Source organism: Lissotriton helveticus, chromosome 1_1 (genome assembly GCF_964261635.1).
Source record: "Lissotriton helveticus chromosome 1_1, aLisHel1.1, whole genome shotgun sequence".
Taxonomy (NCBI): domain Eukaryota; kingdom Metazoa; phylum Chordata; class Amphibia; order Caudata; family Salamandridae; genus Lissotriton; species Lissotriton helveticus.
Window position 1 is genome coordinate 1,547,339,741 of NC_136057.1, and position 72,089 is coordinate 1,547,411,829.

The following is a 72,089-nucleotide window of genomic DNA, read 5'->3' on the forward strand; positions in this document are numbered from 1 at the left end:
AGGAGAGTCTGGGAACATCCAGAACAAATCTGGCTGCGGCATTCTGGACTACCTGCAAGCGCTGCAGCAGGCTCCTGTTTAGCCCCGCGTACAGCGCATTACAGTAGTCCAGTCGTGAGCCGATAAGTGCGACAGCTATTTGCTTTCTGGATTGCTGAGAGAGATATTTCCTGATTCTTCGCAGGGTGTGGATTAAGCCCCAACAGGTGGAGATGGTTCTACTAACCTGTCTGCCCATATCGAGGGCAGGGTCTATCATCACCCCAAGATTCTTAGCAGATGTTGTGGGGGAAGGGCACTCTCCTAGCGAGTCAGGCCACCAGCTGGCTGACCAGATGTTCTCTTTCCCTCCAAACACCATCACCTCAGTCTTCTCCCCATTCAGTTTGAGTGAATTCTGGATCATCCACTGACCAACCGCCTCCATGCAAGATCTAAAGTTGGAGGCAGTTGGTACATCTGAATGGGAAAGAGAGACGAGGATTTGGGTGTCATCTGCATAAGAAACTACCTCCATCCCGAAAGTTCTAATTAGTCTGGCTAGTGGGGTCACGTAGATGTTAAATAGGGTCGGACTAAGAGCCGACCCTTGCGGGACCCCACACAGCACCGGTCGGGATGGAGATAGGAACTCCCCCAGTTTGACTCTTTGTTCCCTTCCGTCAAGGAAGGAGGTCAGTAGATCTAGAGCTGCGTCCTTCACCCCCACTTCCCTCAGACGAGATGTAAGTACTGAGGGGGAGAGGGTATCAAAGGCCGCAGTTAGATCTAACAGGACCAGGAGGGTGGTCTGGCCCCCATCCACTTTCGTGCGGATCTTATCAAGCACAATAGTGAGGGCCGACTCAGTGCTGTATTCCCTCCTGAATCCGTGCTGGGAAAAGTCCAGACAGCCCGAGTCTTCCACGAAGGCAGCAAGATGCTTGTTTAGATGTGCCTCAAGCATCTTCGCAGGGGCTGGGAGCAGTGAGATCGGACGGAAGTTTTTTAGGACCTCCGGATCAAGGGAGGCCTTCTTTAGCAGGGGTTTCACTACTGCACTCTTCCACTCCGAGGGGAAGACACCGTCTCTCATAGCTAGATTCATGATTTCTAGCAGAGGCGGTAGGAAGGTTTCCCTACACTGCTTAATGATTTTCAGTGGGCAGATATCTAGGGGGGAGCCAGATTTGGTCTTATTAAGCAAGATCTCCAGATCTTGTAAGACCAGCGGGGGAAAGGAGTCCAGGGTGCTCAGAAGGGAGATATCTGTGGTGGTCATGTTCATCTCAACCCGAGCAGGGGGTCCACTGATAGATGCTCTTTGTTCCTCAAGAGCCAGGTAGATATCCTGTATTTTGGTGTGAAAGAAGGAAGCAATTTTATCACATAGATCTTGCGAGGGTACAACAGGGTCAGGAGTTTGTAGGTTGACTAAGGAGTCAACGATTCTGAAAAGCTCCTTCGGTGAGGAGAGCGAGGTTGTCATGGCCACAAAGTAATCTTGTTTGGCCTGCACAATCTTAGCCTTGTATTTCCTGACCAGGAGTTTGTGAGCTTCCTTGTTCTTGAGGTCCCAGCCTGAGTGCCAGAGCCTCTCCATCCTCCTCACTTCTTGCCTGAGGAGTCTGAGGGATTCAGAAAACCATGGGGCAGATGGTCTTTTTCTGGCTCGGCTGCGGGTCTGTACTGGGGCCAGTTCATTCAGGGCCTCAGTAATAACCTGTTCAAAATGACCAACCGCGGTCTGAACACTGTCCATGCCAGTGGTAGAAAGACTGACAGCCCATGGCGCAAAGGAGCCATTGCTGATATTCCTAAAATTTCTGGCAGTTTCCACTGAGTGTTTCCCTATTTTACTTCCATCCATCCTATGGCATTCCAAAAGGAAAGGGACCGCAAGGTGATCGGACCAAGACAGATACACCGGATCCTTGATGGTCAAACGATGGTCATTAGAGAAAATACCATCTAGTGTGTGGCCCGAATGATGGGTAACCCCACTAACTCGCTGCGTGAGTCCACAGGACGCCAAGGCCTCAATAAGACATGAGGTATCAGATAGATCATGCCGTTCTAAATGGTAATTAAAATCACCTAAAATGGAAAAAAATTCTCGACCAAAGTAGGGTTCCAAGGACTGGAGGAAGTTGTGCGTGAAGTCGGTCCTCGGGCCAGGAGGTCGGTACAGCAGAATTCCGTTGAAAAAAGGGCATTGCACTTCCTTTATGATGAAATAGAAAGCTTGAAAGTTATCCGGAAAGTCGGGTTTAGGTACTGTGTGGCATTGCAAGTGGTCTTTGAAGAGGATCGCTATACCCCCTCCCACTCGTCCCTGTCTGTCCAGTCTGGCCAGGCAGTACCCTTCCGGGACCGCTTCGATCAGATCAGGACCAGATGAGTCTTTAGCCCAAGTTTCAGTGATGAACACTAGGGCAGGCTTTCTGTCTAAGACCATCTCCCTAAACATTATCTTGTTTTTGACAAGGGAGCGGGCATTGATCAAAATGCCTTCTACTCCCACTGTCCTGGGTCTACAGACGGCGGGTGGTCAGAGAAAAGGTGACGGGGAACAGGACTAACAGGCCCACGCATGTGGTAGCAGCCACATCGTAAAGGGAAATGAAGTTCGTCAGGTTCACAGGAGTGCGAGCACCACGAACTTCGGCGTTTCAGGCGTAGCATCTCCTGGTGAGAATATCTACACGAGGAGGCAAAAGCTTCGTCTAAGTCCAGAGTCCAGCCGCCTAGCGCGTCCCCAGCGCGGACGGGCGCAGACGGGCTGGACTCTGGCGTGACTCCGGCGTGGCTGCGGCGTCCACGATGCGCGTACACGCTGCGCGTCATATCCAGCTACTTAAGTAGGGCTCTAGCGAGTCCACGTGTCGGCTCCAGCAAAAGGCTGAGGAGTGCTTCTTAGACCCACCCAAGATGGCGCCCCAGGTAAACAGAGCGCGGGGACCGGGCCACCCAAATGGCGGTGAATGCAGCAGAATTTTAAAGTGCAGGAGATGCGGTCCGGGTCTAAGGACACAGGTAGGGGTGACTATGAAATCTAGGCAAATCTAAACTAATTATTAAAACTGAGGTATAAGTGAATAAAATTAGAAAACATAGACGACAAAACGGGGCTTTTTTTAAAATTACAACAGGCTTCTAGCGAGTAGCGCTATGTGCGAGGCGATATCCAAACAGGTGTGCCCGAGATACAGCAGGGATAGGATTTGCACTGTGGAGATCATTGGTGCAAACTCAGATACAAGCTGCACTGGAGTGGCTGGACCTTTAGTCCTGGGCTGAGGTTTCACATCAACAATTCAGCAATACATCAATGACAGTGAAATACATTAGGCCCGACAAGGATGACAGAGAGCAGTAGATTAGCAAACCATGAAAGGTTATTAGCAGATTAGCAAAATTACAAACTCAAATCATCATAGTTCATCAAAGATTCATTGTCAGTACAGAACTGTCTTCGATCTAAAATCAAGTCAATTTTAAACAAGCAAATGTGAAGTTGTTGAAATAGAAAGTTAGAACCCTAGCTTACTGTTCAGATTGGGAATGCAAGACAACTGTCTTCTAGATATCCTAACTATCTGGAGTATTACAGGTGGCTTGGAAAGAGGAAAATTTGCTTGAATGAGCAAAATGTATCTAATTGTTTTTTTTACTGCAGCTGCTAGTTTCCTTCTGGCTGCTTTGCAACATTGAAAGTTTCTAATTCTAGGATCAATGAGTCATGCGATGTTGATAACTGTGCAGTGTTCTGGTACATCTTGAAGTATAAATGAATGCAGTTCTTAGTGTCTGAACATTCAGGTGTTATGAGATAAAATGTTCAATTACTTCAAAAGTCCCAGGTTTGCCGATTACACCCCCTCGCAAGCCAGCCCAATATTATATAATAGATGACTTGGAGGCTAATAGCGATGCTCATGAGTTAATTCACCTACAGCTGGTATTATCTCGAAGGGTCATTGCACAACAATGGGGAACAAGCAGCCCTTCCCACCAAGGGGATCCCTATCATCGCAAATTGCGAATCGCAAATAAGGAATTGCTTCTCATTCAGTCCTATGGGCCTAAAGGCCCAAAGGAATCAATGGAAAATTCATGCGCAATTTGCGAGTGCTAAATAGGTACTTGCAAAATGCGAATGCAATTTCAAGGGTGCCAAAAGGACACCCTGATGCACCCCTGAAATTGTAATTTAAAAACATGTTGCACACACAAATACCCCACTAGCATGTATTTGTTCAACATAGAACTTTGAAAAATGCACTTTTGTGCATTTTTCAAAGTTCTCGCAAATTACCATCAACTTTGAGTTAATGGTAATTTGAGTTTCTTAAATGCAAAATTGCAATTTCTTTTGTTGCATTGCATTTAGGGATTCGCAATTTGCGATTCCCTGATTGCAATTGCAATTTAAGTATTCGCAAATTTAGCGATTACTTAAATAGCGATTTTTGTATTTGGGGTAATACTTCCCAAATTCAAAAATTGCGGTTGCAAAGGAGCAGATTCTTAGAATCTGCCCCTTTGCAATCACAATTTGTAATAAGACGCATGTGCCCCCAAGAGTCATTAATATAGGCCTCCTTGTGGTGAAAAAATTCAATTACACCAGAGAATGCCCTCAAATCCTTTGTAGGGTGTAGGAACCATGACAGGAAGATTTCTAATCAGAATACCTGGATGGGTAACGTGATGTGGGGAGGTGTGTGCTAATGAGGCTACATTTCCTTCACCCTTTGTCTTATCTCTTAGTACTTGGTTCAACATTTGGAGGTTACCGCAGAGTAGCTGTGAAAACATTTTGTATGAAGATTCATGGCTTATCCATATTGATTAGTACCCAACTTTGCCTGTGTTGAATGCAAATAAAATGTTCTCGTAAAAAATGCAACTCCTGAGGGTGTTGCCAAGATGTCTGAGTGAGAGGTTGCAATCTACCATAGCTCACAGCTCTAAACAGCTTACCCTTTGCATTCCGCAGATGGCCCAAGATCAGCGCCGTAGCACCGTTTGACTTTGGCATATGAGGTTGTATCCTCATATGCACTCACCTGGGCTGGAGGCACTGAGGCCCAAGATAGACACACTGGATGAGGAGATGCAGAGGAGAAATAGACAGCACTTGCGTAAGATTGAGACACACCATGACACCTATTTGGGAATTTTCCATTAGCTATTTTTTCCTAATATGGAGCTCTGATGATTCGCATTGTCTATATGTCTAAGATGGCGCCCATACAGTAGCCGACCTACGGAGCTCCGCCGTCCACTTTGTTGGTAGTGGCGAAGGCGGGTGCGAAGTGTCTGTTTTGCTTCCCCCGGGCTTTCAGGGGAACCTACGGAATGTGGGGAGCAGATAGCTGAGCCCACAGGCACCTCATTCCTGCTACCCGAGGCACGCAACTGCGCCGGAGTCCGACTCGTGCATTTCAACATGGCGGTGGTCTTGGAGCACAATCGGCACTCCGACTTCACTAGACCTACTGCGGCACTGCTGAGTGACTGGCCCCAGTAAACACTGCGAAAGACCCAGTAAACACTGTGAAACACCTTGCGGTACGTACCTGTGCCTGGGGCAATCCCTTTGCATGGGCTCCGACTACCCGCCCTCTGTGAGCCTTTGCATTGGAGTGGTGGACGCAAACTACATGAACAGCCCGCTGCGTCCAAACCACCTGGGGACATTGTGTGCTGATGCCTCAGGATGCAGCCTACAACAGAGGGCTTTGTGACAGCCGCAAAACTGGATCTGGCTCGCACGGGGGTGCGGCCTGCCTCTCTGGCTCAACCTGAGGGAGGATATGATTAAGGCCAAGCCGGATCATACTGAGCCTCATGATCTGAAGAACTGCGGTGATCTGGGAGTAACTTTGGTCCTGCCTCTGAATACTCCCACCCTAGTTGAATTATGCAATACTTGTTAGGACCTAATTATTTTTCTTGCCCAGGTTATAATTCTCCTATGCATATTGTTCTTACTGTCCTGCATTTTACCTTTTTGTACAAATGTTATATTGCAATTGTTGTCCTCGCCTAACCATTGTAAAGCGCTCTGATACCCTCGGGACTAGCCAGGGCTATATAAAATCTTTTAAATAAATAAATATATAAATACATTTCTGACGTTGGGAGGGTCTGTGGCCTGCAATTAATGCTATCCCTCTTAGGCGCTGCCTCTAGCCCCTCATTAAACCGTAGCATTTGCCCCCTCCCCTTCCTGACACCCACACTGGCAGGAGTCATGGGTAGTGTTGTGCTTATTCCACCTGAGCGAGTCCAATAATTTGGCCGCAGTGAAGGAGGAATAACACCTGTCTTGGCCCGCCTAACCCCAAAATGGCGGTCATCACCCCCAACACAGGAGATAATGCAGGAGGCCTCCCTGAAGTCCCTAGGGTGAAAGGGGGGTGTAGGGAGGCTCCCTGAAAGGTTGTGGGAAGATATGATGAAGGCACAGGATCAATGAGACATGAGAGCACACTGTCATTTCCTGACCTTAAGATGGCCGCCATTAGACAATTATACTAGGCAAGCAGAGGGCAGCACATACAACGCGGGCCAGCTCTCACTAAACACTTTCCTTAAGGAAAGCCAGACCTCTTGGCTTTATCAGTGCTTTTATTGTAATGGTTCAGCATGAATGCCGACAGAAAGCTGCTATTTTCATCGCAGTTTTCTCATATTTGTAGGGTGCACTGCAGAGTGCTCAGCATGTGATGGGTCTATGAAAGATACAATGAGATAATACAGATTTTGATGTTGTTAACATCAAGCACTGGGGCCATTAAAAATGAATGTTTTAAGCATAAAATTGAACGTTAATGAGGAAAGGAGTTAGTTGTGCCAAAGATTAAACTGCATTGTAATAAGGACTATTACTGAATCGCCTTGTTCTCTATATATTACCTATATATCTCCCACGACTGCCACTTCACATGATGCATTAGCTCAGGTAACAGCAAGTAAAGAGGCATTTCAGATCAATACTCACTTTCTTAGATGTGAAGAAAGCGTCAAATTATCAGTGCGATGAGTAAAGCGAGCACTGAGAAAATGAACAAACATGAGTCATGTTATGGGTACTGCACCACTTGGGCTGAGAGATCATCACAACACCACTCAATGCCTTGTTGAAGATAAATGGGCACTCCAAATGGCTTTGGAAAACAAAACAAGCTAATGGTTTCCAAGTCCCTCTAATAACCATCATAGAAGGGCTGTCATTGTATTAGTAATAGGTTGCACTACTCAGAGGCAGGTGCATCAGGCAAGGAGTTAGACAACAGACATGTTTTCTTTATATTAGACAACTTTCCGTTCACAACAGCTAAAATTACAAGTGCATTAAAAGTTGTTTTTCTCTTAACATTTAAAGGAAAAATAGTACTCTACCAACAGTGTGATCGTTCTGTATTTTTAGAAGCCCAAGAAAAGATCATCCTCCTGTTCCTCACTTCCTCCCTCCCTCTCTCTCTCTCTTTGCTTCCTGGTTTCCTTCCTTCCTCCCTTCTTCCTATCTTCCTACAATTATCATGCACATACAGACCCAGATTTACGAACTTTTTACCGTTGCACCACTTTTTTGACACAGCCCAACGCAAAATCCTTTTTTGTATTTACAAAGCCATGCAAATGTTGATTGGTGTTACTTTGTAAGAAAAAATAACACAAGGGAAGGCATTGCCCTACCTTGCGTTACTCTGCTTCAGAGTGGCACTCCATGGGTGAGGCATAGGTGTTCAGGTGCATCACCCATGAATATTGATGCAATCCCATATTTTCAAAGTGGTGGAAACGTGGGTTCGCTCCAAAATGGTACACCTCCCTGAGGCTGTTGCAACAAAGATAAATATGTGTGTTTCTCCTCAATATTTCCACTTTGCATGTGTACTGCACTCTGCAGCACACACAAAAAGAGAAACAATTCTCCACTTATATTTTTTGTAGTGGAAGGCATCCCTTCCTGTGCAAAAACCATCTTGACCATGACTCAAAAGTGCGCCAGCACAATGAAAGAGCAGAACTGCACTATTTCTTTGAAGTTATGGCACACTACCTCTCTCCTTTTCTTAGTTGCTTTGCTACATTTCACGCATTCTTTGTAAATATACCCCCAATAATTATGGACTGGCTTCCCACCAATTACTTTTGAGAAACTGTGCAAGGGATTGAAGATGGTGGCCTGACTGAGTCAAATTTAATTGTCAAATATGTATTGACATGGAAGTAATCATATGGGCATAACGACTTTGCATATTTTTCACCAATAAAATAAATCATTATTTTTTCCAGCTAAGACTATTATTCTTTACCTATAAATTTAAGCATCGTGTTGGTATTCAAGGTGGATTTTGGGTCTGTGTTTGGACATGATGATTAGAAACAATAGCAACATGCTTCATTGATGGGGTCTTTCAACTTTGTTTCTTTTGAAATATGTATTTTTGTGAATTAAAATTGATGTCCAATTCCATAAGTTCATAAAAAGGAATCTGTAACATTGCTAAAGATCACATGCAGTTTAAAAACTCCTAATAGTATACTTAGCAGAATATAGTACCTAAAAACAAAGATAAAAACATAATGAAACAAGATAATTACTTGACAAAGTTAACATTAAATATTCTTCTTATATACCAAGCGCTATAGAGGAACTTCTCCACGACACAGACAATCGATTCTCTTGTATCAAATCTCAGTACCCTAGAGCCTAGTGCGAAGTCCACGATTATCGACAGATTGGGATTATCCATTTCCTTCTTGGAACATCATTGCAAGTAAACGAAATAATAAATGTGGTCCCGTTTCATCAGCCAATTCACAAGGCAGACAGAGGCTAGACAGATGGCTACAGTTTGCTCAACTTGGACAAAAGTTGCTTATCGATAGAAAGTCATGTCTGAATTTTACATATAGCTGCCAAGGTGCTGGAATGGTAATAAAATCGATAAAATGTTCAAAGGAACAAATGCATTTAAAATCTAAAAAGGCTACAGCCAAGGACCCCAGGTTAGAGTTTACAGCTTCTCTCTCGCACATAGTTCCAGTATTATTTGTTCACTCGGTCTTTGGGTATGGGTTGGGGAGCCATCCTGTCATTCTGATATGCTTCAAGACTCAGCCCCATTAGCATGGGGCGCACAATGTTAACCCAGGGGATTTAATGTTGCCTATCCAAAGCAACAATCTCTACTAATATGTTTATAATCCCTGGGTATATCTTAATCTACACCAGAAAAGTTGTAGTCTAATGAATATCTATGATACAGAATTCATACCTTGGTCCAGAAAGAGTGGAAACAATGGGCCGATCCATGCCAGATTAATTAGGGATCTTAAAAAGTTGTATTCAATCAGTTTGTGACCTTCCACCTTCGAGTGGCCCTACAGTTCTGCTCCATATAAGGCGCCTTCCAGGGCCTTAACATTGCATATATGGAGGGATGGGCCCTTGAGGATTTCCAACATTTGCGAATGACCGGAATATCATGTTGTCCCTACCTTCAAGCAACTCATGCTTATATGTTTGGCCGCAGACATATTTTCTGTTAGTTTAATCCCCAGATACCTTTTCAAGGATAGTATCCACCATGCTCAAGCTTCCTCTACTTTTCTATGTCGGTTTATAGTCATGTATTTTGTTTTTGAGGTGTTTACCTCCGGCCTACGCTCATTGAAAAAGTCCTCAAACTGGTTCAGCAGGAATTGAAGGCCTCTTGGGTTCGAGAAAAGCAACGTCTTGCTAACAATACGTAAACAGGGGTTTTACAGCCTATGATTGTTGAGCAGTCATTGGCACAGGTCGGCAGGTGCTTAGTCACATCCTTCAGTTACAATGATAATAATGTTGGGGCACAAAGGCATTCAAGATAAACCCCATTTTTTATTGGGATGTGTTTTCTCAGTTTTCCCTGTTTTCCCTAGCAAGCATGTACATAATTTTCATTTTTAAGACGTTCAAGGATTGATAACATATCATTTGAGACCCCCATTCTCACCGTAACTGCCCATAGTTTAACTTACTACGTGGCACTAGGTTAAATGAGGACTATAAAACCATGTAAGTGACATATAGGTCGCCCATGTTAATTACTACAGTATCCAATATATCGTTAAAAATCTAAAGATTTGGTCGATAGTACTAATGTTTTTCCTAAGACCCACTTGGAGGATTTAAAAATGTGTTTCTTGCCCATCCAGTGTTGAAATTTGTCTAAAACTTGGCAGCAAAAAAACGTGTTGTGAACTATCGATCAGACTGATCGGTCTGTGGTCTCTTGGGATTTCTCTTCCCCTTTCTTGTAAATTGGAATTATTTCTGTTCCATACCACGTTCTTCCTATGGCTGTACCTGCCAATAAAAATGTGTTAAGTCATTTTTGTAGGTGACCCGTCCTTCAGAATCCTTTAGGAAGACATCACCAGGTATCCCATCAGTAGGTGCCTGTGGCTGAACATTTTATTATCAATTTTGTTAACAGATATAAGTAAAACCTGCCAGTTGTGTTCGTCCCATTCTTTCTGTGCTGCTATTTGGGTTAACATGTGCTCTTATTAGAGTTTGATTATTGGTTGTAATTGCCTGCACTAGATGATTTTAGCTCCTCTGCATTGCTTATTATGCCATAAGCAGGATGTTTTAATGTTTATACTAGTTGTGTTAATATTTCCCATAAAACTCTTGCCCATGGATGCAGAAAAATAGAGTGTATTTTAGCCACTGCACTATGATAAACCTCTGTAGTAGAAGCAGCAATTACGTCATGAATAGCCTCAAACAGCTCTCTGTAGATGTTATTTAATTCTTCACGACACTGATCTATATGGTCCCATTTTATAGCGCGCTTATTGTTAGAGACCCATAATTCCCTAGTTATCAAATGGGGTGTTAGGCCCTGTAGGCGTCTGGTGGTGTCTCTTATAGGAAGGCAACACATTTTATGATCTCTATCGTTCCCTGCTAGTACCTTCACATCTAGCACATCTTACCATAGGGGAAGGTTTACTAGGATGCAATCAATTCTGCTTGTGCAATTTAGCTTATTGTAAGTGTGGCGACCTCTATGGTCCAAATGGGTTTGACCATTGCATTCTCTGAGTCCCTGAGCCAAAGTAAGCGAGGTCACCTCTAGACCAGCAGTAGTCCATTTTTTTATCAGGGTGAGGGACAAGTTGTGGTATAGGCCACATTTCATCTTCTTCCTCTGTAACTGCATTCTTGCTTGTACTTTGAGGTCTGAGAATCGTGTCGTAATCACCTGTTACAATAATTGGCCCTCACTCTACACACGAGTCCCTATGAGCCTCAAATTGTTTTAGCATTTCGGATTCGCCTCTTCCCCTTACAGATTGATTGTAGGTGTGAGAAATAATATTTTTCTGTCCTATTAAAGGGTTCACAATGACTCCTAGGATGTCTAAATAGTTTGCATTTAGTTCTCCAATTCCGCAGTTCAGTGAAGCTTTTGTCTGGATCACAGACCTGTCTGCTTCCTTTAGTTGACCTGGTAAACTGTAGTTAGTGAATCCAGGTCTGAACAATGGAATAGCACTCAAGGTCTCATGGAAAATGCAAATGCCATGCTAGTTGATAAAGTACGCCACTCTGGTATCCCTACTTTAGATTTTAGATCTTCAAAATGTCATGACAAATCACCTGATCACATGACGGTATGACTGTGTGCTCTATTAGGTTCAATTTTTAGTTCTGCACCTCTGATTATGTTCGCAGCCTGGAGTTAGTTAGTTAAAACCGTTGGCCTGTGTTCCTCAATATCCTAAGATCTTAGAGGGAAGATTGGAAGGGGGCTGGGAAATTGTGTTTCTTTCGAGTCAATCCAGCGGGTATAATCCTTAGTCATATGCATAAGCTGTTCTATCACTTGTCGTGGATGGGCAAGTGATTTGAATAGGCACAGGGCCAAAAGCATCATAGAATTGATGGGATAAGTCGCTCTCACATTCACCCCTTCCAGCCCATCAACACGCTTCCCATTTGTTAGCTGTAATTCCATGTAATCAAACTTGTTTTCTTTTGGGGAGGGATGAGGCTGGTGCCTTACCCCTAGAATATCAGATTGACTCAATGAGTGACACTTATACGCTGATCTAATCCAGTAGATACCTTTGTGAATTAGTGAATTTTCATCCTCTCTAGGCGTAATGGCTTTTGTAACTTTACTATAAATAAGGAGTTATGCTCAGTGTCGCACATATTCCTATAATCCTTCCCCTCTTGCATTTGGGAATTATTTACTATTGTATATGGGTTCTGGTTCTTCTACCCTAATGATTCTGCCTAGGTGACATTTGGAACTTGTGCTCTTGCTGTTCGGGGGTCTCATTGCTGTTGGCCCTCCTCCTATTGGTATTCGGGTGGCTCATGTTCATATCCCATTTCCACTGCCAATCCACTGCTGCATTTAAACGTTATAACCGGCCTGTGGACCTGAGGAGGAGGATGCTGGTGAAATAGATCCCTGCCTGCCTCTCGGTCCACTTGCCCTAATTGGTGATGTACAAGCTTCTTATCATGTGTGATTTCTCTCACGGTTCTTCATCGGTGGAGATTGAATTTCTTTTTAAATGGAACGTGTTAATTTATCCAACAGTGCTTTTAACTTGTTTACCACCTCCCGCAAATCCTGAACCAGAGTATAATTTTCTTAAATATATCAGGGACAGAGGGAAACTGGTTAGAGGTTCGAATGCCTCGAGCCTTTTAACTAGTTAGCACTTCCTTAATCAATGTATCAGTCTTGTTCAGAATACTATTCCCTGTTACCTTTTTAGCTTTTTTTGCACTTTGACCTTCCCTGTGGTGCTTTTCTGCCTTACACTTCCCCAATAGGAGATAAAAATAAAAGCCTTCATACTTACCTTGAAGTATGGAATGGTGGTTTAGCACACAGCAGGAAGAAATAAATAAGCACAAAAACTCCCACTAGACCTATATTGCTTTTATGTAGGCTTACTGTAGCCTCTTTGGGGCTATCCACATTATGACATAACAAGCTCACAATTTGTATTTTTTTGTTTTTTTAAATTAAATGATTGAAAATCATTTTTTCATCGTTTGTATCAACATTAAAAGAGTAAAAAACACTTAAAAATCGTTTTTCCATCCACATTTTTTATATAAATATCCAACAATTTCATCTATTGCAAAAGGTCAACATGTATATTATTCTTTTTCATGGACAATAATATCTCTATCATTTCATTACAATTGCACAACCCCTAATATTTGACCACACTTGCATACTAGCCTATCATGCCAACATCCATACCCATTCTTTCATCAAACCATACCATACCCTCCCAAGATCACATACACTACCAATCAATCAATCAATCAATACATTTGGAGAGCGTGCTACTCACCCGTGAGGGTCTCAAGGCTCTGTAGGGTGGGGGGGGGTGCCGCTATTGCCTGAATAACCAGGTCTTGAGGTGTTTCCTGAAGGTGAGATGGTCTTGGGTCAGTCGTAGGTGTGCGGGGAGGGAGTTCCATGTCTTGGCTGCCAGGTAGGAGAACGATCTTCCTCCGGTGGTGGTTCTGCGAATCCGCGGGACGGTGGCGAGGGCGAGGTTGGTGGAGAGCAGCTGGCGGGTGGGGGTGTTAAACGAGAGGCGGTTGTCGAGGTATTCGGGGCCAGTGTTGTGGAGCGATTTGTGTGCGTGGGTGAGCAGCCTGAACGTGATCCTCTTGTTGACGGGGAGAGAGTGCAGGTTTCTCAGGTGGGCAGATATGTGGCTGTGGCGAGGGATGTCGAGGATGAGTCGTGCGGAGGCCTTCTGTATGCGCTGGAGACGTTTCTGAAGTGTGGCTGTGGGTCCTGCGTATAGGGAGTTCCCGTAGTCCAGTTGGCTGGTGATGAGGGCCTGGGTGACCATCTTTCTGGTTTCGGTGGGGATCCACCGGAAGATCTTTCGGAGCATGCGCAGAGTGTTGAAACATGAGGACGAGACTGCGTTGACTTGCTTGGTCATCGTGAAGGAGGAGTCCAGGATGAATCCCAGGTTGCGTGCGTGGTCCGTGGGTGTCGGTGCGGTGCCCAGTGTCATGGACCACCAGGAGTCATCCCAGGCGGATGGGGATTGTCCGAGGATGAGGACCTCCGTCTTGTCCGAGTTGAGCTTCAGACAGCTGTGCTTCATCCATTCTGCGACATCTTTCATTCCGTCCTGGAGGTTGGTTTTGGCGGTGAGTGGGTCTTTGGTGAAACAAAAGGTCACAGTAAAGACAGATGCATAGCAGTCTCTAAGACAGTGTTGTAGGTTGGGTATCAAACATCCATGTCATCGCACGTTTTGGTGGTTATCACTTTAGGACCACCTTCTTCAGGTCTACTAAAACAAAACAAAAATTTGAGTTGTCGGGAGATAGCATAGGATTGTGAAATTGATTTCTTTACACATTAGAACACCTGTGTGCAGTTCCAATTTTCTATGTTTCCCATATCATTCTAATAATGGAGATATTCAGGGCTCCAGTGTCCTCGGGAGTGCCGAGTGAGGCCTCTCCCTCCAATCAGGGTGCTGCTGTCATGCTGTGAGGATTGATGCCCGTACTGCATCCAGTTCCTGAGACGAGTTCCAGAAGGAACGATGGAGGATGTCCGTTCAGGTAATTGTTCTTTTTTTAATGAATTTTTGCGCACCCGTCCCCCCTCCCTTTAGACGCCAGCTGCCACTGCTCACCGATGGTGAGGGTGTCCCAAAGAGTTCTAGCTCACATATCAAAATTAAATTGTGAGATTGCACTTTTACATGAAATCAGTTATCCTGAATAGAGGTTTGTGATCTAAAGAAAGTTGTGTACAGGGTGTTATGAACATTACCGACAATATTATTATATGTGCAAATAATGTCATTGATCATCTCTGGCAAGTACAAGCCATATTGCACAGGATTGCTGACTGCTGCCTCAGACTCCACCCTGATTAGTGTGTGTTTTTCACAGACCAAATACAATTCTTCAACTATATATTCTACAGGGAAGGTCTAAACACTGACTCAAATAAGGCTGAATATATTAAAAAAATAACTATCCCTCAAAATACCTGAGAAGTCCACAGTTTCCTTAACATGGTCAGTCACCTCAGAATATTAATTTTGAATCTTGCAACATTGAAACAACCCCTACAGCATCAAGTAAAGATAAAGGCCCTGTGGACATGGACATAAAGGCATCTGAAAGCATTTCAAAATGTAAACAATGCCTTGCTTCAAGACACAACAAAAAAGAATTGAATTCGTTTTTTTGGATACCAGCCTCGTCAGCCTAGAGGCCTTATTGCTGCTGGGGCACAACAAAGATGAAAGGGATCCCAGTTGCCTTCACAACCAGAGGTCATCTTGATGCAGAAGCTTGTACCTCCCTGAAGGAATGGAAGTCTACAGCCATCAGATGGGGCTGTGCCCATTTTCTTCTTTACTTCTGCGGGCATGAGTTTTCAGAGATGACAGCCATGCACCAATGGGCACATTTACAAACCCTACGTTGTATTGAAAAATAGCCACTATAATTAAAGTAGTATGTGTTCACCATAATCTATCGATATGGAGCTGACAGCACGGCAAATTTCAAGTCCAGAAACCCCATGAAGCTGGAAAGTGTAGCAGATGGGCAGTCCAAAGCTGTAGTAATTGTAAGCAGCCATTCGGCGGTGTCTGGACACCGGCGGGAGAGCTGCTTTGGTTATGCCGACCTGGGTGCGGCATTTGATATAGTGCCACACCCACTCCTACTGTCTTGTCTCGCCGAGATTGGGGTCTCGGCTCTTCTGGGGCTGACTTAGGTCCTTCCTGGAAGGACGAACACAACAGTTCTGGCTGCCGCCGACTGCTTCAGCCCCTCAGCTGGTTACCACTGGGGTCCCTCAGGGGTACTCCCTTAGCCCCTTCCTCTTTAACATCTATGTGACTCCTCTGGTCTATTTATCTGAAGACCTGTGGGCTAAGGTCATTGCCTACCTGGATGACACCCAGCTTCTTTTTACTTGCGGAAAGGTTGCTGACTCTTTATCCTCGAATCAGCACTGCTTACCTTCTGTTTTTGAGTGGCTAGCCGCAGCACAGCTTAAGTGCAATGAAGAAAAGTCAGAGATTCTCCTTCATGGTAACTTCTTCCCCTGTTTTAGAGACTCGCTCTGACCTCCAGGGTTCCCTTTACCAACATCGAAAGGGAAATCAGCCAAGAACTTAGGAGTGTGGTTTGAGGATAATTTATCCTTCTCTGTTCAGGTTAAGAAGCTTTCAGGCAACTGCTTTGGACTCCTAAAAACGCTAAGGAAATGTATCCCGCTTCTCCCAAGGCCCACAAAAGAAACAGTTATTCACGCGGTAATCCTTTCTCACCTCGACTATGCCAATGCACTGTATATAGGCATCCCAGGATACCTCCTAAATAAGCTTCAGGTTGTACAATATGCGGCTGCCAGATTACTCCTTAAATTTCTCACTAGGTGTAGTGTGCGACATCACCTGCACTCATTACATTGGCTCCCCATGGCAGAACGGGTTAAGTTCAAATCCCTAGTCATCGCCCACTTCGCTCTTTATGGCCGGGGCCCCTCCTACATGCAGAAGCGGTTCTCTTTTTATGTCCCGCTGAGACAACTGCGCTCATCAGCATTGCTTCTGGCACATGTTCCCCGCTTCAAGTGTCACAGGCTGGGCGGTGACTTGCTCGCCGTGAAAGAGGCCCAGCCATGGAATGTCCTTCCGTGTGAGCTTCGGAACACTCAAGATCCTCTGGCCTTTAAGAAGTAATTTTAAACTTATCTTTTTGTCTAGTGGTTATGAGTGACTCCTCTTGGGTCGTGCCAGGACACTCTTCGGAGTAGCTGCGCGCGTTATAAAATTAAATAACATAACATAAGACATGTTGCATTTGTTGCTAAGACGGTGTGTCCTAAGGTAATTTCACTGAAATAGATCATTGGCAACACTAACAAGTATGAATGCATTCCACATGCAGTAGAAGCAACTGCAATTTCTTGCTCATCAATCTGATTCACGAAGAAGGAGTGGTTCTCAGATATCAACTGGAGAGTGGCAATTACTGATTACCAAATGTGCCACTCTACTAATGGAGGAGATTGTCCTTTCCCACTGATAAATGAAATGCATGATCTACTTTGTGGATAAAAGGGAATGCTGACCTCTATCTACTCCAGGATACCCAGTATATCCTCATATTCATGGATTCTTGTATGAAGTACTCTATAACTGAGAGCATACAGTCAACATCATTTGACACTATTTGTCTCAAGTTAATGTGTAATGACCCACAGTCTTCAGGACAGACAATGACCCGTTAGTTCAAATGTATCCTTTATGGCCCCAGCTAATGGGAAGGTGGAAAGATGTGTTAGAGAGTGACACAGAATGGGGCATTTTCAATTTTTTGACCGCACATAGACCCATCATCCCACTCAATGCCCTCCAGTATCTTTACTGGAATTGATCAGGATGTCTTCAGACAGTATCCCGGTAGTCCCTCAGTGGGAGTGATCCAAGAAGAATGAGAGAAAAACAATAATGTAGATAGGAGGAAGAGAAGAGTGTTACTGATACATCCCCAGATTGGCAAAGATCTCCACTTGAGGGAAATCCCTCACCATCCTTGAGAGTGATCTCTGGAGCAACACATTAGTGAGTGCCACCAAGGTCTCTGTAAGAAGAGAATGAGAGGTGATCAACTGCAATGTGTCTTTTGTCAAAATGTTCCTAGGATCTCACCATGTAGATATCAAGGAATCATTAGAAGAAGCTAAACCCTGACTTGCTGAAGAGACCCGTGAAGGGAAGTGGCTTGGAAAACCATCTTCCAATGTATCTTGCAATAAGTAGCCACATCTCACCAATTGAAAAGAATGACAGTAAACCCCAGTAGCTCCCCTTGTGACAGAAGTCATCTAAACAATTTGAGAATAAACCCTCAGCCATCGCAGGGAGTGCAGCTCTTTGGTTGTACACTGTTCAAGCTAATAAGATGGCATGTAAACTTCGTGTGTTGCTGTTGAAATGTGACTTAAGCAGGTGTATAGTGCAGCACCTGGCACCCACATCACTTGCACTCATGCATAACTATCACCACATATATTGTCCATGGCACATGGTGACAAATGAACAGGGTTGTGAGGACATCGGCACAGTCATGTTTAATGTCTAGTGTTCTGTATTGCAGTACACGGCTCGCTAAGTGCCTTGCCTACTCACCTCATACCAAAGAGCACACCACAGAGCACACCTCCTCTGATTTGTGGCTGATCTCAGATGTTGGTTGACAGTAGATTGATATTAAAGACTACTGCAAGTCTCTTCTAATAGGTAGAGTTAATCAAAAGACATCACTCACAGAGTGAATTTTATTTTTTTCCTATGCTGATCTCATACGGAGTCCGACCACCCAGGAGCTTTCTTAGCATGCTATTCAAAATTCACAGGGCCCTATTTAGGTGATGGACTCAACTGCAACCAGAGCCTAATACCCTAGCTGTCAAAGACTGCTTTAAGTCCAGGCTTTTGCTCTGCACAATCGTGTTTCCTTTGGGATGGGATGGAGATGACAACGCAGGGTCACACCCAAACGTTCCATGACCTCTTTGTAAGTCCTAGAGCAAAAGCGCCTGACCCTGGTCGAAATGCAGTGTACCAACTGCATATGTCCCGATAAAGAAATCCCCTCCAGGTACATGATAAAGATTCACATGTACTTTATAACAGTTCAGGTGTCAGTCAATTGCTGTGGTCATACAATCTGGAATCAAGAGCAAGAATCCACTGTCACCAAGATGCATGTGTAAGCCCCATCAGATGATATAATGCCACATTGTTCCAAATGCACTCAAGCCAGAGGCTTCTTTGAAATCAAAAAAGGTGTCTGGGGTGGACGCTTCATGGTGAAACCCTTCAACTGTTGACAGATGTCACATCTCAGGATAAAGTCATTGGTCTGTTTGTAAAGACTAGGCCACCAATAGCATTGCTTCAATAATGACATTGTAGAATCCACCCCTACATGTGCTGATGCTAGAACCTCATGCAAAGCCAGAATCCTAGCCTGCAATCACTATTTTGTATTACCCTATCACCCACTCCTGGAATCTGAGCATACAATGTGTTCTATGCATCTAGTTTGCACAAGTTCTTGAGTGCAAAGGCTTTAGGCAGGTATGTGTCGTTGTGTGCAGCATTAACGGTCACCATGATGGCTCTATCTATTCTTGAACAAGTTAATGCAGCTTTATCAGTCATTGTATTCCCAGCAATGTGAATGCCAACATGTTGATGTCTCAGGTAATGAATAGCATGAGCCCGTGGCAAGCATTTATTTTTAGCTTCATCACCTGTTCCCAAAGCAACTTGTGCTTCACTGTGCGGCCTTTTGAGTCCCTGAATCCATTCTGGTACAATAATGAAGATACTCATTGTATGACTGCACACAATAGTACTAATTACACACTATAAGTGTGGGAAATCCACCTTCCATATTTTGTAATGCCAGTATTAGAGCCTTACGGTTTGCCAGTTGTGCCATATAATCACCTAGTGACTGTGTGTAGTTTGTTTCAGGATGGAAGTTTCCATCGAGCCTATGGCCTTTTACAACTGAGCATGCAGCTGAATATTACGATTTGTCCCTATACAACAGGTGGATCAGAACCATCAATGCAAATGATGTAGTCATATAATTCTAGAGGCATTATTTAATTAGGCAGATGATATTTTTGCTCATACTGGAGAAATGCTTGTGTCTGTAATGTAGTGTCAAATCTGTAGTCTAGATCTGTTGCAGTGAGGGAGTTTGCTTATTGTATCCATCCATCCATTGTGGATGTAGAGATTTTGCATTCAGAACACTTTCTCAGGTCACTGCTTCTAAAGTCCTTACTGGGGTCACAATAATCATTTGTTTCCCTTGAGCCAGGACACGCTCTCTCACTACAGCAGTTATAGAGATACAATTTATATGCAATTGGTACTGTCACCTTAATTGAATGTGAAGTATGTACACCCTGATGCACCAGCGATTACACGGATCACCAAGTTTATTGTGTTTACACGTGTGTGTAAATGTTTGAAAGCTATCATGTCAGCTTGGTTGGAACATACACTTTTCAATGTGTTCTTGTGTCCAATATGTACTTGAAAAGTCTGGATGAATAAAGTCATAGAATGGTTTTACCCGTTCTGCCTAATCAGGAATGTAAGGGGCATATTATCAAGGGGGTTTATCTCTGCTTTTTTGGCTTTAAAAGCCAAGAAAGCGGAGATAAAATTATCTCCCTATTACCTAGCTGTCGCTAACACCAGTTAGCGAAAGCTAGTAGGAGATAGCGACCATCTTGGGCCCCACTTTGCATGTCAGAGAAATTTATCACTAATGACATGCAAAGTGGGCGTGCCAAGATGTTAGCGACTGGAAACAGTCGCTACCATCACTATCTCTTATTACCAACTTATGGAGATATTCGCGCCAAGCGCGAATATCTCCAAAAGCTAACACCTGCCCTGAGCAGTTCTTAGCCATGTTATCCAATGAGAGGTGGATAACATGGCTAAGAGCATTAGCTCGGTAATGCCTGAATAACGCTGACTTTTCAGCGATATTCATGCATTGCGGGCGATTTTGATCGCATTTGCGATAAACCTTGGTAATACCAAGGTTTATCTGCGATAAAAATCGCCGCAGGTCGGCGATACATTTTTGTCTCTAACCAAGCAATAGCGATAATTATCGCTATTGCTTGGTAATATGCCCCTATGTTTTTCTAAAATTTAGTAATCCTAATGTGGATTGCAAATTTTTCAGAGTCGTTGGAGAAATGCACATTTTTCTAAACATGCCTCGCCAGATTCTTATCCTCACTTGACAGCTCATATCCCAGAAACAGGACACTGAGGGAGGCAATTCTTCATATTGTGAAACCCCTGGATTATACAATCCACTCTGGTCAAGTGCTCCACCAGGTCAACTTCTTTTAAGTATATGTGATCAACATATGGCAATGCCTACCATCAAAATTCTCAAGTCATTTTGTGACTCTGGCTGAAAACAGCCTGGGGCAGTTCTTCTACCGCTGTGGTAAACAGCAGAAATGTTTCTGATAGCCTACCTCCATGAAGGTTGTCAAATATCTGCTTCCAGGTGCTATATTTTGGCAGAAGAATCCATTGGAGAAATCTAGTGTTTTTTTGTATTTCTACTGCAGAATCTTACTAATTAGTGTGACACTGTGTGCATTTTGTACTGTGAATGTGCGAGTAGCTGTGTTCAAATGTCTGCAATTTAATGCTAGATGGTATGATTGATCTGGTTTCATTACTAGAAACTGAGGACTTTTCATGGAAGAGATGCAACTTTCAATCACCCCTTGATATTCAAATTTTCTTAGGATTTCCCTAACTTGTTTTTTTGTTTCATTTTTTATAGGGTATTGTCTTGAGGTTGTGGGGTTGTCCTCAGTGGTATATCATGAAAAGGTGAACCATCAGCCCACCCCATATGGCTGCAGTATAATGCAGGAGCTAGCTCTAAAGCCCATTACCTGGTGTATGAGTGTTTAATTGATTCTAGAACGACGTCGCAAAGGCTGGTAAAATCACCTTTCCTCTTTTAGCAAATCAGCACAAAGTGATGTGGCCAAACTTTTTTGTTCAGTAAAATGTAATTACCTTGAGTGAGTTCCTCCCAAAAGAGCATACTTATAAATCTGAGTATGTCCCCATCCATCCATAGTTGAACTTTTATAAATGGTGTGAAACGCTTACCCTGATATCCACTGTTTCCACCATGATATACTCACTCAGTGTTACTCCCACCAGACAATCCATCAGGTTCTGGTGAACTATTGTGACTTCTGCTGCACTCTCCAGAATTGTCAATGCCCACACCCCATTCAGAAGCAGAGTCCTCAACATCGGGGGCATACCTGACCTTTACTCCGGCTTCCTTCTTCTTTTTAAATTGCGGTTTCACTATTTTATGCTTGGCTTCTATTTTAATTATGAGATGAGCATTGTGAGTCCTCCTTGGTTTTACATGCTCTTCAGATCTCTGCTCTGACCGACATCCATTATCTGAACATCTATCGGAAGTATCCTGAAAGGAACAAGAGGAACGTGTATCAGTATCCTGTTAGCTATCAGGTGATTTGACATTATCACGATTACGTAAAATGTAAAGTTTTTCTGTAGATTTCTGTGTAGGAGATCCAACCCATTATTTTTTTCTTCCTTTTTTCTTTTACTTGTTGTTCCACTTCATCTTTGCGGAAGAGTAGGGTGCTTGGTTAGAGTTAACTTTTTCAAAATTACACTTAACCTTTGAATTTCTTGGTCTGGCTCCCAAATTATCTCTACTCAGGTTAGCATATGTTTCTTCAATTATTATAGGTCATTCACGCTCCTGTTGTACAGGAGACAAATCATTTAATTGTTGGGGTATGGCTAACGCTGCTGCTTCCACTTTATTGTTACTCAACACTATGGCAGATACTGCGACAAAATTGCCAATGAATTTCATCCCTAAGTCCTGGCAGGTTCTACCCCGTGCTCATTTTGTACCTGTTTTAATACCTCAGGCAAAACCACCAGTCTTTTACTGCAGCAAAGACTATACCGGAAGTGGCACAATCTTCTACCGGGGGAGCAATCCCCATTGGCAAGGAAATTGTTAGTATCCTGTGTTTTTACTGCAGGCCCATATAGTGAAATACTGCTTTAAACTGGTTTGGTTTATGTGCGATCCAAAATAGAATTTCTTCACTTTTGGTGGAAATTTCCCCATTACTGCATTTAATGTTTGAGAGCTAATGCCTGTTGTAGGCAATTGCAGTGAGACTGTTTGAACAGTCAGCACAGGAGTGAGTGGTAATGTTCGCATTGCAAATTGTGTAAGGCTTTTGTGCATTGTTACTAGATGATTTCATCTCCTCAACTGACCTGCAGTCAAGCGATCCACACCAGGATGCTGTGTGTAACTAGCTAGGACGGCCTGTATCATCCCCTCATTGCTGAATGGCCCAGTCTTACGTCTTCTATGATATGGGGAAGGTGCCTTTAAACCAATTAGTATGTTCTGGGTAGGTTAGAGGGATGTTTCTCTCCTCACAAGAAGTGCAATCCTCTGGTATTTTTCCTACTTCATATACGTGAAATACCTGTGTAGTATCATCTGCAGCAGCGAATTTAATCCAGGAGTAAAACATCTCTGTTCTAAATGCCTCATGTGCCTCTACCACAAGGGTAACATCCCCACCATTTAGTGTGAGACCATGTTGAAGTAATTTTTGAGTGACTGCAGGTCTGCAGTTTTCGGAAATATTCTGTGCCATTTTTTGTAAGAAATGAATTTCAGAGTTTGTTTAACACATCAGGAACCATATCCTTTCAAGCTTGAATTTACCAACAGCCAAAACATAGGCTATATCTACTCTGCAGAGGAGGATATTTCCTACCACCACGGACATCACTAGTTTAATAGGTGTGTATGTAGATATCTCTGAGGAAGCATGATTGAACTACGTAATTGATCCATAGAAAATAAGAAACCAACCAACGTTGGTGGCACCATGTCATGTAGTTGCCACAAATCAGTAGAAATTGTGCGTTTGCTGACAACATAAACTTAGGGTGGTGCCAGACTGATTCCAAGCACCCCTTGCAGGAAATGTTGTCCCTTTGACCAGTTAGCTCACCATGCCACTGTTGCCCACGCTAAATCTAAACAGGGAGCAACCATTCTGGCAACTACTGAACATGACAACCCTGTTCAATCAGGAATTGTGGTGACAGACCTAGAACTTTTTGCTCAGTTACTTGGGCTCTCTTTTGCTCAGATAAATATGCAAATAACACATAAAGGGTTATTTTCAATATTTATTGAAACATAGTGATTATTGTATAGAAATTATGTGCTACAATGAATAATAGACAGCAGCAGACAAGCAGACAAAGTTGAGACAGCTTATATATGTATATATATATATATATATTCACTGAAAAAACCATAGGTTTAACACTCGTTATAGTTAGGAATTAGCATTTAAAAAACCTTTGAAATTCACTGAAAAACCATAGGTTTCACACCAGTTATAGTTAGCTGGACATTTTACTCATACAAAACCATTGACATTCCCACGTTATAGTTAGTTGGACTCACTATAACTCACGCGCCCGCAATCCAATGCTGATGATGTCACATATTACATCATTCATGACATGGTCAGTGACATCACTGATGACATCACTGATGACATCTCAAATGACATCACTGATGACATCACTGATGACATCTCAAATGACATCACTGATGACATCAATGATGACATCATCCATCCTTACACTCTAATCTAACCTTTGATACACCCAGTGTTAAATACAAACTACCATTCCTGAAATTATTGACACACCAATACCAGTAAGTGCATACGCACTCACTGATTTCTAGGTCTACACACACATCCACTCATTCACCCATACAATCACTCATACATACAGTCACTCATCAATAGAACACTATCATATCCACTGATACACCTATACAGACACTCACACGCTGACACTCATCCACAGAGTTACTCACACACCTAGTCAGTTATGCAAATAATCAATCATACTCCCATTTTCTTAACTACACAGTTTTACTCACTAAACCTTACTTAATCAAACATATACTAACACATACTTACTCTCTTTTACAATCACTGATACAAGTACACATTGATCCATACAGTCACTTACGCAATCACAGGCTCTCATGTATAGTCAATTATATATGTCTACTCTCACATACCATTTCTGAAATTATTGACACACCAATACCAGTAAGTACATACGCACTCACTGATTTCTAGGTCTACACACACATCCACTCATTCACCCATACAATCACTCATACATACAGTCACTCATCAATAGAACACTATCATATCCACTGATACACCTATACAGACACTCACACGCTGACACTCATCCACAGAGTTACTCACACACCTAGTCAGTTATGCAAATAATCAATCATACTCCCATTTTCTTAACTACACAGTTTTACTCACTAAACCTTACTTAATCAAACATATACTAACACATACTTACTCTCTTTTACAATCACTGATACAAGTACACATTGATCCATACAGTCACTTACGCAATCACAGGCTCTCATGTATAGTCAATTATATATGTCTACTCTCACATGCACTGTGTTTTACATATGTACTTACTTGGACATGGAGCACTGAGATAGCCATTCACTCACCAACACACCCATGCACACAGTCAACCACCCATACAGCTCTTTCCACATGCACTCTTGAACCCATATACCAATTGAATCAACTGCTCACACATATATGCACAGAGTCACACACCTCCCAGCCACCCACACACACACTCACCCTCACATACAAATATTTGGGCAACTAATCAATAACCCATATAACCACTCATATAGCTACTGATCAACACATGCAGCAGCTTACACAACAACAGACATACTGATGCAGACATTCAGACAGTTTAGTTACTAACCAATGCATTCAGTAAGACACATTTAATCACTCACTCATACAGCCAGTCACGCACCTACTAAATCTTTCATCCAGACACTCATACATACACTCATTCTTCAATATATAAAACATATTTTAACTTTTCAGAAACACACATTCACTGGATGATGTCATCAGTGATGTCATCAGTGATGTCATTTTAGATGTCATCAGTGATGTCATTTGAGATGTCATCAGTGATGTCATCAGTGATGTCACTGACCATGTCTTGAATGATGTAATATGTGACATCATCAGCAGTGGATTGCGGGCGCGCGAGTTATAGTAAGTCCAACTAACTATAACGTGGGAATTTCAATGGTTTTCTATGAGTAAAATGTCCAGCTAACTATAACTGGTGTGAAACCTATGGTTTTTTCAGTGAATATATATATATATATATGTGAGATGTCATCAGTGATGTCATGAGTGATGTCACTGACTATGTCATGAGTGATGTAATATGTGACGTCATTAGCAGTGCTTTGCGGGCCCGCCAGTTATAGTGAGTACAACTAACTATAACGTGGGAATTTCAATGGTTTTGTATGAGTAAATTGTCGAGCTAACTATAACTGATATAAAACCTATGGTTTTTTCAATGAATTTGCTAGGTTTTTTAAATGATAATTCCTAACTATAACATGTGTAAAACCTATGTTTTTTTCAGTGAATTTGCAAGGTTTTTTAAATGCTAATTCCTAACTATGACGTGTGTAAAACCTATACTTTTTTTTGTGAATTTGCAAGGTTTTTTAAATGCTAACCCCTAAATAAAATATGTGTAACATTCTTTGTTTTTTATTATGAATTTAAATACAACATCAAAGCACTGAAACTAGTTTTTTTTCTCCTTTCTTTATTGCCCTTCCCTTAGTTTTTCAGTCCCCTTAACTCACTCCCCTACCCTTAGTCCCCTTCTTTCAGTTACTCTTCAACTCCTCTTTTGTCACTCACCATACTCCCCTTTTCTCACTCTTTCCCTCAGTCCCTTCCTTCCCTCAGTCATTTCAATCACTCATTTATGCACTACGCTTTCATTCAAAAAAATGAACGACACAGTGAATTAAGAATATAACTCTTTTTAGAGAATTGAATGAGTTCTGAAAAGAACTGTTTTTTTCTTTTGTTGTTTTATATTTTTTTTTCCTTTTTTTAAAGTTTGAGATTTTTATTTTTTTTTGCAGTAAATTCAGGAACTGCAACAAGGAAACTGTTCAACCGCAACAAAATAAATGAAAAATAGAAAAAAAATGATCTCCTTTCAGAGCATTTATGATTCTGATTCCTGCGTTCAATTAGATTCAGGCTCTGTTCTCCATAAACAATAATATCAAAACATTTGTTGCACCGCATATGCACATGTGCCAAACATGGCCTAACGTCCATTTCTGCTGTTGCTGGCGATGGAGGTGGAGCTGTAGATGTGCTGGCCACAGCTGGTGGAATCTGCTGGGCCAGAGCTCTTGTGGCTGCTTGGGCATATTGCACAGGGTGCACATTTTTTACATGTCTCATCATAGTATGGATTGAAAAAGAGTATTTTTTAAGAGGGTTTCCCCTTGAAAGAACAGTACCACAAAGGGTACACGTTACTTGAGGGGCATTTACCTTTTTTTTGTTGCTCAGGAAAAGTAAAAAACTTCCAAATAAAAGAAGATTTCCCTTTCTTGGCTGAGGTACTGGGTTTTTAAGAACCGGCACAGAACCGGCAACCCAACGGTGTCAGGGAATCAACACCCAGAGACCTCGGGTTCTTCCTGATGCCGACCTACAGAAACTCAGAGTCTTCTAGGTGAAGTCAAAGATTCGTTTATTGGCTGCAACCAAGGTAACAGGGTCCTAGAAGTACAATACGGGTATATTCTCAGGAGACTGCACACTTTCACGAAGTCAGGCTTCTCTCTTTATTCACAATATTTGGCCTTGGGCAAGCATTCTTCGAATTCGTGGTATGTCATTTATGGTTACTGGTTACAAAAAGAAAAGCAGAGTCATGATGACATGTACATATTTCACGTCGTGCTGCCCATAACAAATCATCCGGCAAGGCCCAACATTTCATCAGATATCGCTGGACCCCCAATAAAAACGGTCACCTCCCCATCATAAAGTAAGTGAAGCAAAGGAGTGGAGGAAAGATGTGAGCGAGATAGGGCAGGTGTGCACGCTGAAATGGTTTTATGGCCGGTTGAGCCTAGATGCTATCTTGCTCGGCCACTGGGAGGGAACTGAACTAACGAGTTCGGCCTGGTGCAATGGTTCTAACTTGTACTGAGGTCAGGGAGAAGTCGATTAAGGAGTATGTGTCCTTGTGGAATCAAATTCAACTGGATTAAGGCCTATGTAGAGGGCAACATATAAATGGGAGCTAAGGGTTCAGAACGTAAATGACGATTTCGAGGTGAAATCGTCACTCGAACACACCGAAAATTCATGTACATGATGTACTCGTCATTCTCGGTCTTTTGATACCAAATTCGTCATATTTCGACGAAGTTTTATTTCTCGAGTCCAGAACTTTTATACGAATCCAGATTTTCAGAACCTCAAACCCTCCTTTTGCCCTTACATAGGCAATTAATCTATCCTCATGTTAGTCTAAGTCCAGATCTATATTCCTAAAGTCATTGAGATGTTGCTGTAACATCATTCTAGTACTTAGTTCATCTCTCGACACAGGCTTCCTTACACATGATGTGACACAGAGGCCACATATTGCAGGAGCACACTGTATGCATAGACAGAACAGGAAAAGAATGGCTAAGACCATCCCAATGACCATCAGAATTTTCCATCCCCAGGCAGATATCAGTTCCCAGAACCATCCCATTAGCGACCAATCTCCTTTATCCACATGGATAGATTCAGAGATCTTGTGTAATTTGGAGATGGCCCTGTACACGGTTGGAGCATTATCTGGGATGAAAATGCAACAACTAGACTGGATCAATTTGCATACTCCACCTCGGTCCGCAAGTATTACATCCAAAGCGACCCGGTTCTGAAGGGTCATAAGTCGATCCGACTGGAGCTCAGCAGTCAGGTTACTAAGGGCACCAGCAGTTTCAGTCACGGTGGATTCAACTACCCTTGTCAATTGCCTTATGTTCCTGCTGTTAGCCATTGCTCCCCAGAACGGCAGAAAACCCGTTGCAAAGTCACCAAATTCTTGACCTGCAGTGTCTTCTTTACTCAAAACACCTCTAACTACCCTTGTCCGATGGTAATCCGCCGCTGCTGTGTAGGTGGGAGGTAACAGGAATGAAACAAAACATGAGCCCGAGAAGTCAGGGGGCAACCATGTATAGGCTCTATCATGGCAGATGAAATAAGTACCCTTAGCGGCTAAAAACGCAGGGGAAGTCTGAGATCCAAAAACATACGTTTCTGTACAGATACTCTTCCCTAGCTGAGCTCTGGGATTATTGCCAATACCTTGCAGACACAGGTGACCTTGATGGGGTACGATCCAGATAGGGGACGATCTTTTGGCTTGCTGTTTCTCACTAAGTGTAGTGCCATATCCGGTCACGTTCCAACCTACGTACGCAAGTATCTCATCATCCGAGGTATCTTCGTAAGAAGTTACTTCCTTGATCATGTCAATTATACCTTTAACTAGGGCGCTAGTTTTGAGGTTGTCTTTTACAGAACGTAGGGGTTGGATTTCTCGTGCATATATGAACATTGTTCTGTATGCCCATACTGAACCATTGCGACTAAATGGCAGGACCAAATAGGGGAAACCTTTTTCCGTGGTGTGGGGCATGAGACCACACACCCAACAGTTAGTTGTGTTCATTACAAGTTGGTGTTGGTGTAATAACTGAACGAAAGAGTTATTAATGAACTCTAATCTCCTATTTGATTCGTGGTCAGGCAGAGGGTGGAAAAAATGAGAGGAAACAGTAGGAGGAGGTATGGGTGATGTAGTGGGCGCAAATGTCACATGAAAAGAGAATAAAACATAGCTTATCAAAAAGACCATTATGCTGGATAACATAAAAATACACACTATTATAAAACTTTTCTTCGTCATCGTGTCAAAAAGTCTCTGCTTAAAGTTCATTTTTTTGGCAGGCCTCTCCACATCAGGAAACTCCATCCTCTCTAAGGTGCTGCCCACGGTGGTAGGTTGCCTCTGCTAAAGGATGCTTCCGTCAGTCTAGGGCAACTCCCTTGGACCAACCAGAACTACCGACCTAACGTCGTCAGCTGCACCCAAAAGTCTTTAATCAACCGCGGCCCTAGCAGCGGAACCCGGATGGCGGTTCGAAAAAACAAAAATAAGCAAGTTACCTAGATGGGAGATCTGCACTTTCAAAAATAGGATTTGGGGAAAAAAATTAACTTTTTTATTAGTCCATAGGTTTTTCTCTCAGATCATAAAAAGGAATCAATTTTGATTAGTCTGTTTTTCTTGGTCGCAAATTGTAGCGTCTCTTCCCGGGTACTGTCTGGTCTAGAAATAATAGTTCAGGTTCCACAGAGTTCAATTGTTCTGGTGGTGGCACAGTTTCTTGAAAAATGTTCTCACTCTCACAATCATGGTCAGCTTCTTTTACACGTTCATCAGTTGTGCGTTCTGAGTCAGTGCCACCTTTCTGGACCCATTGGTCATGTGGCAGAGGGAAGGGTATCTTTTTACAATGGATCCCGTGGACCCAGTTGGCCTTCCCCTCCACCTTAACAGCAGACCTTGTAGACAGAAGGACGAGGTGAGGCCCGGTCCATCTGGGCTGGTCATTTCTTGTTCTTTGAAAGTTGCGGACAAGCACCCACGAACCGGGGTCAATGGAGTGACCCGGAGTCTCAGAGACCGGAGGCAAGGTGTTGTGGACCTGTTGATATAAAACACGCAATTTAGCCGTCAATTCATACAAGTAATCAAGCAAAATAGGGTGTTGCAGCTCGCTAAACTTCGTGGGCCTAGGCACTCCCCATATGTTGGCTGGCCGGCCAAAGACAATTTCATAAGGGCTGAGTTTCACTCGCGAATGCACAGTCATTCTGGTGGATAGGAGTGCTAAGGGTAGAGCGTCAGGCCATTTAAGACCTGTGCTCGCTTGGATTTTGGGCAATTTAAGTTTAAGCGTGCCATTGTAACATTCCACTAATCCAGCTGATTGGGGGTGATTTGCAGCGTGGAACTTCTGCCTAATGCCTAGCCCTTCACACACTCTTTTCATCACACGACCCACAAATTCACTTCCGTTGTCAGACCAGACCATTCTCGGCATTCCGAACCTGGGGAAGAACTCTTATACAAGGGCTTTTGCTGTGGACAAGGCAGTATTGTCTTTTAGGGGATAGGCTTCTACCCATCTTGAGAAGGCACAAACAACCACGAGCACGTATTTCAAGTTGTTGCACCTCTCCATATGTATGAAATCTAGCTGCAAAACCTCGAACGGATACGTAGGAGGTGCAAAATGACCAGCTGGAGTTGGGGTTCCCCTACCAGGATTGTGTTTCAGACATACCATGCAATTCTTGACAACGTTCTCTGCACACTTGGGAATCCCTGAATTCTTTCACACTGGGGCCAACAACTCGCAAATCCCTTTCGCGCCGATATGAGCCATTCCATGAGCCATTGTAACCACTGCAGGCACATATGCATCGGGTAACAACCATCTCTGGTGCTCTGTCAATTCAACCCAACAACCATTTGCATCCATTCTCCCTGTACTTTCTCTCCACGTGCTTAACTCTTTCTCTGTAGCCTCAGCTTGGATGGACTTCACACTTTCTATCGTGTCCTCACATATTCCAACCTCACCAGTCCATTTTCCAGGGCTTGCAACATACATTCGGCTCATCACATTCTTTGCAGTTTCCTTAGCGGTTTCATCTGCAAAGGCATTTCCACGACCAACATCATCAATCACCTTCTTGTGAGCACTACATTTCACGATCGCTATTTGCAGGGGCAAGGTCAGTGATTCAAGAAGCTCATTCACCAACTGACCATGCTGAATCTTAGTTCCATGCGAAGTCAGGAACCCACGATCTCTCCACAATCGTCCAAAACTGTGAGCCACTCCAAACGCATACTGACTGTCAGTGTAGACAGTCACTCTCATTCCTCTAGACAATACACATGCTCTCGTAAGAGCAACGAGTTCTGCGGCTTGAGCTGAACCATGTGGTATTCGTGCAGTTTCGACGACTATGTGCAAAGTTGTGACAGCATATGCTGTAGTCACGTTCCCATCTGGGATTTTAAAGCATGAACCATCTACCCATAATGTGCCCTCACATTCAGAGTGTATAAATCAACTCTCCCTTTCGTCTCTTCCTCTGTTCTAAGAAAACAATCGTGCTGTTCTGAAGTACCTGATTCTTCTGCAATTGGTAGTAACGTGGCTAGATTTAAGGTGCTGCACCGTTTTATATACACATGGCTCGCTAGCAGCGTCAATTCATAGCTGGACAGTCGAGCACTAGTTAAGTGCTGTGTCTTGGTCCTATTTAACAATGTGTCTACTGCATGCAGGACCATCACGATTAGTGTGTTATTCATTACTAGACCAGCAGACTGTCGAATAAAAACAGCTGCTGCTGCTGTGGCCCTTAAACAACTTGGCAATGCTCGTGCTACCGGATCCAAAGTTGACGAAAAATAGGCACATGGCCGCTGTCTATCTCCAAATAACTGAGTCAGTACAGACAATGCACAGCCCTCCTTCTCGTGGACATACAATGTGAAAGGCTTACTGTAGTTGGGGGTACCTAACACAGGGGCCGAACATAATGCTGTGCGTAATTCGAGAAAACTTTTCTGACACTCTTCGGTCCAAGGAATGGGATTGGGTGTATTTTTACACGTTAATGCCACCAAGGGTTTGGCCAATAACGAAAAATTTGGAATCCACTGTCTACAGTACGATGTAATGCCCAAGAAAGCACGTACTTCTTTCTGTGTTCTTGGCACACTCAATTTCGCTATTGCCTGAATTCTTTCTGGGGTCAGTTTCCTTCCCTCCTTCGATAAGAGATGACCTAAGTAGGTCACTTCTTGTCGGCAATATTGAAGTTTGGAAAGTGACACCTTGTGGTGCAGATCACATAGATGACGCAATAATGACAATGTAGCCGTTTTACAAATTTTCTCAGTATCCGCAGCGATGAGCAAATCGTCCACGTACTGTACAAGAGTGGCTCCTTTTGGCAAAACAATTGTGTCAAGCTGGGCTTTCAGAGCTTGACTGTATATTGAGGGGCTTTCACAGTAGCCCTGAGGAGCGCGTTTAAAGCGGAAGCTGCGACCTCCTAAACTGAAGGAAAAAATATCCCTGCTTTCCTCAGCGATCGGGATACTGAAGAAAGCATTCTTCAGGTCAATCACCGAAAACCAGGAGGCAGAGGCTGGAATCATAGTCAATAATGTGGTAATGTCGGGGACAACTGGAAATTGTGGCACAACTATTTTGTTCACCTCTCTAAGGTCAATCACGAATCTGTACACAGGTGGCTTAGAAGGGTCAGTTTGTTTTAAAACAGGCAGAACAGGACTATTGCAAACATTGCCTCGTGTTTCTTCAATCACATCCTTTTCAATCAATTCGTAAACAATTGCTAGCAAAGCTTTTTCACCCTCATTAGATATTCTGTATTGGGGAATTCGTGGCATTTTGACATTTGACTTCAATGTTACAACATACGGTGGAATTTGTAAAAGACCTACATCATTCGGACCAGTAGCCCAAAGAATATCTGGGAGAATCGACAATTCTGCTGGAAGTGCATCTCTCGACAAATAAATGGGAGAAACCACTTTCTTACCTAAAGTAAGTTGTACTCCTGAAGGAGAACAGTACAAGGTCGCATATAATCTTTTTAGCAAATCTAATCCTAGCAAATTTTCACCACAACCTGTTGTCAGAATGAGGGGTGCTTCGAATTCACAAGGACCAACTGAAAGAGATAAAGGGTCAGAAATCGGATTTCTAACTGGGGCGCCAGAAAAACCTACAGAAACGTTCATTTCGCCAGACAAAGGTGCGCCAGGGAGTTTGGAGTGCATAATAGAACTCTTTGTAGCACCAGTATCCAACAGAAAAGGTTCTGACACACCTGATGTAATCACCTCAACGTAAGGTCCACTCTGATCTACTGGAACTGAAACAACTCCCTCTCTTTGTCTATGGCTGTCCTAGCAATCTTCATTCTCCCACTGCTCGTTTTCTGTGTAATACTCATCAACGTAGTACTGAGCTGTCCTGTCAGATACGTTATTTTGCTGATCAAACCTGTTCATAGAGTTTTGTGGTGGAAGGGGACGTGTGTCCTGTGGGGCGTTTCCATGCCCTCTACCTCTAGGCGCTTGCTGACTGCCACGACCTCTTACACCAGAAACACCATTGGCACGTTGTGACAGGGCAGGACAATTATACTTGTAATGACCCTCTTGTTCGCAATATAAACACTGGTTAGGACCTACACGGGGTTGAGTGTAATCGAATCTTTGCAAGTTTCTCTGATACTGTTGAGGCTGCTGAAAAGTATTCTGGTAGTGATTCTGGACATTATTATGTTGATTACCACCACCACGTGGCGGATATGCTTGCTGTAGCAAAACCTTCATTTTGAGTTCTCTAGTTTTCTTTTCTACTTTATCTTTCTCATCTTTGTCTCTATTCTTGTAGTACTGTGCAGTAGCTAATATCTGGGCTGAAGATGAGACTGCCCACGAACTTTCCGAATCTTTTAATTTTCTACACAATTCTGGAAGCAGATTGTGCACGAATTTATCGACAAACAATCTCTGACCACCTTCTGTGGTCATATCTTGACCGCTGTGGTCAATGAATGTTTCTTCAAATCTGGTGAAGAAATCTGAAACAGTTTCTTCTTTCTTTTGCTTGCATGCAGACAACTTATCCCAATTCACGCGCATTGCAGGCATTATCGTTTTCATGTAATCTACTATTCTACCAGGTAGTTCTGCTATCAAAGGTTCAGGTTTGGCACCACCAACTTGGCGGGCATCTGCGGCAGTAATATTAGCCCATGTGTCACCTAATTCCTGGTCATGATCTACATGACGAATTTTACCCCATAAAGGCTGTGGAACAACATTCCCAAATAGCATATCGATATCGGCTAAATTCATTATACATGACCCAGCAGTTTGTGACAGTTCTTTATAGTACCCTGCAGGATTTTTACGTGGATCTGGTAATGTTTGTTTGAGTGCTAAAACTTCAGCTCGCTTCCATGGGACATGTACCCATACACGTTGGAAATGTGGCAGAATAGGTGGGTTAGCGGCCGTGTCACCCTCTCTCCATTGTGGGGGAACTTCTCTCATAGGGTATTGGCGTGCCTTTTTCCTACTAGATGCACTAGATTCCGATGGTGACCCAGAACTATTTCCCTTACTTCGATATGCTAACAACATTTCAACTGCTTTTTCCACATCGGGACCTACAATCATACCCTCTCCAAACTTAAACCGTACACGACACATCTCTTGTGGGATGCATTCCTGATCATTGTCTTCTAAATCCTCGCAAAGGAAAACACACATCTGTTCGAAAACGTATCTCTGGGTTGCTGCTTCCCATTGATGGAAGACTTCTATAACAGACTGTAAATCATATCTTGCAGTGTCCATGATCCATTTCCGAGCTAAACTATTCAGTGAATCTCTCTCTTGGTAATCAGGCAGTTGACTTCGCAACTGTCTTCTTCCTATGTTAGGGGTCGTAGTAGGCGACCCGAAAAGCGGTAAAAGAAAGTTAGTAACAGTGCTGGCCACTTTCTGCCGAATAGAAGGTGAAACTGAAGGAAAAATAGGTGGAAGAACGGGGTGTGATAAGGTAGGGGTAGAGATAGCAGAAGAGGTATCAGGGGAAATAGAGGGGGCACTAGGCAAGATTGTAGAGGGAGCATTAGGAGACGTAGAAAGTATAGTAGGAGAAAACACAGGTGAAACAGAAGTGGTCGGTGGGCCTGGAGGAGGCTGCACCGAAGAAGTAGGAGCCAGCTGAAGAACAGCTGGTGAGTGCTGTTGAGGAACAGGAGGCGTAGTTTGTGCAACTAAAGGTTGCGGGGGTGCTGTGGCATTCTGCGCATAGGGGGGTGGTGAAGTTAATAATTGCGACATTAATGGGTCTTTTTCACGCTCTTTTGCTGCCTCTTGCTGAAGAGACGGCAAAACTGGATAACACTTATCTATTGCCATTTTACGTTGCCTGTGCAACTGCTCATTTATTTGCTCTTCCTCATTATCTTTAAACTGCACAGCAGCTTGCATTACCGAAAGTCCCCCTTCTCTCTTATTTTTCTTAGCTAATTTAATTTCTTTTTGTTTGGCTTCTTTACGCCATAAGCGAAAAGAGTCAAACATCGCCGGCCGGGCTTTCTTTTTGAAGAGTTTTACTTCAAGGTTGTCTAAGATCTCAGAATCAAAGCTACCATATTGGGGCCATTTTAGAACACCGTCTTTTCTAGTGTATTTAATCCATACTTCGTTGTAAGTGATGGGACCTACCCCATGCTTTACATATAGCTCGTAAGTCGGGGTTCCAACTGGAGGAACCGGACATGAGTCCTCCAATCGGGAGTCCCTATTATTACCAAGACAAAATAAATTCCCAAGTCTAAGACCAGGCATCCTCGCTCTCTAGTCTAGTTCCAAAACTTCAAAGGATTATCGATTACGATATTTCTCGTGAATACACGAGTCCTTCGGTTATGGTGCTTGCAAGTACCAAAAAAAACCTTTTTGTATCCCAAAGATACCACAAAGTAAGTCCAACTAAGGACTAGGAGACGCTCCACTTATACTTAACTGAAAAATATCAATGGCGTCACCAGAAGACTCGTCTCAGTGTTTCGCTCTCCCAAAAACTACAAGGGTCCAACATCAGGGCGATAGTCAGGGCAGCAGTCCTTGTAGCCGTCGGGAAGCGGGGAACCTCGCAGCAAAGACCTTCGGACCACGTCGACATGCAGGGGTCGATGAGGTGGTTGGGCCCTCCTCCGGAATTTCCACACGAAGCTCCTCACAATCTTCAGGCTGACTGGTACCACTGGAATCGCCCCAAACGCTGGGCGCCAAACTGAGGTACTGGGTTTTTAAGAACCGGCACAGAACCGGCAACCCAGCGGTGTCATGGAATCAACACCCAGAGACCTCGGGTTCTTCCTGATGCCGACCTACAGAAACTCAGAGTCTTCTAGGTGAAGTCAAAGATTCGTTTATTGGCTGCAACCAAGGTAACAGGGTCCTAGAAGTCCAATACGGGTATATTCTCAGGAGACTGCACACTTTCACGAAGTCAGGCTTCTCTCTTTATACACAATATTTGGCCTTGGGCAAGCATTCTTCGAATTCGTGGTATGTCATTTATGGTTACTGGTTACAAAAAGAAAAGCAGAGTCATGATGACATGTACATATTTCACGTCGTGCTGCCCATAACAAATCATCCGGCAAGGCCTAACATTTCATCAGATATCGCTGGACCCCCAATAAAAACGGTCACCTCCCCATCATAAAGTAAGTGAAGCAAAGGAGTGGAGGAAAGATGTGAGTGAGATAGGGCAGGTGTTATGGCCGGTTGAGCCTAGATGCTATCTTGCTCGGCCACTGGGATGGAACTGACCTAACGAGTTCGGCCTGGGGCAATGGTTCTAACTTGTACTGAGGTCAGGGAGAAGTCGATTAAGGAGTATGTGTCCTTGTGGAATCAAATTCAACTGGATTAAGGCCTATGTAGAGGGCAACATATAAATGGGAGCTAAGGGTTCAGAACGTAAATGACGATTTGGAGGTGAAATCGTCACTCGAACACACCGAAAATTCATGTACATGATGTACTCGTCATTCATGGTCAGTGACATCACTGATGACATCACTGATGACATCTCAAATGACATCACTGATGACATCACTGATGACATCTCAAATGACATCACTGATGACATCAATGATGACATCATCCATCCTTACACTCTAATCTAACCTTTGATACACCCAGTGTTAAATACAAACTACCATTCCTGAAATTATTGACACACCAATACCAGTAAGTACATACGCACTCACTGATTTCTAGGTCTACACACACATCCACTCATTCACCCATACAACCACTCATACATACAGTCACTCATCAATAGAACACTATCATATCCACTGATACACCTATACAGACACTCACACGCTGACACTCATCCACAGAGTTACTCACACACCTAGTCAGTTATGCAAATAATCAATCATACTCCCATTTTCTTAACTACACAGTTTTACTCACTAAACCTTACTTAATCAAACATATACTAACACATACTTACTCTCTTTTACAATCACTGATACAAGTACACATTGATCCATACAGTCACTTACGCAATCACAGGCTCTCATGTATAGTCAATTATATATGTCTACTCGCACATGCACTGTGTTTTACATATGTACTTACTTGGACATGGAGCACTGAGATAGCCATTCACTCACCAACACACCCATGCACACAGTCAACCACCCATACAGCTCTTTCCACATGCACTCTTGAACCCATATACCAATTGAATCAACTGCTCACACATATATGCACAGAGTCACACACCTCCCAGCCACCCACACACACACTCACCCTCACATACAAATATTTGGGCAACCAATCAATAACCCATATAACCACTCATATAGCTACTGATCAACACATGCAGCAGCTTACACAACAACAGACATACTGATGCAGACATTCAGACAGTTTAGTTACTAACCAATGCATTCAGTAAGACACATTTAATCACTCACTCATACAGCCAGTCACGCACCTACTAAATCTTTCATCCAGACACTCATACATACACTCATTCTTCAATATATAAAACATATTTTAACTTTTCAGAAACACACATTCACTGGATGATGTCATCAGTGATGTCATCAGTGATGTCATTTTAGATGTCATCAGTGATGTCATCAGTGATGTCATTTGAGATGTCATCAGTGATGTCATCAGTGATGTCACTGACCATGTCTTGAATGATGTAATATGTGACATCATCAGCAGTGGATTGCGGGCGCGCGAGTTATAGTAAGTCCAACTAACTATAACGTGGGAATTTCAATGGTTTTCTATGAGTAAAATGTCCAGCTAACTATAACTGGTGTGAAACCTATGTTTTTTTCAGTGAATATATATATATATATATATGTGAGATGTCATCAGTGATGTCATGAGTGATGTCACTGACTATGTCATGAGTGATGTAATATGTGACGTCATTAGCAGTGCTTTGCGGGCCCGCCAGTTATAGTGAGTACAACTAACTATAACGTGGGAATTTCAATGGTTTTGTATGAGTAAATTGTCGAGCTAACTATAACTGATATAAAACCTATGGTTTTTTCAATGAATTTGCTAGGTTTTTTAAATGATAATTCCTAACTATAACATGTGTAAAACCTATGTTTTTTTCAGTGAATTTGCAAGGTTTTTTAAATGCTAATTCCTAACTATGACGTGTGTAAAACCTATACTTTTTTTTGTGAATTTGCAAGGTTTTTTAAATGCTAACCCCTAAATAAAATATGTGTAACATTCTTTGTTTTTTATTATGAATTTAAATACAACATCAAAGCACTGAAACTAATTTTTTTTCTCCTTTCTTTATTGCCCTTCCCTTAGTTTTTCAGTCCCCTTAACTCACTCCCCTACCCTTAGTCCCCTTCTTTCAGTTACTCTTCAACTCCTCTTTTGTCACTCACCATACTCCCCTTTTCTCACTCTTTCCCTCAGTCCCTTCCTTCCCTCAGTCAATTCAATCACTCATTTATGCACTACGCTTTCATTCAAAAAAATGAACGACACAGTGTATTAAGAATATAACTCTTTTTAGAGAATTGAATGAGTTCTGAAAAGAACAGTTTTTTTTCTTTTGTTGTTTTATATTTTTTTTCCTTTTTTTAAAGTTTGAGATTTTTATTTTTTTTTGCAGTAAATTCAGGAACTGCAACAAGGAAACTGTTCAACCGCAACAAAATAAATGAAAAATAGAAAAAAAATGATCTCCTTTCAGAGCATTTATGATTCTGAATCCTGCGTTCAATTAGATTCAGGCTCTGTTCTCCATAAACAATAATATCAAAACATTTGTTGCACCGCATATGCACATGTGCCAAATATGGCCTAACGTCCATTTCTGCTGTTGCTGGCGATGGAGGTGGAGCTGTAGATGTGCTGGCCACAGCTGGTGGAATCTGCTGGGCCAGAGCTCTTGTGGCTGCTTGGGCATATTGCACAGGGTGCACATTTTTTACATGTCTCATCATAGTATGGATTGAAAAAGAGTATTTTTTAAGAGGGTTTCCCCTTGAAAGAACAGTACCACAAAGGGTACACGTTACTTTAGGGGCATTTACCTTTTTTTTGTTGCTCAGGAACAGTAAAAAACTTCCAAATAAAAGAAGATTTCCCTTTCTTGGCTTGCTGGCGATATTCCATGTGGGAGTCAGAAGAAGAAGATGTTGTTTCTTGTCTTTCTGCCATCCTGTTGTTTTTTCTGCTTCCAGCTCCAAAAAGGGTCCTTCTTCCAGGAGAATAAAGCAAATAGTGAGGGAAATGGAGATGTCACTTTTCATTGGTTTATAGTAGTTTCAGCTCTAGAATCTTCAGGAACCCCACCCATTTCCCTCACTATCTGTTTCAGTCTTGTGGAAGAAGCACCCTCTCCAGCTTCACTGACAAGAACTTGTAATGGCTGCTAGACAAGATTCATCTTCATCAGAATCTGATGACCAACATTGTGTTCCTCATCGGCGAGTCAAAGAATCCTTCATTTGGCAATTTTTTCGCTATCCAGAGGACCAAAAAAAGGTGAATGTGCCGAAGGTCACATGCAACCATTGTGACACAGTTCTTTCAAGGGGAAACCCTTCCAAAAAATATTCCTTCTCCTTCCATACTATGATTAGGCATGTGAGGCAAGTTCATCCTACACAGTTTGCGAAGGCATCCACCAGAAACCTGGCCACACAACTGCCACCAGCTGTGGCCAGCACCTCTTCGGCAACACCGCCATCTCCTTCAACTGCCGAACTGGACCTGAGGCCATATTTAAAGAAGGTGCACATGAGGTGCAACAAGTGCTTCGAAATTCTCGTGTACTCAGAACAAAGCCTTGTGCTTGTTGAAAAGCGCATCATGGAGCATGTGTGCACGAAAAGGCGATAATTTTTTTTATTTCAGTTTTTTGTTGTTCCTGTTGAACACTTTTGAAGTTCAGGATTTCAGTTTGCGTTTCAAAAAACCCCAAAAAATATAAAACTTTGTTAAAAAAAAATACAAAATAACAAAACAAAAAAAAAGTTCTTTTCAGAACTAACTCATTTTTCCAAAAAGAGCTCTATTTCTTATGCACTGTGTCATCTTTCTTTTGAATGAATGTGTAGTGTATAAGTGACTAGCTGAAATGAATGACAAAATTGAGTAAGGGACTGAGCAAATGAGTGAGGTAAAGGAAGTATAGTGACTGAAGAAAGTGAAGTAAAAGAGTGACTGAAACAAGGGGGCAGATGTACGTTACATGGTGCATCTCTGCAAATCAGCAGCGATGCACCAAGTAACCTACAACAAGCAAAACCACCCGTGCGCCACCACTGATGTCCCACATTTATAATGTGGCGCACCTTGGGGCAAAAACGGCACAGATGTGTGACGCATCTGTGCCGTAAAGGTGTCGCATTACTAGAGTTGTGTCGCATGCGCGATGCAGCTCCAGCAATGCTCCTGGGGGGCCCATTCAACTAATCCTGCTTCAAGCCTTACGCCTGATTCAATCAGGTGCAGGGTTTTGACATAGCATTGGCCTAAAAGTGATTGAGTGAAATCTTGTAGATTTCACTTAGCCACTTTTAGCAGGCGTTCCTGCGCAGGAACGTCCCCTCCTGCACCATAACGCCTCCTTAAGGCACAGGGCTTTACAACGTTACGCATCTCCCAGATGCGTCACGTTGTAAATAACACGCACCATGGCGCATCTTTTGCACCGCCGCTGTGTCACAAAAGTGACGCAACGGTGGTGCAAAAGAGGCTTAAAGGGCTTGTAAATCTGCCCCAAGATGTTTAAAGGTAGGGTAGTGAGTTAAGGGAAAATAAAAATTATGAGAAGAACAGTATGGAAAAGAAAGTAAAGGTGGAGGAGTCACAGAAGGGGAATGAGGATGGATATTTGGACGGACAGTAAGGGACAAAGAGAGATACAAAGAGTAGGGTTAGGGGAGTGAAGGTAAACAAAATGGAAAGATGATGAAGGAAGGGGATTTGAGGATAATAAAAGGGAGGTAAGTGAAAGTGAAAATTGGGAAATAAGTGATTAGAAAATTGAGTAAGAGAGTGAAGGAACTTAGGAAAGCATAGAAAGGGAATGGACCAGAGGGACAGATTTATGTTACCCAACACATCTCTGCAAAATAGCAGAGATGCGCCAGGAAAGATGCGATACACAAATTAATCCTTGCAATGCAGTGCACCATGGCACAGGAATAAACAGATGCATGTCACATCTAGGGCTGAAAGTTTGCACAGTATTGAAATTCTGTTCCATGCAGGACGCAACTCCAGCACTTTTCCAACTTGCTCTATCTGTAACTTGCTATGTCAACCTTTACACCTGCTTCAACAGATGCAATGTTTTGACACATCAGTGTTGGTGAAGTGACTCAGTGAAATCTTGTAGATTTCACTGAATCACTTTTCAAACGGGCTCTTGTGACGGAACGCCTACCCCTGCGTGGAAATGCCCACATGAAACCTGAGACTGGTTTCATGTGGTGCAGGGTTTTACAACGTGATGCATCTCCCTGCACTATGGCGCTTCTTTTGCACTGCCACTGCGTAAGAAAAGTGACGCACAGGCGGTATAAAAGAAGCACAATGGGCTTCTAAATTTGCCCCATAGGAATTAAATGAGTGAAAGAGTGTGAGGGAGAGTAATGGAAAGAGAGAGGAAAAGAGAAAAGGGGTGAGATACAGACAGGAAGAGAAGTTAGACTGAGTTACACACAATAAAAGAAGGAGAAAAAAATATTCAAAATATGAGTGACAGAGTAAATGAAAAGGAGGAAGCACAAGGGAATGAGAAAAAGAAATTAGGGAGCAAGATTGACAGATGAAGTGAGGAAAAGAAAATGAGGGGTACTGAAGAAATTGGAGAAGAAGAAAAGGAATGGGAGGGATGCACAGAGAAGAGAACATGAAGTGGGAGAAGAGGAGTGAGATTCAGTAAAGGGCAGTGATAGTGAGGGAAGGGATATAAGAGTGAGGGGAAAAGAGTAATGGAAAAAAAGCAAGATAAACGTAGTGATAGTAAAAAATAAGAAAGACAAGTAAAGGACAGAGAGAGAAAAAGGTAGTTAGACAAGGTGAGTGAGGCTGAAAAAACAGTATTAATAATGACAGAAAGGCTGTAAAGAAGAAAGAAGGAAAATCATGGGAATAAGTAAAGGAAACTAAAGGAAAGTAAAAAGAGTTTAGGAAGGCGAATAAGAGATAGATTTAACAATGACCAAGACACAAAGAGAAGTAAGAGAGTAATTAAAAAGTATTTCTGTTTCTCATACTTACCTTACAAATAGTAACAAACTAATAGTAAATTTGTTTTAAAAATATACTATCTGTGGAAGAAAAGAAAAAATAGTTATAATATACATTTTATAAAACAAAAAAAAGTAGGAGTGCAGAAAACAGAAAGTGAAACAAAGGAAGGGAAAGGGAGAGAGAGAGAGGGACAGAATGTGTAGTGTATAAATCAATGACTAAGATGACTGATTGAAAGAGAGGAAGGGACTGAGGGAATGACTGTGGAAAGGAAAGTATGGTGAGGGAGGAAAGGAGAGTGTGATGAGTAACGGAAGATGAGAGAAACAATGTGTAAAACAAAAGGACTAAGGGTAGAGGAGTGACTTAAGAAGAGTGTTAAGGCACTAAGAGAAATAGAGTTAAGAAGAGTGAGTGAGCGAAGGTGAATGGGGTAGAGACAGGGAAGGAGTGTAAGGGATGGACAAACGGAAATAGAGTAGGCTAAGGGGACTGAATTATGGATTTAAGTATGGTGAATGAGGAGAAGTGAAGGAAGCGGAGTAAGGGAACAGGGGTGAGGTTGGGTAACAGAAGGGCATTTAGATTGAGGGAACAGGGGTGATAGAGGGTGGATAAAGGCGAGTGAGCATGAGACAAGGGGAGTGAGAAAGGAAAGAGACAGAAGGAGTGAATGAAACAGTGACAGAAGGGGACTCAGGGAAGGAGCAAAGAAAGGTAAATGACGAAATGTAGATGAGTTAAAGGGAGTGACTGTGAGAGAAGGGGACTGACAAAGTGAGGAGATGAAGGTAGTTATGGTAAGAGAGAGAGAGTGAGTGTCGTATAGGGAGAAACAGAAATAAAAAACGAATGAAAAAATATTTTTTATTAGTCGTACTTACCTTATAAATGTAATATCTGTGGAAGAGAATAAACAAATCAGTTATAATAAATATTTGTGAATACAAAATACAAAATACCTTGTACAATATGTTATATGGTTTATTTTTGCTGTTCTCAGAATATATTGATTTTCACTATAAACAGTGATCTCAATACTACTCATCATATAACAGCGGGGAAAAAAAACCACAATCAAAATGATTGTGTTTAAAAAAAAACAGACAACATTTAATTACATAATGTAAATATGAGAAAAAAACATGTCTTAAATGTTTTTCTCTAAATCGCAATTTCTTGTGTAAGTTTGCTACATCTTCAGCAATCACAAAGTAATAAAATATTATGACTTATTTTTAAATACCTCTCAATAAACTTCCGTACAAGCATGTTTTACCAACATTTATCTGAAGTAGTCATTTTGTTCTCAGATACTATTCCTCACGGCCAAATATTATGAGTAAAGTCCTTATTTTGCAAATTACTTAATTGTACTCTTAACCATTCTTTTCCCGACCTTCAGAATAAAACGTTCCAACGTGTTCTGTACAATGAAACATTACTTAAACCTGTACCTGATACTCTCACTATGCCAAATACAAGTTTCAGTTTTTAAATTTCATCACACTCACTCGCACGATACGTCTGAACAACAGAGTATCTTTTCTTAACAGTACTAATCTTCCTACGCCAAGTAATTTTACTGAAATTTGGGTTGCAAAAACACCAAATAAGAATTTGGTAAGTCAAAAGTCAAAAGTTTTTTAAAAGTCAATTGACTATCATTACAGTGAGTCCACCCTGTTGGAGATTTCAAATAAGCTGTGTAATGTCCTGATGTTGTTGAAGGACCATCATGGAAGATAATTGCTACAGTTACAAAAGTTCTTCCAGAAATTGATAGTTGAGAAGCCACAACATTTTTAATTGAAGTTGTCAATTTTGTTCCATCAGGTCTGCACCGTTGGAACATTAAAATTACGTACTGTCCATATCTTCGGATAAATAAAGTTGATAACATTTCTGAGTTACATTGAGAACAGACCATGTTTTGATGCGCATCTCTAACTAGATTATTGAAAGACACTGCTTTACAGTCTCGTAATGTTAAATATATAAATCTTTTAGTGTGTATGTCAGTAAAACTTAAAAATGAACAATTGTCGCAGTTATGTTGCCATTTATAAGAAAGGCCAAAAACACTATCAATATCTACACCTTCATCTTGTAAAACTGTAAGCATATACATAATAAATTCTTGACAATCTTGCTGAATATTCTGAGAAAATTGATTTAGTCCAGTACATATGTCTAAAACATTTCGAAGTTCAGAAACATTTCCTATTTGACTATTATCACTGTTACATTTCTGAAACACAGAATTTAGTGAACAACAAAATGTTTGGTCCCGATTTTCAACAATCTGTTGCTGTAAACTTTTAAGAAAAAAAACAACATTAACCACTACATTTGCATAGCAGTTGACACCAGAACTGTTATCAAATTTAAATCCAACAATCTCTTCAGTAGTAACTTTTTGCTTTTTGCTACCAATCACAGGTTCATATATTTTTTTTGTTTTTCTACTACTTCAGTACATTTTTCCTCATATCTCCTTTTTCGACCTACCACACACTTTTCAATTAAAGGATATTGAGGTAAACTAGGAGCATATTCTCTTCTTAACCTGTTATACTCCATCACACAATTTAGATCTGCACTAATCTTTGTCTCATCAAAATCAATCAGATACAATCCAGATAAAGTTCTAACACGAGATAAAGCAACATAGGCCATACCCTCTTTGAACACAGTACTTCCAATATTTATCAAAGCACTATCTACACTTAAACATTGAGATTTATGAATAGTCACCGCATATGCCAAACAAACAGGAAACTGTTTTCGTCGGACATATAACTCTTTTACAAGCAAAAATAGATTTGAACAACGACTGACTTGTTGTACCTCTTCAATTCCATCAAATTTGATTTTAAAAAATTCAATCTCATCTCTATTTGGGTAATTCACAAAACCAACAACATTACCCATTGCTCCATTCACCAAACCTCTTTCCACATGTACATTTCTTCGTAAAATAATCCGACATTTTAAACATACATACAGATTCTTTTCTAAACCAGCAGTTTTAGATATTGATTTCTCTAAAGAATCCAATTTTATCTTCAACTTTTCTGCCAAAATAATAGTACTTCCTTCATGCTCTATTCTATCTTTAGCTTCCAGTTTCTTAATTTCTTGATTTTCTAACTTCAACATTTTTTCATTGAACATAGAACATTCTTGTAGAGTTGGCATCAAGCATATAACTAATTTATCTTCTGCCTCTTTACTATATATTTTCTCTGCCACATTATTTTCATTTGGAAACAAATTGGAAAGTAATCGTGTTCGTAAAGTTTCTTTGGCATGTTCACTTAGTTTTCCAATTCTTATATCTTGAAGAATATTTCCATATTTAGCGTCCTTTGCCTGTCGCATATTTTGAATGAGTTCAGTATATTTGAAATGTGACCATATATTAACATCTCCAATACTTCCCAGGCACTTTCTGGTGTCTTCATGTGTAACAGTATTAAATACAGGTTGTCCTTTTACAGGAGTTAGCTGCAGTAGATCTCCAAAAACTATGACGTGTTTGCCTCCAAATAACACATCATACTCTGTTTTAAGAATCTGTTGCATTCAGAAATGCACAAAGGCAAGCATTAAATTTGATACCATGCTTACCTCATCAATAATGAGAAGTTTCATTTTTTTAAGGACTCTAGAAACTTCACAGCAAGCTTCTCCAGATAGCTTGTGGTATTGTAATTTATTTTCATGTTCAACTGGCAGCATCAATAAACGATGTAAAGTAATCCCTTTAATGTTGTGTGCTGCCAACCCAGTTGAGGCAGTGACAACACAAGAGAATGATGACTCAGTTCTTTGCTGTAGATATGTGGCAATTCCTTTAATTAGAAAACTTTTTCCAGTTCCAGCTTCTCCACTCACATATAGTCGGACAGGTTGAAATGACATACATGAGCATTCTTTTTTCTCATGACGAAAACCATGCTCAATCTGCTCTGTCACTTCATCATATATTTGTTTTTGCTCAAGATTAAGTTGCTTTTCCAATTCTTCTAAGTTTATTACATCCTCTTGAACTTGTTCCATTCCTCTTTCCACCTCCTCCATGGCAGTGGCTGCTTAATTTTGGATAATTGGTTGTCCTTATGGATCTTGACTCAACGAAGCAGAACTTTGACTATCTTGAGAACAGTCTCTAACAATCTCCACTGCTATTGTTGCTTCTTGCTCTATTTCATCCTTCAACATTTGCAGATAATTACTAAAACCAGGATATTCTATACTATTTTTAGATGCGTTGAATGAATCTTCATAACTGTCAAAGTCACCAAGTAGTTCCTCTTCTTTACGCCATGGTTTAAAGAGTTGCAAAAGAGCTAAATAGTAAAATTCTCTTTTGTCAGGAGTTTCACCACTCAGCTTTCGGTGATTAATCAAATATCCTTTTCTTTGTTTCACCAGACATCCTTCACATCCAATCACAGCATATACACCTTTATCAATATTCTCTGTAATATTCCTTTTAAAAGTGTAGTTTTGTAGTATTTCATACAGACAAATGTTTTCAAGCATATTACTTCTATTTGGATAGTATGTATCCAACATGTTTGTCTTCAGAATGTCTGTACTGTTTGGTTCTTTCTCTGCTAAATACTCAATTTCTTGAACAGGTTTCAAAACTCGGTTTTGTGTTCTTGCAAGTCCTAAAGTCACCCAAATGATTGTTCGAGATTTTGCGTAAAGACTTGCTGATGATAATCGATCACAACATTCATATGCTCCAATTTCTCGATGAGATAACATCTTCAAACTGTAGGTATACAATTTCTTACTTAGGCTCTTTTCATGAGAAATGTCTTCCCACATATCCTTTAGTTCCATCTTTTCAGATTTGGTGATGTAAGACATTACATATCGAGCCACAGCAATAGAGTTATGTTATGTTATGTTATGTTATACATTTATTTTTATAGCGCACGGCTACTCCAAAGGAGTGTCCCGGCGCTTTATTGAGGCAGCTCAAAATAAAAAACATAACACCATACAGCAAACAACTGAAACACAGGAAATACTAAAGGTTAAAAAGCCAGGTCTTCAGGCTCTTCCTGAAGTGAAGCAGATTAGAAGAGGACCGTAGGGCCAGAGGCAGGGTATTCCACAGCTGAGGGGCCCTTAAACTAAAGGAGCGCCCCCCAGTACGTGCCTTCCTGATTCGGGGAACCACAGCCAAGAACAAGGATTCAGATCGCAAAGACCTGACCGGGCGATAAAAGGCGAGCCTGCGGTGGAGGTACTTCGCTCCCACACCAAAAAGCGCTTTATGCGCCGTCAGAACTTTAAACATGATTCGCTTCCGGATGGGCAGCCAATGAAGCGACTGCAACAAACCGGAGGCTCCTACTCACCTGTGGAGGCCAAACATGGCGCGGGCTGCAGCATTCTGCACAACCTGCAGCCGCTGCACAAGATAGTCCGGCAGACCACTGTACAGGACATTAGCGTAGTCCAATCTGGAACCAACTAAGGCCTGCACAGTGATCTTTCTATGCTCTTCTGTAAGCAGAGGCAAGAACTTCCGGAGCATCTTGAGCAGCCCAAAACAAGTACCCGTTAGACCACGAACATGTGGCACCAGCGTCAGGCTGCTGTCCATCTTTACTCCCAGATTCTTTGCCACCAGCGAGGCCAGGGCAGGGGGACACATATCTAAGGGCCACCAGGCCCGCCAGTCAGGGTCAAGGGAGCAGCCGAAGAACAACACCTCCGATTTATTGGAATTGGCCTTGAGGCCGTTCGACTGGAACCAGCTGAAGACCAACTCCAAGCAGCCTCGGATATTCTCCCCATCGAAAGCCTGATCTTTCCCACACGTGAAGATCATCTGCGTGTCATCAGCGTAGGAAACGATCTGGGCCCCAGAAGACTCCACCAGTGCCGCCAAAGGTGTCATAAAGATGTTAAAGAGAGTCGGGCTCAACACAGAACCCTGCGGAACACCGACTCCCAATGGCGGCATCTCGGCGGAGCTCGGAGAGGCCCAGACCGTTTGTCGGCGGCCCTCCAGGAAAGATGAGAACCATTCAAGCACCGTCCCCCTCAGACCGATGTCATAAAGTCTGGCAAGAAGCATCTCGTGGGGGACGGTGTCAAAGGCCGCCGACAGATCAAGTATGACAAGCATGGCACGGCCTCCAGAGTCCAGTGTCTCCCTAATGATCTCTGAGACCTCCAACAGTGCCGTCTCCGTGCTTAGATTAGGGCGGAAACCGGACTGTGAAGGGTGTAGCAGATCACTGGACTCATGAAAGCTGGAAAGAACGCCGTGCACATGCTTCTCCGTGATCTTGGCCAACGCCGGAAGGAGGAAGATCAGCCTGTAGTTGGCCAGAACCTCCGGATCAAGCCCAGGCTTGTTGAGGAGGGGGATCACCATAGCCCTTTTCCAGGGCGAAGGGACCTGCCCCTCCGTCAAAGACAGATTCACAAGTGGATTGACCACAGGGTTGACCACAGTCGCCATTTTAGCCAAAAATTTGGCCGGGCAGGGATCTAATGGCGAACCCGACTTAAGATCGCCAGAAGCGCCAAGGAAGCATCGAAGGAAATGGGTGGGAACTCAGCAAGAACGACAGCCTGCGAGGGCAGCCGCGCCGGTCCCGCCACCACACCAGCATGCACCTTGGCTAAGCCCACTGCGAAAGAGTCCTGGATGGACTTGATCTTATCCGTGAAAAATCTGGCCAGGTCACAAACCCACAACTCAGATGGAACCCCTTGGGGCAAGTTGGATCTGGGGGCCATGAACTCCCTAACTACAGCAAAGATCTCCTTACAGGAGTTTGAGGCGGCCTCAATCCTCCTGGCCAAGAAAACCTTTTTTTCACGAAGAATATCACAGTGATAGGCTTTGACCATAGACCTATAAGCCACCAGATCATAGTGGAGGCACCACGCCCTTTCTGCCACCTTACATTGGTGACGAGTGGCCCACAATGCCTCGGTGAACCAGGGGGCCGAAGCCCTCTTGATCTTATTTCTCGGGGCCATGACAGGGGCCAGATCATTCAGCCTCTCCGTCAACCACCTCTGTAGGGACTCAACATCCTGCTTTAAGTTGCCTGATAGAGGGCACGGATGGTCCACAGCCGCCTGGTTTAACATCTCAGGCGTAACTCTATGCAGAGCCCTCCGCGCCGTGCCATGCTGTCTCGGCACACTGCAAGCGGGTTTCATACTGGCTAATACCGAGAATCTGACCAGCCTATGGTCCGTCCAGAGCACTGGAAGGAGCTCGATGTCGTAGAGAGGGATTGAAGAAAAAACCTGGTCCAAGGTGTGTCCCTTGTCATGAGTTGGGCCTATGAGAAAAGGGACAAGGCCCAGAGGAGCCGTGATATCCTGCAGTTTGTTGGCATCCGAATCACCGGCGACGTCCATATGGAAGTTAAAATCTCCTGCCAAAAGACAGTGCTGCGCACTCAGGGCCAGCCCAGCAATGGCAGCCTGGAGGTCGTCAAAAAAAGATCCAACTGGGCCAGGGGGTCTATACACCAACAACCCTTTCAGGGCTTGTTGCGGGGTCAGTCTGATGGTAAATGCAAGAGATTCAGATCCTACGATGACGTTAAGAGGGAGGATAGAGCAGGAAACTGCTTTATTCACTACCAACGCTACCCCACCTCCCCTGCCTTTCACTCTATCTAGCCGGAAGATATTGTAATCCGGGGGAAACGCCGCCATGATGTTGTCTGAAACATATTGAATATCCATGTTAGCATTCCACATGGACAAAATGACTGGGTATTTTGATTCTTCGTTTCTTCTTAAATTGTACGTATTTTTTTGGTGATTTTCTTGTGACAGTATGTCGCAAAGACGACATAAAATTGTTCACTTTTCCTTTTGGAATTACTGCTCGTGGAAATCCAAAATGACATTTGGTATAGAATGTATCCTTTGATTTGAAGTCCTTATCAATTGTACTTTTGGGTATATTACATGTTGCATATTCTTCAATGAAAGACAGTACAGTGTCATCTGAGTCTTTTCCAAATTTGGGAGCATCTTTGATCCATAATAGCATATGAATATGAGGAGCACCTCTCACTTGATACTCTTTTCTCCAAAAGAAATCCAGAACTTCGCAAAGAGGAGGATTTTTTTTGTTTGTAATAAAAGACATCATAGCTTCAAATCTATGATTAAAATATCTGCAAACATTAACTGGATCCAAAGAGCACAGTTCTCCAGGTGTCTTGTACTCTATATTTTCGATGTTTGCATTTGCCTCTCGAAGAAATTCAAGTAAATCTTCCCAAGCATACTCAGCACAGCTTAGAGTTAGAAACCATGTAGGTGCTCCTAAGTTTCTTAGCATACATTTCAAATAACCATGACGATGGTACCAATACTAATTAGTACCATGCTGACATGCCATTAGATTAATTAGGTGAGAATCCAAAACAGTGTCTTTCTGTTGGACTTTATCCATAAACTCCCTTGCTGAAACATTTTGCAGATGTACTCCACTTTTTAGTATATGGTTTACTGCATAAGAAAGTTCAGATAAGTCACTCTCAAACAGAAGATGAAACAAATATGGAATACATTGGCGAAATCTAGGATCTTCTGCATATAATCTTGTTGTCCGGTATTCAGATGCAGGAATCTGCATAGGTCGGTCATCATATCGTGCACCTTGACCTGTTGGAAATAACTGAGGAAAACAACGAGCTTCCAAGCTCGCTTCCCATACACTAATGGGAGTTCGTTCTGCTTTTTCCATCTGAAATAATTCAATAGCATTCCCCATTGCTTCTTTGGAATGCAGTGGATGAATACTGTAATGCTCATAAATTTCTTCACTTCTGGACACATGCACTTATTCAATTTGTCCAGCAGACAAATCCTTTTCCTCTTCTTTATTCATTTCTTCTTCTCCTACGTATACATTTTTACAGTATTTTTTGTTTTTGACCAAATACAACGTTGCCTTTTTGACTTTTCTAACATCCACTAAATCTTGCCAGATTTTCTTAATCTTTGTAGTCACACCATTAACTAGAATAACTAAAGGTTCCTCTTCTACATTTTCAACACCAATTGTCTCAATGTTTTTCTTTAAATCAAGAGGCAAATATACAACTCTTCCCTTTAATCCTCTTTGTAAATCTGAAGGATTTAATTTCCCTGTCTTAGGCTCCATACGAACAATAGCCTGTAATGGATGCACACATTGAATCAGAATAGTCTCATAGGTATTTAAATCTTTCAGTTCAGATGGAATACTCACCAATTCAAGATTATTATGTACAGCTCTAGCAGGCATTCTATTATCACTTAATTTATTATAACAATATTTACAAATACGTTGATCAGACCCCCAAATCAAAACAATTTTCTACCAACAAATAAGTTGCAAAATTTTTCCACTCATAATTATTTTCCTCTTCACTTTTTAAATATAAATCAACTAACCTGGTTTGATTTTTGTAATGAGTGCGTCGACAACACACACAAGGAAAATTTGGTTTTTCACCTGCAATAACCTTAAACTTTGTTATTTCTTGTTCAAAATTTTCAGTAATAAAATTCCGAACATTTTCTACCACATTTCCTTCTATTACTGTATCAGTTTCTGCACTGTCTTCTTCTGGACCAAAGTAACTAACCTCAATTTCTTCACATATTTTTTTAACATCTAATTCAGATCCATGCAAAAGAGCACTATTTAACTGTTTGAGCTTAAGTGCAGGACTTTTTGCATAATACAACCTTCTCACTAATTTCCTTACTTGGGTATGATGCACTGCTAACATCCTGAAATGGTGAAAAACACTCTGGCATACTTTTTTAGAAAGACAAGTCAGAGAATGCCCTTGCAGACCTGTTTTTTCTCTCACTCTGCAAGGGTCTAATTCTTGCAAAATTTTAACTTTTTGTTTAAGACTTTTCTTAGCATACTTACGTAAGAAATTGCAAAAGAAATCAATTGAATCCTGTCGTACACTGCAAATACTACTACAATTCCAAGTGTAGACAGGAGCCTTAGGACGTCTCCCTAAAACTTCATCAACTATTACCTCTTCTGTATTTCTAGGTACAATTTTCTCTTTTTCAATAGGCCAACCGTCCTTCACCTCATATGCTCGACCACTGGTGTCAACTGCATGCAACAAATCATTAGTTTGAAAGTAACTCTCTTCATTAAAAATGGCTCACAACTTGAACTATGCATCCATTTTCCAGAAAAAACATCACAAAAATTAGTCCGATTAATTACTCTTTTCCATTTACTCTTAGCTTTTAAAACTTTGATTCCCTTATTCAGTGTATTTATTCTATTAATTACTAAAATAAATAACTTTTTTTGTCTCAAATGCGCGTTCAACAATATTCTCAATATACTTTTTTTTCTTATAAAAAGCAGATTTCCTTTTATACATTTTTAAATTTTTTAATAAATTCAAAACTACTCTATTATAAAACATACGCTTCCTGATTTCCGCAAACTGATTACTACGTCTATTAATTTGTTCACCGCAGAGTTGGGAATTTTTTTTCTTTTTTCTCTGATTTCTCTTTGTAGATACTACCAAATGTTTTTCCTTTCCCTCTTTATCCAAAATGTTTTTCCTTTGACATAATTTGTTTATAAAATCCTTGGTTGTCTTACCAGGAGCACTCTTCTTTTTGTCCGTCCTTTGTTGATTACGTAATTCTTCTAATTGTTTTCTCTTCGAATAGTATGTCTATTTTTGTTGTTTTCTTTTTTCATTTTTGTTCGGCATGTTGATTTTTCTTTCTGTTCAAAATTATAATCTGTTATGAATAAAGAAAAAAATAATATAGACCTCTACTAACATATAACATAGAAATTATAACCACTAAATAATGTAAACACTGGTTTAGTTTATAAGTAAAATTAAGGCATAGCAACAGTCTCTGAACAGAGTAGGAAATCATGTACTGAGTGCTGCTTGTGACTTGATGGCAGTGCATTGGTGTATCAACATTATAGACGTATTTGCTGAGAATAATATTTCAAGGTTAAGAATAGTACAGTAGTTTTCAGGCGGTGTAGGGGGTCATAGTGGAATTCATGTTTTTGACCCTAATCTCTAACACACTTCATTAAAACATTTATTCTCATATTAATTAAAAACATGAACGATCAATACTACAAGAAGACTGACTCGAAAAATGTTTTATTATAAATTAAAAATGTATTCATCAATGTCAAACATTTCATATTCCAATAAAACTTGCAACCAGACTTCATCCGGTATTTCATTTTCATCATAAACAAAATTTTCATTTTCCAATTCAAAATCTTCTACCACTTCAACAAAAGCACTGTCCAAACTCTCATCCAAAAAATCTTCATTTCCAGTATCATTTTCCTCTGGAAAAAGTCCATCTTTCACTTTCTCTACTAAATCACTTGAGATGTTAAAATTCAAAGCAACATTTTCTTCATGTTCTTCCATTGTATCAATAATATTATGTTGCTGGTCCTTCCAAAAAAATATAAAGACTTAATTATATGTTTTTCACAAATAGATAATTAAAAACTACCTTTACCAATGTTATAAGTACATACATTACCATACTTTTAAACACATTAATTATTCAAAGTAATCTGCCACCTTCCTCTTTTTTGAAAACAGAATCACACTGTGATCCTAGACACATAACACTATCCTTTGCAATTTATTTAATTTAATTACTGCAGTCAAAGGGGGTCTTACTGTGAATTTTGTTTAAGGGTTTTCTGGACTGTAGAACTGTTGAAAGACTTTATAATTTATTTCTAGGGATGGATTTTCTGAGTTTAGCACAATAAACTGGTGTTTAAACTGTGTACAGACTGAAGGAAGAACTCACGATGCAGAAATGTGAATTCACTAAAAAGATTACTACTTGCCACAGAGACAGTTGATTTTTCCTTTGAACAGCACACTCATCATCTAAATTGCACAGCATGTACAAAATTTCATGCTAAGCATGAGCAATCATATCATAATAGACCTCTGCAAATGCATATAAAAGGGTATAGAGAGATGGTACAGGCACAGATATAGACAGATGGTGCTGATGAAAAATGAAATAATGCAGGCAGACAGTAAACTGTTACAGTCAGAGAATAGATGGTGCACTGCTGCAAGTAAAAGAAGAGATGCAGCAGTTACAAAAAATAAGGTGCAGAGACACAGTGAGATGAAAGGAGCAGAAAGACACATAGTGCAGGCAGAGACAGACATAGTAGATTGCATGTAACATGCTGGTCTTGTGTTTAAGATCACACTGTGAGTCAAATTTGATTTTAAATGAATTTGGGTGAATAATTTGGTTAGTTGATGTGTTTCAAAATCATGTTTGGAAGACAATTAGGCTTCAGGATATGTACTGTTAGAGAATCTTAAGCAGCATATCTGTTAGGCCTCTTATTTGCTAGAAAGGCTCTATGTTGTGCAATAAAGATCCAGGGTGTGCTGTTGAAATGAAAAAAGCAATGTTATTTCTAGCTTACATGTATATGGTCTGTTTTTTGCCAGTAGAGACGGTGAAATGGTATGAAAACAGACACAGATAGTGTAAGCAGACTCAGACATGGTAGACACGGATGATAAAATAGTATAATAGAGAAAAAATACTAGAAACAGACACTGAAATGTTACATCCAGAGGCTACAAGAAGCACACAGAGGAGCAGATAGAGAAGACAGAGAGAAAACAGTACAACCAGAGAGTGCGAAACTACAAACAGAGAGGGAAAATATTTATCTTGGTAGGACTGCATTACACACACCAACAGCCATATCATAATAGGCCTCTGCAAATACACAAGGACCAGTGCAGACAGATGGTACAGCCAGAGTTAGAGAGATAATGCAGATTTAGTAAGAAATAATGCACGCAGACAGTAAACTGTTACAAGCAGAGGATAGATATAGCAGGACTGCAAAGAATACAACACATGCATTAGTCCCATAAAAACATGGTGCCGAGAGACAGTAAAATAGTATGAGAACATACACAAATAGTGCAAGCAGATACAGACAAGGTACACATAAAAGATAAAATGGTACAACACAGAACAAATGGTGGAAACATTGAGAGAATTTGTTCTTATTATTTTAAACTACACAAAAATAGATCCCCTTTACAAATTAGCAACTCACATTTAAAAATGGTTTTGAAGGTTCAGAACACTCTCAATTACACTCTAGAGTCTTGGATTTGAGCAGCAAACACTAAAAAAAATATAAAAAACACTAATTGTATTACCATGTTACACACATCTTTATTACAGAGCATAGAGCCTTTTTGGCAAGTTAGAGGCCTAACAGACATACTACCTAAGATTCTCTAGCAGTACATATCATAAAGCCTAACTGAATTCAAGAAATAATTTTTAAAAACATCAAGGAAGCAAATTATTCACTCAGATTCATTTAAAATCAAACTTGACTCACTGTGTGATCTTAGACACATGACCAGGATGTTACATACAATCTTTATGATATGTACTGCTACAGAATCTGAGGCAGCATGTCAAAACAGGCCACCTATATATAAGCAACACATAACATTAATGTCTCATTACATGTAACATGCTGGTCATGTGCCTAAGATCTCACTGTGACTGAAGCTTGATTCACCCATCAGTGTGATGTTAGGCATATGACCAGGATGTTACATATAATCTACCATGTCTTTCTAAAAATATGTACTTCCATATTTTTAAAGACATCAACTAAGCATGTTATTCACCCACATCCATTTAAATTACATGTAACAAGCTGGTCATGTGTTTAAGATGACACTGTGAGTCAAGCTTCATTTCAAATGAATCTGGGTGAATAATATGCTTACTTGATGTCTTTAAAAATATGGAAGTACATGTTTTTTAAAGACATGGTAGATTACATGTGACATCCTGGTCATCTGCCTAAGATTACACTGATGGGTGAATCAAGCTTCAGTCATACCCATTGGTAAAATCCTTTATGCATCTTCCACACCCTGAACTAATAATTGTGCACTGTGGTGGAAATGATTTAGGCACATTGACTGGTGTAGGTCTGGAAATGCTTTTAAAGGACATCTTTGGGCAATTGATGTCACTTTTTCCAAAAACTGCCTTGGTATATTCTAATATATGCCAAAGGCAAAAATGGAACTGGTCCAACCAATTTTGTCCACAGATTGAGAAAGCAAGGAAACATGTAAATAAACCAAGCTTGACTCACAGTGTGATCTTAGGCACATGACCAGGATGTTACATGTAATCTACCATTTTTGTCCTTGCATGCAATATGTGTGTGTCTGCTCATACTATCTCACTGTCTCTACTGGCAGAAAAAAAGACCACATATATATAGGCAAGACATAACAATCCTTAATCATTTCAACAGCACACCCTGGATTTTTATAGCATATCGTACAGCCTATTTGTGAACTAAGAGGCCAGACAGACATGCTGCCTAAGATTCACTACTAGTACATATCCTAAAGCCTGACTGACTTCAAGAATACATGTATTCCCATATTTTTAAACACTTCAACTAAGCAAATTATTCATCAAGATTCATTTAAAATCAAGCTTGACTCAGAGTGTGATCTTAGGCACATGACCAGGATGTTACATGTAATCTACCATGTCTGTCTCTGCATACAATATGTGTGTTTGTGCTCATACAATCTCACTGTCTCTACTGGCAAAAAACAGACCACATATATATAAGCAAGACATAATATTCGTTTTTCATTTCAACAGCACACCCTGGATCTTTATTGCACAGCTTATAGCCTATTTGTGAACTAAGAGGCCAGACAGACATGCTGCCTAAGATTCTCTACTAGTACATATCCTAAAGCCTAACTGACTTCAAGAATAAATGTATTCCCATATTTTTAAACACTTCAACTAAGCAAATTATTCATCCAGATTCATTTAAAATCAAGCTTGACTCACAGTGTAATCTTAGGCACATGACCAGGATGTTACATGTAATCTAGCATGTATGTCTCTGCATACAATATGTGTGTTTGTGCTCATACAATCTCACTGTCTCTACTGGCAAAAAAACAGACCACATATATATAAGCAAGAGATAACATTCGTTTTGGATTTCAACAGCACACCCTGGATCATTATTGCACAGCTCACATCCTATTTGTGAACTAAGAGGCCAGAAAGACATGCTGCCTAAGATTCACTACTAGTACATATCCTAAAGCCTAACTGACTTCAAGAATACATGTATTCCCATATTTGTAAACACATCAACTAAGCACATTATTCACCCAGATTCATTTAAAATCAAACTTGACTCACTGTGTGATCTTAGACACGTGACCAGGATGTTACATACAATCTTTATGATATATACTGCTACAGAATCTGAGGCAGCATGTCAAAACAGGCCACCTATATATAAGCAACACATAACATTAATTTCTCATTACATGTAACATGCTGGTCATGTGCCTAAGATCTCACTGTGACTGAAGCTTGATTCACCCATCAGTGTGATGTTAGGCATATGACCAGGATGTTACATATAATCTACCATGTCTTTTAAAAATATGTACTTCCATATTGTTAAAGACATCAACTAAGCATGTTATTCACCCACATCCATTTAAATTACATGTAACATGCTGGTCATGTGTTTAAGATGACACTATGAGTCAAGCTTCATTTCAAATGAATCTGGGTGAATAATATGCTTACTTGATGTCTTTAAAAATATGGAAGTACATGTTTTTTAAAGACATGGTAGATTACATGTGACATCCTGGTCATCTGCCTAAGATCACACTGATGGGTTTATCAAGCTTCAGTCATACCCATTGGTAAAATCCTTTATGCATCTTCCACACCCTGACCTTATAATTGTGCACTGTGGTGGAAATGATTTAGGCACATTGACTGGTGTAGGTCTGGAAATGCTTTTAAAGGACATCTTTGGGCAATTGATGTCACTTTTTCCAAAAACTGCCTTGGTATATTCTAATATATGCCAAAGGCAAAAATGGAACTGGTCCAACCAATTTTGTCCACAGATTGAGAAAGCAAGGAAACATGTAAATAAACCAAGCTTGACTCACAGTGTGATCTTAGGCACATGACCAGGATGTTACATGTAATCTACCATTTCTGTCCTTGCATGCAATATGTGTGTGTCTGCTCATACTATCTCACTATCTCTACTGGCAGAAAAACAGACCACATATATATAGGCAAGACATAACAATCCTTAATCATTTCAACAGCACACCCTGGATCTTTATAGCATATCGTACAGCCTATTTGTGAACTAAGAGGCCAGACAGACATGCTGCCTAAGATTCACTACTAGTACATATCCTAAAGCCTGACTGACTTCAAGAATATATGTATTCCCATATTTTTAAACACTTCAACTAAGCAAATTATTCATCAAGATTCATTTAAAATCAAGCTTGACTCAGAGTGTGATATTAGGCACATGACCAGGATGTTACATGTAATCTACCATGTCTGTCTCTGCATACAATATGTGTGTTTGTGCTCATACAATCTCACTGTCTCTACTGGCAAAAAACAGACCACATATATATAAGCAAGACATAATATTCGTTTTTCATTTCAACAGCACACCCTGGATCTTTATTGCACAGCTTATAGCCTATTTGTGAACTAAGAGGCCAGACAGACATGCTGCCTAAGATTCTCTACTAGTACATATCCTAAAGCCTAACTGACTTCAAGAATAAATGTATTCCCATATTTTTAAACACTTCAACTAAGCAAATTATTCATCCAGATTCATTTAAAATCAAGCTTGACTCACAGTGTGATCTTAGGCACATGACCAGGATGTTACATGTAATCTACCATGTATGTCTCTGCATACAATATGTGTGTTTGTGCTCATACAATCTCACTGTCTCTACTGGCAAAAAAACAGACCACATATATATACGCAAGAGATAACATTCCTTTTTGATTTCAACAGCACACCCTGGATCATTATTGCACAGCTCACAGCCTATTTGTGAACTAAGAGGCCAGAAAGACATGCTGCTAAGATTCACTACTAGTACATATCCTAAAGCCTAACTGACTTCAAGAATACATGTATTCCCATATTTGTAAACACATCAACTAAGCACATTATTCACCCAGATTCATTTAAAATCAAACTTGACCCACTGTGTGATCTTAGACACGTGACCAGGATGTTACATACAATCTTTATGATATATACTGCTACAGAATCTGAGGCAGCATGTCAAAACAGGCCACCTATATATAAGCAACGCATAACATTAATTTCTCATTACATGTAACATGCTGGTCATGTGCCTAAGATCTCACTGTGACTGAAGCTTGATTCACCCATCAGTGTGATGTTAGGCATATGACCAGGATGTTACATATAATCTACCATGTCTTTTAAAAATATGTACTTCCATATTGTTAAAGACATCAACTAAGCATGTTATTCACCCACATTCATTTAAATTACATGTAACATGCTGGTCATGTGTTTAAGATGACACTATGAGTCAAGCTTCATTTCAAATGAATCTGGGTGAATAATATGCTTACTTGATGTCTTTAAAAATATGGAAGTACATGTTTTTTAAAGACATGGTAGATTACATGTGACATCCTGGTCATCTGCCTAAGATCACACTGATGGGTTTATCAAGCTTCAGTCATACCCATTGGTAAAATCCTTTATGCATCTTCCACACCCTGACCTTATAATTGTGCACTGTGGTGGAAATGATTTAGGCACATTGACTGGTGTAGGTCTGGAAATGCTTTTAAAGGACATCTTTGGGCAATTGATGTCACTTTTTCCAAAAACTGCCTTGGTATATTCTAATATATGCCAAAGGCAAAAATGGAACTGGTCCAACCAATTTTGTCCACAGATTGAGAAAGCAAGGAAACATGTAAATAAACCAAGCTTGACTCACAGTGTGATCTTAGGCACATGACCAGGATGTTACATGTAATCTACCATTTCTGTCCTTGCATGCAATATGTGTGTGTCTGCTCATACTATCTCACTGTCTCTACTGGCAGAAAAACAGACCACATATATATAGGCAAGACATAACAATCCTTAATCATTTCAACAGCACACCTTGGATCTTTATAGCATATCGTACAGCCTATTTGTGAACTAAGAGGCCAGACAGACATGCTGCCTAAGATTCACTACTAGTACATATCCTAAAGCCTGACTTACTTCAAGAATACATGTATTCCCATATTTTTAAACACTTCAACTAAGCAAATTATTCATCCAGATCATTTAAAATCAAGCTTGACTCATAGTGTCATCTTAAACACATGACCAGCATGTTACATGTAATCTACCATGTCTGTCTCTGCATACAATATGTGTGTTTGTGCTCATACAATCTCACTGTCTCTACTGGCAAAAAAACAGACCACATATATAGATGCAAGAGATAACATTCCTTATTCATTTCAACAGCACACCCTGCATCTTTATTGCACAGCTTATAGCCTATTTGTGAACTAAGAGGCCAGACAGACATGCTGCCTAAGATTCTCTACTAGTACATATCCTAAAGCCTAACTGACTTCAAGAATGCATGTATTCCTATATTTTTAAAAACTTCAACTAAGCAAATTATTCATCAAGATTCATTTAAAATCAAGCTTGACTCAGAGTGTGATCTTAGGCACATGACCAGGATGTTACATGTAATCTACAATGTCTGTCTCTGCATACAATATGTGTGTTTGTGCTCATACAATCTCACTGTCTCTACTGGCAAAAAACAGACCACATATATATAAGCAATACATAATATTCGTTTTTCATTTCAACAGCACACCCTGGATCTTTATTGCACAGCTTAGAGCCTATTTGTAAAGTAAGAGGCCTAACAGACATGCTGCCTAAGATTCTCTACTAGTACATATCCTAAAGCCTAACTGACTTCAAGAATAAATGTATTCCCATATTTTTAAACACTACAACTAAGCAAATTATTCATCCAGATTTATTTAAAATCAAGCTTGACTCACAGTTTGATCTTAGGCACATGACCAGGATGTTACATTTAATCTACCATGTTTGTCTCTGCATACAATATGTGTGTTTGCGCTCATACAATCTCACTGTCTCTACTGGCAAAAAAACAGACCACATATATATAAGCAAGAGATAACATTCCTATTTGATTTCAACAGCACACCCTGGATCATTATTGCAGAGCTCACAGCCTATTTGTGAACTAGGAGGCCAGACAGACATGCTGCCTAAGATTCACTACTAGTACATATCCTAAAGCCTAACTGACTTCAAGAATAAATGTATTCCCATATTTTTAAACACATCAACTAAGCACATTATTCACCCAGATTCATTTAAAATTAAGCTTGAATCACAGTGTGTTCTTAGGCATATGACCAGGATGTTACATGTAATCTACCATGTCTGTCTCTGCATGCAATATGTGTGTGTCTGCTCATACTATCTCACTGTCTCTACTGGCAAAAAATAGACCACATATATATAAGCAAGACATAACAATCCTTAATCATTTCAACAGCACACCCTGGATCTTTATTGCACATCTTACAGCCTATTTGTGAACTAATAGGCCAGACAGACTAAGATTCTCTACTAGTACATATCCTAAAGCCTAATTGACTTCAGGAATACATGTATTCCCATATTTTTAAACACTTCAACTAAGCAAATTATTCATCCTGATTCATTTAAAATCAAGCGTGACTCACAGTGTGATCTTAGGCACATGACCGGGATGTTACATGTAATCTACCATGTCTGTCCTTGCATACAATATGTGTGTTTGTGCTCATTCAATCTCACTGTTTCTACTGGCAAAAAACAGACCACATATATATAAGCAAGTCATAACATTCCTTATTCATTTCAACACCACACCCTGGATCTTTATTGCACAGATTACAGCCTATTTGTGAACTAAGAGGCCAGACAGACATGCTGCCTAAGATTCACTACTAGTACATATCCTAAAGCCTAACTGACTTCAAGAATACATGTATCCCCATATTTGTAAACACATCAACTAAGCACATTATTCACCCAGATTCATTTAAAATCAAGCTTGACTCACAGTGTGATCTTAGGCACATGACGAGGATGTTACTTGTAATCTACCATGTCTGTTTCTGCCTCCACTATGTGTTTCTGTGGTTATACCATCTCACCAATCTTGCTTATATATATATGTGATCTGTTTTTTGCACACCGTGGAGATGGGGTAGGCACAGAGTGAGATGAGATACAAGCAAACGGACAAATTACACATACAAAGAGAGAGAGATGGGGCAGGCACAGAGTGAGATGACACACAGGCTCAGAGTGAGGTGAGACACAGGCACAGAATACCCTTTAAGCTTAGAGTTGTAAAGTGTGAGCAGACATAGGTGACATTATTGAAAAATGTGAAAATATAATTCCTTATTTCATACAGACACTTAGTGTGATCCTTGTCAAAAATGTTAAAGCCATACTTTTTACCATACAACATTTACCAGAGTGAGATGAGACACACACAAACAGACAAATGACACACACAAAGAGAGAGATAGGGCAGACACAGAGTGAGATGATACACAGGCACAGAGTTAGATGAGACACAGGCTTAGAGTAAGATGAGACACTGCACAGAGTGAGATGAGGCACAGGCATATAGTGAGATGAGACACGCAAAGAGAGAAATGAAACACACAAAGAGAGAGATGGGGCAGGCACAGACTGAGATGAGACAGTGGCACAGAGTGAGACGAGACACAGGCACAGATTGAGATGAGACACAGGCACAGAGTGACATGAGACACAGGCACAGAGTGAGATGGTGCAGACAGAGAGTGAGATTAATAATGAAACTGGACTGCACTGTTGCTGTGACACTGTTGATGTGGTATAAACTTACTTATGTTGTAAACTAGTGTTTATATCGTTTACTTATTGTAATTGCTATGTAGTATGTTTGTAGAGGGCTATAATATGTTATGTTTTCTTTACCACAGATTGTAATCATCTATAGAAAGATAAAAGAATATGCCGACGAAGGAAAGACGACAAATAGTTTATAAACATCATTTATGGTCCAAGAAAACTGAATTAGAAGATTCATCCAAAACAGAATTTTCAGTGGAAAAAAAAGAATGCTCCTGGTAAGCAAACAAAGGAGTTTTTAAGGAAATTAAAGGACTGTAAAAAAAAGATGTTCTTTCAAAGAAAAAAAAAACATCTCTAAATACAAAGAGAAATCTGTGCCCCTCAAAAAATGCTAGACCTGTAGAAGGAGATGACATTCCCTATAGCAATAGAAGGTGAAATCAATTTATTGACATTCGTAGATGAATGTTTTATAACAGAATAGTTTCAAGTTTATTAAAACATGTAAAGATGTATCAAAAGAAGAGTGCTATTTATAAGAAAATAAAACATAGTGAAGATTGTGGATCAGGCATTTAAAGTGAAAAATAAGTTATATGGTTTAGTAATGAATAGAATTCGTACACTAGATAAGGTAATCAATGCTTTCAAATCAAAATGTAAGTGGAAAAGAGTAATTAATCTGATTAATTTTTGTGATGTTTTTTCTGGAGAATGGAAGCATAGTTCAAGTTGTGAGCCATTTTTTAATGAAGAAAGTTACTTTCAGGATAATGATTTGGTGCATGCAGTTTACACCAGTGGTCGAGCATATGAGGTGAAGGACGGTTGTCCAGTTGAAAAACAAAAAATTGTGCCTAGGAATGCAGAAGAGGTGTTAGCTGATGAAGTTTTAGGGAGATGTCCTAAGGCTCCAGTGTATACTTGGAATTGTAGTAGTATTTGTAGTGTGCGACAGGATTCAATTGATTTGTTTGTCAATTTCTTACGGACATATACTAAGAAAAGTCTAAAACACAAGATGAAGATTTTGCAAGAGTTAGATCCTTGTAGAGTGAGAGAAAAAACAGGTTTGCATGGGCATTCACTGGCTTGTCTTTCAAGAAAAGTATGTCAGAGTGTTTTTCATCATTTTAGGATGTTAGCAGTGCATCATAATAAAGTGAGGAAATTAGTGAGAAGGTTGTATTATGCAAAAAGTCCAGCACTTAAGCTAAACAGTTAAATAGTGCTCTTTTGCATGGGACTGAATTAGATGTGAAGAACATTTGTGAAGAAATTGAGTTTTGTTACGTTGGTGAAAAAGAGGACAGTGCAGAAACGGATACAGTAATAGAAGGTAATGTGGAAGAGAATGTACACATTTCAAGTACAGAAAAATTTGAACATGAAATTACAAAGTTTAAGGTCAATTCAAGTGAAAGGCCTAATTTTTCTTGTTTGTGTTGTCGACGAACTCATTATAAGAATCAGACTAGATTAGTTGATTTATATGTAAAAAGTGAAATGGAAAATAATAATGAGTGGAAGGATTTTGCAACTTATTTGGTGGTAGAAAATTGTTTTGATTTGGGTTCTGATCAACGTATTTGTAAATATTGTTATAATAAATTATATGAAAACAGAATGCCTGCTAGAGCTGTTCATAATAATATGGAGTAGGTAGACATTCCTTCTGAATTGATGAATTTAAATACCTATGAGTCTATTCTGATTCAATGTGTTCATCCTTTTCAGGCTATTGTTCGCATGGAGCCTAAGACAGGGGAATTGCCTCCTTCAGATTTACAGAGAGGATTAAAGGGAACAGTTGTTTATTTGCTTCTAGATTTTATGAAAAATATTGATACAATTGGTGTAGAAAAAGTAGAAGAAGAACCTCTGGTTATTCTTCTTAATGGTGTTCCAACAAAGAGTAAAAAAATCTGGCAAGAATTAGTGGATGTTAGGAAAGTCAAAAAGGCAACGTTGTATTTGGTAAAAAACAATTACTACTATAAAAATGTATATGTTGGAGAAGAAGAAACAACTGTAGAAGAGGACAGTGATTTCTCAGCTGGGCAAATTGAAAAAGTTGATGTCTCTAGAAGTGAAGAAATTTATGAACATTATAGTGTTCATCCTTTGCATTCCAAAGAAGTAATGGGGAATGCTATTGACTTGTTTCAAATGAGAGAAGCAAAAGGAAGTCCCATTAGTGTATGGGAAGAAAGTTTGGAAGCTCGTTGTTTTCCACAGTTATTTCCAACAGGTTAAGGTGGACGATATGACGACCAACCTGTTCAAATTCCTGCATCTGAATACCGGACTTCAATATTATATGCAGAAGATCCAAGGTTTCGTCAATGCATTCCATATTTGTTTCATCTACTGTTTGAGAGTGATTTGTCTGGAATTTCTTATGCTGTGAACCATATACTGAAAAGTAGAGTACATCTGCAAAATGTTTCGGCAAGGGACTTTATGGATAAAGTCAAATTGCAAGACAGTGTTTTGGAATCTCAGCTAATTAATCTCATGCCATGTCAGCTTGGTACTAACGAGTATTGGTACCATCGTCATGGGGAATTGAAATGTATGCTAAGAAACTTAGGAACTCCTACATGGTTCCTCACTCTTAGCTGTGCTGAGTATGCTTGGGAAGACTTACTTCAATTTCTACAAGAGTCAAATGCAAACATTGAAAATATTGAATACAAGACACCTGGAAAACTGTGCTCTTTGGATCCAGTTAATGTATGCAGGTATTTCAATCATAGGTTTGAAGCTATGATGTCTTTTATCATAAACAAAACAAATCCTCCGCTTGGAGAAGTTTTGGATTTCTTTCGGAGAAAGGAGTATCAAGCAAGAGGTGCTCCTCACATAGATATGCTGCTATGGATCAAAGATGCACCCAAATTTGGAACAGATTCGTATGAGATAGTGATGAGTTTCATTGAACAGTATTCTACATGTGCTGTTCCGAAAAGTACAGAAGAAAACAATTTAAGACATCAAGTTTTACATTTTCAAACCCATCGTTGTGGAAAATACTGTAGTCGAAAATACAAATCCAAGGACAAGTTCTACACAAAATGTCGTTTTGCATTTCCACGTCCAGTAACATCGAAAGGAAGAGTGAGCAATTTTATGTCTTCTATGCAACATACTGTGACAAGAAAATCACCGAAAAATACATACAACCTAAGAAGAAATGAAGAGTCCAAATACATAAATGACTACAACCCAGGCATTTTGTCCATGTGGAATGCTAACATGGATATTCAGTATGTTGCTGACAACTCTATTGCTGTGGCTCGATATGTGACGTCTTACATCACAAAAAAAGAAAAGACAGAACTGAAGGAAATGTGGGAGGACATTTCACACGAAAATAGTATAAGCAAGAAATTATACAGTTACAGTCTGAAGATGTTGTTGCATCGAGAAATTGGAGCATATGAGTGTTCTGATCGGTTATCATCAGCAAGTCTATATGCGAAATCAAGAACAATCATTTGAGTGAGTCTAGGTCTTGCTGCAACACGAAACCGAGTTTTGAAATCTGTACAAGAAATTGAGTATTTGGCGGAGAAAGAACCAAACAGTACAGATATTTTGAAGACAAACATGTTGGATACATACTATCCAAATAGAAGTAGTCATCTTGAGAACGTTTGTCTCTATGAAGTTCTGCAAACCTATACTTTTAAGAGGAACATCACAGAAGATATCAATAAAGGAGTATATGCTGTAATTGGATGTGAAGGATGTCTGGTGAAACAAAGAAAAGGCCATTTGATTATTCATCGAAAATTGAGTTGTGAATCTCCTGACAAAAGGGAATTGTACTATTTAGCTCTTTTGCAACTCTTTAAGCCATGGTGTACAGAAGAGGAACTACTTGGATATTCATTCAATGCAAGCAAGGATACCATAGAATGTCAGTTTTTTCAAATTATCTGCAAATATTAAACAAGGAAATACAGCAAGAAACTTTAATTGCAGCAGAGATTCCTAGAGACAGTTCTCAAGACAGTCAGAGTTCTGCTTCATTGAGTCAGGATCCACTAGGAGGTCCAATTATCCAAAATCAAGCTGCCACTGCCATGGATGAAGTGGAAAGAGCCATGGAACAAGCTCAGGAGGATGTAGTTAACTTAGAAGATTTGGAAAAAGAACTAAACGTTGAGCAGAGACAAATATATGACGAAGTCACAGAACAGATTGAGCATGGTTTATGTCATGAGAAAAAAGAGTGCTCATGTACATCATTTATGCCTGTCCGACTGTACGTGAGTGGAGAAGCAGGAACTGGAAAAAGTTTTCTGATTAAAGCAATTGCAACTTATCTGCAGAAAAGAACGGAGTCATGGCTGTCTTGTTGTTACTGCTCCAACTGGGTTGGCAGCACATAACATTAAAGGGATAATTTTACATCGCTTATTGATGCTGCCAGTAGAGCATGATATTAAATTACAATACCACAAGCTATCTGGGGAAGCTTGTTTGAAGTTTCAAGAGTCCTAAAGAAATGTTAACATATGGTTAAATATCAAATATGCAGAACTGCTTCAAAATGTGCGACAGGCAAAGGATGAAAATTATAAAAATATTCTACAAGATGTAAGAATTGGAACAGTAAGTGAGCATGGCAAAGAAGCTTTACATGCACGATTAATTTCAAATTTGTTTCCAAACGAAAACATTCTCCCAGAGAATATTTTTAAGAAAATTCCTGAAAACAAATCTGTCATATGCCGGATGGCAACTCTGCAAGAATGTTCAATCTTCAACAACAAAATGTTAAAGTTAGAAAATGAAGAGATTGTGAAACTGGAAGCCATTGATAAAATAGAGCATGAAGGAGCAACTATTATTTTGTCAGAAAAGTTGAAATCAAAATTGGATTCTTTAGAGAAGACAATATCTAAAACTGCTGATTTGGAAAAGACTCTGTATACATCTTTAAATTGTCATATAATTTTACGACGGAATTTACATGTGGAAAGAGGTTTAGTAAATGGAGCAATGGGTCATGTTGTTGATTCTGTGAATTACCGAAATAGAGATGGAATTGAATTTCTAAAAATTAAATTTGATGGTATTGAAGAAGTACAACAAATCAGTCGTTGTTCTGCTCGATTTTTGCTTGTGAAAGATTTATATGTCCGCCGAAAACAGTTTTCTGTTTCTTTGGCATATGCAGTGACTATTCATAAATCTCAAGGTTTAAGTGTAGATAGTGCTTTGGTAAATATTGACAGTTCTGTGTTCAAGATGGGTATATCATATGTTGCTTTATCTCGAGTCAGAACTTTATCTGGATTGTACTTGATTGATTTTGATGAGACAAAGATTAGTGCAGATAAAAATTGTGTAATAGAATATAATAGGTTAAGAAGAGAGTATGCTCCAAATTTACCTCAATATCCTCTATTTGAAAAGCGTGTAGTAGGCCGAAAAAAGAAGAAATGAGAAAAATTGTAGTGAAGTTGTAGCAAAAAGAAAAAAAGCAGATGAACCAGTAATTGTTAGCAGAAAGGAAAAGGATTCAGTTAAAGATGTTGTTGGTTTTTAGTTTGAAAACAGTTCTGGTGCCAACTGCTATGCTAATGTAGTGGTTAATGGGTTTTTTTCTTCTCCAAACTGTACAAGAACAGATTGTTGAAAATCGTGATCAAGGATTTTGTTCTTTGTTGAATTCTGTGTTTGAGAAATGTAGCAGTGATAGAACAAAAATACACAGTGTTTCTGAAATTCGAAATGTTTTAGACATATGTTCTGGTCTAAATCAATTTTCACAGAATATTCAGCAAGATTGTCAGGAATTTCTTATGTATATGCTTGTTGTATTGCAAGATGAAGGTGTAGATGTTGAAAATCTTTTTAGCCTTTCTTATAAATGGCAACATGACTGCGACAACTGTTCCTTTTCAAGTACTACTACAATAGACACTGAAAGATTTATATATTTGACTTTACCAGACTGCAAATCAGTGTCTTTTAATAATCTAGTTAGAGAAGCAAATCAAAACATGGTCTGTACTCAATGTAAATCTGCAATGCTATCAACATTATTTATACAAAGATATGGACAGTACGTACTTTTAATGTTCCAACGATGTAGACCTGATGGAACTAAATTGACAACTTTAATTAAAAATGTTGTGGCTTCTCAATTATCAATTTCAGGAAGAACCTTTGCAACTACAGCAATTATTTTCTATGATGGTCCTTCGACAACATCAGGACATTACACAGCTTATTTAAAATGTCAAAAAGGCTGGACTAATTGTAATGATACTCAATTGATTTTCACACAACGCTTGCCTTATCAGTTACCAAATTCTTACCTAGTATTCTAAGAACCAAATTTTAGGAAAGGTAATTGGCCTATGAAGATTGGAGCAGTTAATAAAACTTAGTCTGCTGTTCAAAATTACTTTGTGAGTGAGATTGATTAAGATATTAAAAACCTTGTAGTTGTCATAGAGGTAGTGTAAGTGTATCACATGGTGAGTGGCATGACTATTATGGGAAATGTTAATCATGAATAAGCCAGAGGTGAAAAGATAACTATTGTTTCATGATGCAAAAGATGTTGGAGGTTTTCTTTCAGAAACTCGGATTAATGGAAGTTTAAGAATAATATTGAGTTATTTCCAAAGAAAAGAACTTTCCATATACTATTTGGCCTCGTGGAAAAGTATGTGGATCAAAAGTGAGTTAAGATATGTTTTTTCTAAATTTTACATTATTTATTGAAATGTTGTATGGGTTTTTTAAACACAATCTATTTGATTGTGGGGTTTTTTTGCCCGCTGTCATATGATGAGTAGTATTGAACTCACTGTTTTAAGTACAAATTCAATATATTCTGAGAACAGCAAAAATAAACCATATAACATGTTGTACAAGTTATTTTGTTTTTTGTATTATGAAATATATATTATACTCCCCTTGTCTCACGCTCACTCACCTTTTTCCACCCTCTATCACCCCTCTTAAGTCACTCTCACTGCCCTTGTTTCACCCTCCCTCACCCCCGTTCCCTTACTCCACTTCCCTCACTTATCCTCATTCCCCATCCTAAACTACCCTTCTCCTCACTCTGCTCCCGCAGTCACCTTTTCACAGTCCCTCTGCTTCACTCCCCTTCCCCTTGTTTCATTTCTTTACTCCCTCAGTCTTTCTCCTTCCCTTACTCAACTTACTCCACTTTACTCAATCCTTCTCTCACTCCCTCTATTCTCTCATATTCTCACTCCTCTTCCCTTACTCCCTCTTTGTTACCCTCACTCCCATTGTCCCCTCACTGTCGTACGCCCCTATACTCACTTTCACTCACCTTCCATCCCTCATTGTCATGAATCCACCCTCACTCACTCCTCCTTCCCTGTCACTCACTCCCATTTCCTTAGTCCCCTTTCTTTCTTTAGTTTTCCTAACTCACATTCCTATCGTATCTTACTCATCTTCACTTCATTTCTCTCTCCTTCTCTTCCTCTCTGTCACTGAATGTATCGATCTCATTATCCTCATAGTAATTTGCTCTCCCTCTATTTCTTTTTCCCTCTCTCTGTCCTTCACCATTCCTTTGTTTCCCTTTCTGTGTCCTTCACTCCTACTTTATCTCTTACTACCCTTTTATGACTTTTAATCTCCTGTCTTGTCTCTTGTATTGTGAAATATATATTGTAAATATTATAACTTACTTTTTTTTCTCTTCCACAGATATTAAATTTAGTAAAAATATGTAATTAAGTTTACATTACTTATAAGGTAAGTTTGACGTACAAAATTTACTTTCTCATCACTCTTTTCCTTATCCTCACTACTCTTCTCTCACCCACCCACACCCTGTTCCTTTACTGCGCTTCCCTCACTTATTCTCAATCCGCATGTTTACTCCCCTTTCCCTCACTCCCCTCCCACACTCACCTTCTTTCACACCTCCTGCTTTACTTTCCTTCTTCTCTCTTCCCTTCCTTTGCTCCTTCACTCTTTTCCCTTCCCTTACTCTTCTTACTCCACTTCACTAACTCCTTCTCTC